General features: G+C 43.1%; 2 protein-coding genes and 1 long non-coding RNA gene across 4 annotated transcripts; 2 read left to right on the forward strand and 1 right to left on the reverse strand.

The window, feature by feature from the left end:
* Nucleotides 1-9,612: 9,612 nt before the first annotated feature.
* On the forward strand, nucleotides 9,613-22,828 carry LOC103715861 (gamma carbonic anhydrase-like 2, mitochondrial). The gene is made up of 2 exons (XM_008803627.4): nucleotides 9,613-10,077; nucleotides 22,002-22,828. The coding sequence occupies exons 1-2, from the start codon at nucleotides 9,693-9,695 to the stop codon at nucleotides 22,376-22,378; spliced, it is 762 nt and encodes a 253-aa protein (XP_008801849.2). The 5' UTR covers nucleotides 9,613-9,692; the 3' UTR covers nucleotides 22,379-22,828.
* Nucleotides 22,829-25,404: 2,576 nt separating this feature from the next.
* LOC103715860 (squamosa promoter-binding-like protein 16) lies at nucleotides 25,405-45,005 on the reverse strand. Of its 2 annotated transcripts, XM_039130965.1 has the most exons (4): nucleotides 44,776-45,005; nucleotides 35,922-36,020; nucleotides 27,306-27,436; nucleotides 25,405-26,320 (listed from the first exon to the last, which is right to left on the reverse strand). In XM_039130965.1, the coding sequence occupies exons 1-4, from the start codon at nucleotides 44,871-44,873 to the stop codon at nucleotides 25,674-25,676; spliced, it is 975 nt and encodes a 324-aa protein (XP_038986893.1). In that variant the 5' UTR covers nucleotides 44,874-45,005; the 3' UTR covers nucleotides 25,405-25,673. The 2 variants fall into 2 exon arrangements, with proteins under 2 accessions (XP_038986893.1, XP_008801848.2); XM_008803626.4 differs by lacking the exon at nucleotides 44,776-45,005 and having other exon boundaries at nucleotides 35,922-37,625.
* A 3,936-nt stretch (nucleotides 45,006-48,941) lies between these two features.
* On the forward strand, nucleotides 48,942-55,301 carry LOC120112260. Its single transcript, XR_005513739.1, has 2 exons — nucleotides 48,942-49,266; nucleotides 54,956-55,301. It is a non-coding gene; the product is annotated as an uncharacterized LOC120112260 (long non-coding RNA).
* The last annotated feature ends 16,788 nt before the right edge of the window (nucleotides 55,302-72,089 follow it).

A 72,089-nucleotide genomic window follows, 5' to 3' on the forward strand; every position in this document is an offset into this window, starting at 1 on the left:
GTGACTTGAGTGGTTATGTCGACGGCGCCAAGGATGGAGACTCCATTAACGAAGTGGACAGGATGGCTGCAAATTATATCTCCTATGTTCTGGAGCGATTTAAGCGCGAACGACTCGATGATGACTGGAGGAAGTATTAGCAGGTGCAAAGAAGGTTGAACTAGACTGTTTCTATGTTACCCTGTGTGTCTGTAGCTTCCTTTGTAATAATAACCCTGCCTATGGAGTTCCTCTAGACTGTGTGATAGTCCTATCAATGATGAGAAAAAATTAGCTATGTTTCCATCTGATATGTGTTTGTGTTGGTAGATGCCTTGACTAAGAACATAAAGTAGGAGGGGCCTTGGAGAGACAGCTTCCTTTACGGATGACCATTTTGAGTTGGCTTGGCATGGCTGGAATCCAAGTTGGATAGCCATTTCAAAGTCTGTAGGACCCTTTTGTACTATTTGGAATTCTATGTATGTGATTTGTCCGATTTTCTCTGTGGAGAGTTCAAATAGAACTGGGGATGTGTTGAAAAGATCTTTTAGCTTTCTTTCTTTTGAAGGAAATCTTCATTTTTGTTGGAACTTCCAGTATCATTTTCAATCATAGGTGTACACTAGAAAATATCTTATAATTAAACTTAAGAAGTGGATATCTTCAGCCACTGGAGACTTTACTAGCTTAGTAGGTGACACCTTTTATTAAAGTATTGCTAGATAGCCCATTAAACTAAAGATCACCATTTAGCCTTTAATGCTAGACTAAACATTTTAAAGTAGACCCTATTAACATGAATCCAAGCAATGGATCTGCCCAAGGATCATTTAACCAACCCCCACACCCACCTCCCCCACCTTCTCAAAAAAAAAAATAAATAAATAAATAAATAAATAAATAAATAAATAAATAAAAAGATATAAAAAAATAAAGAACACCTAAGCTTTGGGTGCCCATTAATGAATAAGAAAAACTCCATGGACATATATATTCAGTGATAGTTTGGTCACGACTCATGTATCGCACCAATTCCTGCAAGTCATAATATCCCCCTCTACTATATGGTCGAGGGAATATATGTGCACCCCATAACATCACCTATCTTAAATTAATAATTATTGTTTGGTCGAAGATTGAGCCTACATATTGCAACCTAGCAAGTTTAGACCATCACTCGTGGAGTATTCAAACTCATTAATTTAGAGTACATAATTGCGCCGCTAGGGAGCATGTTTTCTTTCATTATCAAAAATTTTGAATGCATGCTTCATATTGGAAACATCAATAGAAACAAGTCATGCTAGTTGCAATTGGATCTCGAATGGACTCATCTTGAGAAATCCTATCAGAGCTTCATAATCCGAATGAAGAGTCACAATTACTGACATAAAGGAGCAAGGAAATAGTGGGTTTCCCTTATGTTGGATTTGCCATGCAAGTTGGGTGGTGCTGTATGGATAATGGAACTACAACAAGCTAGAAAGCTTCACTAACATTATGTATCAAAACTAAAGGTCTATTTGGTTGGCGATTGGAATTGGAATCTAAATCAGAGTCGGAATGGGCTATAATGGAAATTGGAATGATTATATTCCCTGGCATTTTTGGTTAATGTCTAGAATCGGAATCAAAGATCCTTAAATAAATTTTTAAAAAATCAATTAAATAGAGGGGTATTTTTGAAAAATCAATTTTAAAAGTAAATCTAGCATAATGAAATTTAAATATTAAGAAGAGAGATGGGATTGGATTTTGAAAGATTGAGATATTCCTATTCTCCCCCCGAAATACCAATGGGAATGGGATTCCTCTACTAAACGATTGGATGAGAATCACTCATTCCTATTTCCATTCTAGAGCCCAACTCGCCTCAATCAAACATGCTCTAAAGAACATTCCAATAACGTTGTCAACATCTAAGTCACTTGCAACTTTAGATCAAGTTCTAGTTTAGTAAATTCCATCTAACATTTTGCTGCCCTCTGAAGAATATAAATTTTAGTGGCATTTTGGCATGGGAAGATCAAGAGGATAACTGCCCTTTCAAGCATGATGAAGAGATCACCGTCCCTTCTCGTAAATCCATGGACCAGCGAGTACGAACCTAACCGGCATGCTTACCAACCAAATCTCTGAAAGATAACTTTTAGGCTCTAAACAAACTATTAAAACACACTAACGGACTCATTTAATCAAAATGTTAAAAAAAATTCAAATGATAAAATTTAGATCAAAACTAGCTAGGACTTTCAGGTGACTTGTCTGCTTGGACTTAATGTCACAACCTCGACTAAAATGGAACGTGGAAGAACTCCACAAACATGCAAGGTGACAACCTGTCCGACATTAAATCCAAATCTATCTAACACAAGCAGAATAAATTTCACTACTATCTAGCTTCAATTAGTAAATTTGCCAGATTCCGATTCCTCTCGCTTTTTTGGTTGAGATAAAGGAGGCTAAAGCCACACACCAATTTCTAGAACTACCAACAATGTCACAACATTATATTGAGGCAATGTACAAATAAACCTACATAACAATTTAAACCCTTCGACTTTCTACAAGTTCTATAAAACCATGATAACAAAACAATAGTGGTAAGTCAGCTTCAACGAAATTTAGAATCTTACTCTATGCTCACATCCCAATTACAATGCATTGCCTCCTAAATCTGAGGCTTTGGAAAAACAAAGAAGAGTGAAGTTGAAAAGCCCAATAAGCAACTAACAACCCCCCAAGAGATCAAGCAATTAGAGCAAATTGAACTTTGAAAAATTTATGGATGCACGATATAAAATAACTTGTTTAACGAATCTAAGATTTTCATGATAAAAATTATATATAACTCCAAAGAGTTATACATAAATCACTTTATATATGATTTCAAAGAATAATTTATAAGCCATTACCAAAAAGAAAAAAGTTTCTTAGGTAAATGCTTTCAAAAAGTAATTTATGACCGATTTCCAAAATAAATTTACTAACTCATTAGTGTATACAATTATGTCCATATTATCCCTATGTCAGGGACTTAAGTATTGCACTTAATCCCTTTAGAGTAGATCCAAAGCAATCAAATTTGGAACAATTGAATGCCAGTATATAATCCTCTAGATCCATCAGATCCTACACGAGATGCCCTCCTCGAGCAAGATCTATACATGGGTTCTCCTCCAAAGGTTGCCTTCGCCCGGATCAAATACCTCCTATACTACTTAACAAGCCTAGGTTAAGCCTCTTCCTCTCTCACTCTCTCAAATAACTGGAGTAGAAGAGGTTGGGAGATGGGCACCTACACCAACCTCATGTCCTAGCTCTTCAATGTCCCTCAGGGGACCAGTGATCTTGAGGAGCTCTCCTCCTCTAGATCCCTCGCCCAATAATAATGATTTGAGGCTAGTGTTTTAGGGAAGAAGAAAATGAGGGAATGGCCAAACAATTGAGGCAATTACTAGGACCCCAATACATTTTTTAAGTCAGATTTTTGATGTTAGAGGACAAAATATTGAAGGGTTTAGGGTGATATTTAATTTCTGAAATTTTAGAGATTTTGATTAGCAATGGAGGAGAGCAAGAAGCTTTTCTTTTTTTCTATTTTAATGGTGATCTTAGGGCAGACAGGTTCTACCTTCTTCTTTTTTTTTTATCTTCTTTTTTTGGCGGATTTTTCATATAATGCGTGTATGAATACACCCAATAAAATCAAAAAACACTAGCTCGCGAAGTGCCTGTAGCAGCTCCCCCTCTCCTGACCAGAGGGTGTGCCCTGAATGGTGGGCCGTATAGGCAGCCACCCAGTCGACCGCCCCATTGGCTTCTCTAAATACATACTTGGCCTGAAAGGCCACCCCATCTCTCATCATCATCCTTATGTCCCGGATCAGGGGATGGCCTGTGCTCTCAGTCGTCGCCTTCCCTTCCGAATCCACCCAATAACCGTGGCCGAATCGCCCTCCAGAATGATCAAATTGGCCTGCAGCACCTGTCGTGCATGTCGAAGACAACCTAGGAAGCTCGCAACTCTGCCCCCAGAACCAACGTGTCAAACAAGCAGCCACTCGCTGCCACCACCATGGAGTGCGAGCCCTGTATAACAAAGCCCCCACCACCCTGCATACCTCCATCCAACACCGATCCGTCGAAGTTGATCTTGAGGAAGCTCAGGGGTGGAGCTGCCTGAGCAGAGAAGGAACCCCAAATGTCTCGATCTGTCAAAGGTCTATCTAAAGAGAGGGTGGGCCTGATCTCCGTTGCCTGTACTCGAGCGAACTCCGCAACAAACCTCGGTGACACCCTGCGCTCGCCGAAAATACGAGCATTCCTTGCCAGCCAGATCTAATGTGCTGTGCAAGTCGCTCTGATGGCCTCTTGACATATCCGCGAACTGGCCAACCACTATCGTATCACCTGTAGAAACTGTAGCCTCTCATTTCATGCCTCCTGCGAGATCCCTGTCTACTGCCATGTCGACCTCGCCCATGTACACTAAAATAGCACATGGTAGACTAACTCCTCAGCACCACATATCCTGCACTCTGTGGGGATCCCCCAGCCCCACCTACCCAGCATTGCTCTCGTCGGAAGGCGAACCCACGTCACCTTTTATAAGAAGAGTGCTGCCCTCAGGTGAAGTCCGGATCTCCAGATCTAAGTACAGTCCGACCCCGGCTTATGCTCCTACTGGATAATATGGAAGAGGTCTCCCAATCTAACACTGGCCCTGCACGAGGTACCCCAAACCTGGATATTTGGCCCCGCACATCCTGGTACTAGAAGGGACCGGATCCTCTCAGCTAGGTGTACCCCAAACAACTGTCATAGTCTGGCCTCACCCCACTCTGCCCCTCATGGTGCTGGGAGGTCGCACACCCGCAGCTCCTCCACTGCCTCAGTATCAACCATGGTCGGTTAGCACCTCAGAGGAAGGGTATCCACCCACAAATCACCAGTTACATCGACGCTCCATCCATCGCCTATCAGCCACCTGGTGTTTGCTGACGCAGTCGGCAAATACCTCCTGGTCTCGTGTCCCATGAAGGAGACTCGACGACCACTCCGTGCCACCTCTGTGCCCCCTCGACCATATCTGGCAGCCATCACCTAACTCCAAAGCCTGTGTGGCTCTAACATGAACCGAACTGCGTGCCGAACAATGAAAGCCTCGCGCCTCTCCAAGATGGACTGCGCCTCCCAGGCCACTAGTTTCACCCCATGGCCTCCACCATGTGACCCCCACAAGAAGTTCCGAAGAAGTCGCTCGATCATCAATAGTCGCCTTCAGTACCACAGTGTTGGCCATGAGATATACCGGTGGACCCCAACACCGATCTGACCAGTGTCAATCTTCCCATCATGGATAGGGATGACGCCCTCCATCCCTCCAACTTGCTCTAGACCTGCTGCACCAGATCCGAGCACTCTGCTACCCGTAGTCTCCAGCCAGTGATGGGGACTCCTAGGTAGGTCAGTGTCCCCTCCTACTCTAGTATCTGCAGTATTCCTCGGATATCCTATTTGACTCTGCACTCCGTGCTAGGGCTAAAATAAATGGCTAACTTCAAGAAGTTCACTCTCTAACCGGACACGGCGCAGTAACCTGCCAACATTCTGCGGAGGACCCATGCATCAGAAACTCGCGCCTTGGCCAGAAGAAGACAATCGTCAGCGAAAAGTAAATGAAAAATAGGTCTAGCCCCCAATGCTGGAACATAGACCTCCAGACCTCCAGCTCCCAGCTGGCACACACTCTCTACAAAGGACGGGACAAAATATCAGCACAGATAATGAATAAGTATGGAGATAAGGGACATCCCTGATGCAGCCTCATGGTGGACTCGAAAAAAGATGACGGTGTGTTGTTGATCAAGATAGAGAACTTTGGCCTCCGGACATACCTCAGGACCCATCCAATCCACCGCCTATCGAAACCATAAGCCTCCAGTGCCCGCTAAAGAAAACTCCACCTGATCCTGTCATAAGCCCTCTCCATATCCAGCTTGACTGCCATCAAGCTTCGCCGCTTCGGTGCTTACTGAAGATCCCACATCATCTCCTAGGCCAACATAACATTGTGGGAGATGTTTCTGCCGGCTACAAAAGCCCCCTGCTGGTGATGACAAGCAATAGGGGCTTCATCCTACCCACTATTATTTTCACCATAACCTTGTACAAGGTTGTGCATAAACTAATGGGCCTGAAGTGACAAGGCTCTGCCGCCTCCTAACGCTTCGATATGAGCGTGATGAAGGTGGCCTTCCAATCCTCAAGCATCACTGCCTGGGTAAAGAAGCACTGAACAACATCTACCATAGCTCCCCGAATAATACCCCAATACTACCGAAAAAAGAAAGAGGGAAAACTGTTAGATCCCGGAGCCTTGTCCACTGCTAGAGCCCAGACTGCCTCCTGCACCTCCCGTGCCGACGCCTGCCAGACCAAGATTGCATTCCTATCATCATCAATACCCACATCCACCCTTAGAAGGTGTTGTCCATCACTAGAGTCCTCATCCTCCGTCCATCTGGTGCAGAAAAAAGTTAAGTAAGATCTGTTTGACGGCAGGCTTACCTTCTACCCGATGGCCAGACCCATCTCGCAAAGAGTGGATCATGCTTCCCTATCTTCGAGTAACCGTCGTCTAATGAAAGAACCTAGTATTACGATCGCCTTCACTTACCTATTGAACCTGAGATTTCTGTCGCCAGAAGATCTCATGCTGTCATAGTAGTGAGTGGTGAGTCGCTAGAAGCCCCTCGAAGGTCGACCATATCATCCACCGGGAGGGCGCCTCCTAGGTCTTTTTTTCTTTGCAACTCAGTAATTGCAGTCTCCACCCCCTCCAATCTCCAAAAAATGTTGTCCACAACCTCACAATTCTAACGACGAAGATGCCTCTTGGTCAACTCTAATTTGCGCGAGACCTGTTGCATTACATCCCCTCGCACCGGGACACACCATGTGTCGCAGACAATATCCCAAGACTGGGGGTACGATAGCCAAACCTTCTCAAAGCAAAAGGGGCTGTGATGACTAGGTCTCGATGAAGTGAAAATCAGCAGAGGATCGTGGTCCGATGCAATCCGAGATAAATGACTGACTCGGTATGTAGAAAATCGAAGGATCCAATCTGGGGACGCAAAGGCCCTATCTAATCACTTCCAAACCCTAGCACTGTCAGACTGATTGTTGCACCAGATAAACTGTGGTCCGGAGAAACCTAATCTACCAGGCCGTTTTGCGACACAAAATCGCAAAACTCCCTCCTGTCCACTCTATTCGTGAAAGCTACACCTCCCCTCTTATCACTCACACTCTGAATATAATTGAAGTCACCAACTACCACCGTCGGAATACCCTGGGTGGCCAGGTTGGTGATCTCTTGCCAGAGGACTTTTCTAACCCTATGATCCGTGCTCGCATACACACCACACAACACCCATGGAGCAGAATTAGGTTCCGATACAATCATAACCACCTATTAGGGGCAGTTATGGAAAACATCAACTGTCGCCGCCCCTCGCCTCCATAGGACTAAAATGCCTCCCGACAGCCCCTAGAAATCGATTGCATAGGTCTTCCAGTCCCTCCCCAAGCACCGCTGCAGTCGGCCGAGCCCCTCGCCAGATAATTGAGTCTCATAAAGAAAATAGATCTCCGAACAGTAGATCTGCACTAACCGCTTAAAGGAGGACATGAAGGATGGCTTGGCCGCCCCTCTGCAATTTTCGGCTAAGATTTTCATGGATCACAATCCACATAGTCGGTCTCAAACTCATCCTCTCCTGGGCCACGGGAGCTGCCTCAAGCTCACGACCTAGGCCACCCTGCTGCTCATCCTCGTCGAATGCAGCAGTACGACACGCATGACTGCCGCCCTAACTCGTTGCACGACAGTTAGGTGGTCCGTACCCCCTCCTAGCTACAGTGGCATTACCATACTCCCCTCCAAATGCGACACAAGGTGGCCTCCAGCCTCGCACCTATCTAAGGCAGCCTCCACCTGCTCAGGGCGGCGTAGTCTGGGCTCGCGTGGCCCGCGCGCCACGGCGCAGGGTGCGCCCTCGGCCGCACCCGCCGGCCCACGTGCCCGATGCCCGGCCCTTTGGGCCCGGGTGCGCTGGGCCGGCACAGTGGTGGCCCGTTGGCCCAATGCGGGGGTCGCGCGGCCCTGGACATAGGAGATAATAACAGAGCATTTTTAACCACCCTTATTAGCTATTCAGATGAAGGAAAAGAGGACATAAGAGAAAAATAGTCAGTATAAGGGAAAAAAATATGCTAGATCAAGGATCTCTCTCACTTATTCAAAAACTAGAAAAAACTTTCAAAAGCCAGGGTAGGATTATCAAGCCTTGATTTTGGGTTAACTATTGCAATACCTAGTTATGTAATTTGCTCCTAAAATTCTATTTTTAGAAAAAACAATAGGTATACTTCTTGATTATAAAATTTGGTCATTTCAGGATTTTCGCATAGGAAGAAACAAATTTTTTAAGTGGATCAGCTAGTAGCTATGTAGACTTGGAATTATATCAAGAATTAATTATGCATAAAAGAGTGGAAAAATAGAAAGCTAGCATTTAATTCTTTACTACTTTGTTTCAGGTTAATTTGAGCATTTGAGAAATTTTCCAAATGTTTGATTAGTGCAAAAAGGTAAGTAACTTCAATTTAACCAAAATATTTTTATTAATTTTTAAAGATATTTTGTGCCAAATAAAATGCAAATTATTCAAATTATAGAGTTATCTCTATTAGAAAATATTTTTAATTTTATGCACTCCATTCTAAAACTGATGTAGCAATTATATCCGAGTCTCAATTGAGGTTCAACCAATTCACTTTCCTTATCCTTTTGTTATCATTTCGATTCTTTTTTTATTTCATTCATTTCTATTTCATATAATTTTGTTAAGATCTAGTGCAGGAGAAAACTGAACTGAAAATCCGGTAAGTGCAGGGGCAATTTTTTGACACAAGTTTTACATTCTTTATAATTTTTACCACAAAAAAAAAGTTGTTCGGAAATAAAGATGTTGTATGCTTGATAGAATTTCTGGGTAAATTTTCTAAATAAAAAACAATGAACCATTTTTAACCACCCTTATTAACTATTCAAATGAAGGAAAAGAGGACATAGGAGAAAAATAGTCATTATAAGAAAAAAAAACTAATGGTAGATCAAAGATCTCACTTAATTATTCAAAATTTGGAAAAAAATTAGGGTTATATTTCAAAGATGACTGAAAGTTAGCATGAGAGTTGATGAGTAAGGTAAGAGTTGATAATCACTTGCTTCAATTTTTGATCTCTTTCTTTTCATTCTCTAAGAGAGACACTCTCTCTTATGCTTTTTTTTTCTTACCATTTGCATCATCTCATTTTGTAACGGTAGTAATTTCCATTGGCTGTTTGCTTAAAATAAATTATTGTTTGAATAAATACTTCTGCATATTTTAAGTTTAAATAAAATAAACAAAACTCTGTTATATGAAACACAAATCCAACAACAACCACACTGTACCCCAATTGGGTCTTGTAGCAAAGAAAATTGCTGGCCAATGAGGTTCTCTAGTCGCACGTGTGGAGCACACGCATTAGATTATACCCGCACGAGCGCCAGCCCAAGTCCCCTCCCCCGCCTCCCTCTCCGCAAACAGCTGGACGCTCTTCGCCTCTCTTCGCAGTCGAACAAGAGAGAAAAAATGGCTGCAGCTCTCGCTCGCTTCTCCCGGAGAGCCCTGCCCTCCTCCTCTCGCCTCCTCCCCCTCCTTCGCCCCCTCTCCTCCGAGGCCGCCGCCCCGTCCGCCGCCGCGGCGCCGCCGCCGCCGCCGACGTCGGCGGATCGCGTGAAGTGGGACTACCGGGGCCAGCGGCGGGTCATCCCCTTGGGGCAGTGGGTTCCAAAGATCGCCGTCGACGCCTACGTTGCCCCCAACGTCGTCCTCGCCGGCCAGGTCATCGTCTTCGACGGCGCCTCCGTCGGGAACGGATCGGTCCTCCGCGGCGACCTCAACAAGATCACCGTCGGGTTCTGCTCCAACGTGCAGGAGCGCTGCGTCCTCCACGCTGCCTGGTCCTCACCCACAGGTCCCCATCATCCCCCGATCGATCCATTTCTCGTTTTTTGTTTGAATTAATGAGCTCAGATGTGATCTTTTCTTATTGCTATTAACTTGATCTGGAAATCTAAATGGAAATGGTAAACCTTATGATGCTTAAATAGGTTGGAGATAGGGTTAGGGATTGGAATTTCAACGTTTGTTCTTTGTTTTTCCTCCAACAATTTAGAAACCCTACCCAGTAGGAGAGGGGCCGTTGCTAGCGGTGCATTGACCAGCTTGAGGCCTTTATAAGGGCTTTGCGAACGATTCATTTCAATGAAGGGTTGAATGTTTAATTGGTTGCAAGAATTGTAGGTTTTATGTGCCAAATGTCAGTTGGAGCGTGGATCAGAAGTAAAATTGGTAGGGTTGTTCAGTAGGTTTCTGAGGATGACTTCAAAGTCAATACCTTAGTTGTGAGCATATGTCAAAGGCCTAGAGATTGTTATTCATTTAATATGTTTGGATGTATTTCATGCGGACACAATTTGGTGGGAGGTACAGAATTATCTTATGCTCAGACTACAGAAGCTCTATTAGTACTCTCCCAAAGAGGTGGAAAACAGATTATTGTTATTTCTTTGGTTCTAAATTTGACATGAGAATCACATTTGGGACAGGTTATGAAGTGGAGGAAATTTTCTTTGAACATAGAAGGAGTTGTCATCTGAACTTTAAATTTTTTAAGGAGGTAATTTGCTGAAATTTGCTGGATATTGGATACTCTTAGTTGGTATACACCAATGGTTTGCCAAAAGAATTTTGGAAGAAAGGAATGTGTGTATCTTGGGTTATCACCATGGAAATCTTCAATTGAGTTAGAACATTAGAGAAGTTCTTGTTGACCTTGAAATCAGAATTAACAACTTAGGTATTCTAGGGGCAGATTTGCAGTAGTTACAGAAGAACTATTTCATTTACCAAAAGAACCGACTTTAAAGTGACTAACTTCCTATGCAGAGGTCTAATAATGCTTCCTGATTTTGGCCATTCAAGCCTTTCATGGGCCTTTGTCTTTAAATACACAAGCATGATCAATTTGTCATGAAATGACAGCATGCTCTTGGCACATGGTGTGTAGGATTTGTAGAGCATAAGACATGATTCAATGAAGTCCACAAGAATAGTAAATCCATCTACAGGACAATACAAGAATTTGAAATATTCTAGAGTACTCTACATATTCTAGAAATTTGTGGAATTCGAAGGAAACCTTATTAGCTACCAAGGTGGTAGCACAGTTGAAACGGGGCTTTGCTTCCACCGGCGCTGTTCAGGTTCGAAACGCGCGGGCGTCGATTACATGTTGGGGACTGGTTGCCTCCCGCCTGGACACGCTCGGTGGGAACGCTATCTGATCCAATTGGCACTGAGGTGGCGCTGGGGTGACGTACTCACACGTGGGGTGACCCACGGGTCGGGAAGGGTATGAGCAAAATTTCTACCCGCATCGAACATTTCCTGGTGGAAGGGGGGCCCAGTGGGGGCTGCTACACGGGTGAGGTTTCCTCTCCCCCCCTCCTATATTTTACCCCCCGCCCCAAAAAAAAAGGAAACCTTGTTATAGCTTGTTGTACATATGTTTGATAGATTGTTCATCTGATGTTTCCGTCTTGATAAGAATGAATTATTCAATTGATTGGATAGTTTAAAGAGAAGAAATGTTTTTTCTCTATTTTTTGTTGGCAATAAGCTCCAAGTAATGTTAGTATCTTTGCCAAATCACACCATTCAAGTTCAAACAGAATTCGTCTTCTTGGCCTCTTTGAGAATAAATTTCTCCTATATCATATCCTTCTGGGAAGATTGATGTGGACCTAGGTATTAAGTGGAAAATGTCCATTTAATGTCCAAAAGAAGAAGCTTAGTTTACTTCCCTCCTCTATCTATCTTTGGCATGGATGATTCCAACAAAAAAGTTACACATCAGCTGGCTAACTCTTTTTTTTTTTGTATGACTTTATGTTACTTTAGCAATATTTTTATGCTTTTCTTAATGAAGTTCCTCTTTATGCAAGTTAAACACCTTTCCTGGTTGGACCAGCTGCATACCATTATCAATGCACCCAAGATTTTTCAGAATATAGTTTTTAACTGGAAAATGCTATATATCTATTTGAACCATGAAACACCAGGAAAATGAACTCAAGAATGATGCTACCATAAGCTTTCATGGTATTGAATTTGAATAAGAAGCCTGACATTTTTTGACACTACTATTTCAGAGACTGGTTTATATCATTTGCCTTGTAGTCATTATGGTTAATTATCCTGCCCATGACAGCACACAATCTCATGACCAAAAATAATTATAATTTTCTGTAGGCCATGAGTCCTGCATGTGCTTGGGCTTGTATTCAGATGCACTCTTTTCCTTTTTTAGAGATCAGAATCAATGAATGCTTGGCTAAGGCATCTATGATGGATATGCCTTGATGTTGACTAGAACTTTTGGATAATATTATTTTATTGAAATATCTTATAGCCTTTAAAAGAAGAATGACGGGTAGCCTTATAGGCAAAGAGCTTCATCTTCATCCATGTCATTCCAAATATCTCAGGTTCCTTCTTCCTCAAAGCTCGTTGACTAATCTCTTCATACCCTTCATTCTGCAACTTGCTTCCATTCACCTTTCATTAAATTCATATTTACTTTAGTCAAAACCAACAATTTCTCTCCTAATGCCCTTGATGTCGCACAACAATCTCAGAATACTGTTTTTCTCAATTAGCAACACTTTTGAAAAAAACATAGTGTTATCATACTTACTTCTGATGAAATGGCTGTCGGCTTGTTGTTTCATAATTCCCAATATTGGAAGTCCACCATCAACTTCACCTTCAGTCCATCTATATGTCATTGTGACCAACTATATTATTTCAGGTCTTGAACCTTATATGAAACTTTGTCTTGCACTTATAAGGTCCCTCCATTTTCACCTCTATGGCAGTTGTGTCGATTAGATATCCAGATGCAGTGATAGAGCAGCAACACCCTAGATTAGGGCTGTCACTCAGATCTGTAGACTTAAGACTCAACCTGTACCTAACTCGAACCTGATGAAAATGTTAAACTTTTGTTTCAGGGATGCATTCAAAGATAGAACCTTCAGAAGTTTCGGGTCCATATCTAGGTCTAGTAAAAAATTATATCTGAATTATCCTGAAGTTGATGATTTATATGATGCATGCTATATAAAATATAGTTTATATAATTCTGTTCTTATACCTTTGGTCTTTTATTAAAATATGCTAATAAATTTAAAATTTTCTTCTATCATATTTTTTTGGCCTCTCATTTTTATCTCTCACTAAAAGGTTTTGTCACTATTTTCACCATCATTCATTATGATGCCATTTTTTCCTACTGCCTCTAGCTTTTTATACATGGACCCCCTGGGTACCTAGACCCAAATCTGGTCCATATCCTCATAGACCGAATGGGTCTTATAGTTCCATATGTACCTAGACCTGGATCCACCTTGATTGACTGACAGGTAGGTTCGGGGTCAAAATTTAGATCAAATCCTCCTTAAGGTCCAGCTCTAGGCTGGATGGTACCCAAACATGACCGGACCTGATAGCACCCCTATCCTAGACCATGTTGTTGAACTTATTGAGACCGCAACACTTTCTATGAATAAGTGGCAGCCCTCACTTGGGAGTCTTTTCAAAAGAGTAGTAGAAATTAATTTGAATCAGATTAGGTGCTTCTGTGCTTAACAAGTGTGTAATCCATGTTACTCATCCTTTATGTTGCAACTGATCGAGGCCCTTTTGTTACCTGATAAAGGCAGGGCAATAGCCAAGGATCGAAGGCTTCATACGAGGATGTCAAGCAAATCTACCTCCTTGATCAAATCTTTGAACGTTTGAAGAGATAGAACTTTATATCAATGCTGCCATCCCTGTTTCTATTTGGACTATTTGCTCTCTATCCCATTTAGTTCCTCTGAAGATTCAGCTGTCTATTCTGTAGGCCATTAACCATAAAGAGAACCTGTTGTTTCTCCTCAATGCTGTCATTCGATAGGATAGATATTTAATTAAAATGCCATTCATGGGTCTCAATATCAGATATTATCTAGTCTTCAACAAATGTGCTCCAACTGACCTCTTTATTTTGGCTGCAACATAAATCAAGTTGGACTAGTAATATAGTTAACATCAACCTCTTCTTGCGTAGAATTCTTTCACAAAATTCCTCTTTATACGTTGTCTAGACTATGCGCATTTCCTGATAAGGCAATCATTAAGTAAAATATAACCCACAATCTTCTAGCCAATTTTCTGTCTTAGAAAACAGATTCTCTTATTGGAATCCTTCATAAAAATAATTCTTTGTAGTTCTCTGTGTGTGCCATTTTTCCATGCTCTACTATGCAAAGTTCTGATGAGTGTGCTCTTAATTGTAACAATCTGTTTCCATGTATGCCCCTTGGCACTACTGGTTTTCCTTTTTTTTTTCCTTCTAAAACTGGATGATCTATACAACACGTGTACGGATGCACCCAATAAAGTCGGAAAACAGAACATCCCGGAGCTCCCAAGGCAGCTCCCCGTCCCCTGCCCATAAGGTACTACTGGCATAGTTAGCTACATACGTAGCCACCCAATCCGCAGCCCCGTTGGCTTCTCTAAATACATGCTTCGCCTGGACCACCCCTCCGTCCCTCATCATCATCCAGATATCGCGGATCAAGGGATGGTCGGCAGCACCGACCCTCTGACCCCCCTGGATCCAACTAATGACCGTAGCCGAGTCACCCTCCAAAATGACTGATCTAGCTGAGAGCACACGCTGAGCGTGTCGAAGACCCGCCCAAGCAGCTCTCAGCTCCGCTCCAGAAACCGTGCAGTCAAATAACTGACAGCCTCCTGCTGCCACAATCCTGGAGTTTGGATCCCTAATAACGAAATCCGCTCCACCCTTTATGCCACCATCCAGCACCGATCCATCAAAATTGACCTTGAGGAAGCTTGGGATGGAGGCTCCCAGGTGAAAAACACCGTGCGAGAAGCTGCCGAGGCAGAAAGGGAACCTCAGATATCTCGAGCTATCAAAAGTCCTTCTAAAGAGGAAGCACGACTAATCTCTGTCGCCTGCGCCCAGGCGCTCTCTGCCACGAGCCTTAGCGACATGCTCTGCTCACCAAAGGTTCGAGCATTCCTTTCCAGCCATATCTGATATGCTGTGCAGGTCGCTCTAACCGCCTCTTGGCATGTCAATAGGTTGCCCGACCACCCACGGATGGTTCGTAAGAACTGGTCCCCCCGAGACCAACCCTCCCATAGCAGCCACGCCGCACGCCACGCCACCCTCGCCCATGTGCACTGAAACGGTGCATGGTCCACCGACTCATCGGCTCCGTATGCCCCGCACTTAGGGGGCATCCTCAAGCCCCGTCCGCTCAGTACTGCTCTCGTCGGAAGCCGATCCCAAACGATTTTTCATAAGAACAGTGCGACCCTCGGATGGAGGCCTAGGCGCCAGACCCAGGCATACTCCGGTCCTAGCTCATGTGCTCTAGCCGGAGCACTCGGGAGAGCTCCCCCACCCTCACTCTAGTCTTACAAGACGTACTCTATACCCGGGTATCCGGACCCGCATACCTCGGAATCGGAAGGGACCGGACCCTCTCGGCCAAGTGTGCCCCAAACATGTGACCCAACCTAGCCTCATCTCAAGCAGCCCTGCCCGGGACAAGGAGGTCGCAGACCCGCAGTCCCTCCAATGCCTCAATATCAACCATAGTCGGCCAGAGTCTCAAAGATAGGGCACCCACTCATGGATCGCGAACCACATCAATACTCTACCCATCGCCTATCAATCATCTAGTATTCTCTTCGACCGTGGAAAGATATCTTGCGCTTTCTCACCACATGAATGAACAGCGACGCCCACTGCGAATCGTCCCTGCAGTGCTGGTTCGGCCATATCTGGCAGCCATGGTCTGACTCCAGAAACCCTATGGCTCCAGCGTGAATCGAGCTGCATGTCAGGCAATCAGCGCCTCGCGCCGCTCCACAAGAGACAAAACCCCGAGGCCACCCTCCCTCACTAGTAGGCAGACACTCTCCCATGCCACTAAATGCATCCCGTGACCCCCTCCATACGACCCTCACAGGAAGCTCCGAAGTAGCCGCTCAATTCTCGTCAGCACTGTTTTCGGAACCACTGTGTTTGCCATGAAGTGGACCGGCATGGAAGCTAGCACTGATCTAATCAGCGTCAATCTACCCATCATAGAGAGCGAAGATGCCCTCCAGCCCTCCAGTCTGCTCTGAATCCTCTGTACCAAACCAGAACACTCCGCCACTCGTAACCTTCTGCCCATGGTGGGTACTCCCAGATAGCTCCAGGTCCCATCCTGATCCGGCATCCCCAGTAACCCCCGAATCTCCTATCTGACCCTGTGCTCAGTGCTAGGGCTGAAGGAAATTGTTGACTTCTGAAGGTTTACCTTCTGTCCCGACATTGCGCAGTACTCCGCTAATACTCTCCTGAGGACTCGTGCATCTGCTACCCGCGCCCTAGCCAGGAGCAGACAATCGTCTGCGAATAGTAAATGTGATATAGACCGAGACCCTGGGGCGGGAACAAACGCCTCCAGCTCCCGGTTAACACAAGCACCCCGCAGAGCCCGAGACAGGACATCTGAACAGATGATGAATAAATATGGGGATAAAGGACATCCCTGTCTAAGCCTCATAGTAGACCTAAAAAAGGGGGAAGGCATGCCGTTGATCAAGATGGAAAACCTCGACCCCCGGACGCACCCCAACACCCACTCAATCCAGGTCTCATGAAAATCGAAGCACTCCAAAGCGCGTCGCAAGAAACTCCACCGAATTCTGTCGTAAGCCCATTCAATGTCTAGCTTGACAGCCATCATGCTTCGTCGCTTAGAGGCCCGTCGAAGATCTCACATCATTTCTTGGGCCAGCATGACGTTATCAGAAATATTTCTACCCCCCACGAAAGCACCTTGCTCCTGGCAGATGAGGCCTGGCAGCAGATGCTTCATCCTGCCCACCATTATTCTTGCCACGACCTTATAAAGGGTTGTGCACAAGCTGATGGGCCAGGAGACATTAGGACGAGAGGTGTTCGGGTCACCAGGAGCATTGAGTGCGCCTAGGCTGGTGGACACCACCGAGGACCCAGCACGGGGATCATCTATAGTGTTCTGGTTTGGTTCTCCGCCCCAGGTAGGGGAGAGATCCCCACCAAACCCCCCCCGGCGCGCACTGGAGTCACATTAGGCCCCCCGCAGGAGTCTAGCCCGGGCGAGCGTGACCTAGGCAGAGGGGCCCATGGGGCTGGGGACCGGGTGTCGGTCAGCCACCCCGAGGCAGAGCGGCTGGCTCAGGCATCCCGGGAGGGGGTACCCTATGGGGACAGTAGGGAGAGCAGTGATGACCGGATTACGGTCGTAGGGACCACCAGTAGACTGGCGGTGGATCATCCGACGGTGGTACAGAGGGTCCGAGCGGCTGTTATGCGGGCTGTCTTCGGAGCGAGTGAGGATGACGGTCAGCGTGGGGGGATATATCCCGTGGTAGTGCTGGACCCGATGGCCCAGGGGGTGGATGAGCCTGTGGCCGACCTCTTAGACTTTTCTCCATGAGGATCCTAGCATAGAATTGTAGAGGGGCAGGCAAGCTGTCTTTTAGGACGTCATTCAGGAGGTTAGTGCAGGTCCACAGCCCAGAGATCTGCTTCCTCTGTGAGATGCGGTTGTCCGGTAACGGACTTCGTCGAGTCCAGCGCTGCCTGGAGGCCAACTGGGAGTCTTACGCCATAGACTCCCAAGGGCTTTCAGGGGGTATTTTGGTATTGTGGAAACGGGAGGCGGCGACAGTGATGTCTTCCACAACTGCCCCCAACAGGTTATAATGATTGTTACAGAACCTAATGCTGCTCCATGGATATTATATGGGGTGTATGCGAGCACCAATTATAGGAATAGGAGAGTCCTCTGGGATGAGATTACTAATCTAGTTGCCCAAGATTTTCCGACCACGGTGATAGGTGACTTCAATTGTATTCTGAATGCAAGTGAAAAGAGAGGAGGACGACCCTTTACCGATACAGTAGATCGAAGAGAGTTCCGTGATTTTGTATCTCGAAATGGTTTAGTGGATATAGGTTTCTTTGGACTGCGATTCACGTGGTGTAATAACCAGTCTAGCGTGTCTAGGGTTTGGGAGCGGATAGACAGGGCTACTGCGATCCCTGATTGGATCATCCGATTTCCTACCTACCAGATCAGACATTTATTCCGCATTGCTTCTGACCATTGTCCTCTGTTGTTATCAACAGTCTCGGACTCCGGCCATCACAGCCCCTTCCGTTTTGAGAAGGTGTGGTTGTTTTACCCTCAATCCTGGGACATTGTTCAGGAGGCATGGTTCTTGCCGGTGCACGGCAATGCCATGCAGAGGGTATCACGAAAGTTGGAAATAACTAAGAGGCGGCTCCGCCGTTGGAACCACGAGGTGGTGGGAGATATTTTTAGGAAGATGGAAGTGGTAGAGGTTGCCATTAGCGATCTTCAAACCAGAAAAGATCAGGAGGGTGAGCTCCCGGAGGCGGACATGATGCGCCTACGGGGGCTACTTGCTGATCATCACTCGTCGCTACGCCAGCATGAGATCTTCTGGAGACAGAAGTCTAGGATCCAGTGGGTTAGAGAGGGAGATCGGAATACCAGTTTCTTCCACCAGACGACGGTCATCAGAAGGCAGAGGAGCATGATTCATTCCCTGCGAGATGGGACTGGTCGGCAGGTGGAGGGGAGGCGGAGGTTGGTTAGGTATTGCTAGATTTCTTTCGGTCCAGATGGACGGAGGATAGAGATCCTGGGGATGTCGGCCAGCTCTCGAGGGCAGATACGCAAATCGGAATGTCGGAGAACGCACTCCTGGTGCAACATGTGACAGGGGAGGAAGTACAGGAGGCGGTCTGGGCCCTGGCAGAGGACAAAGCTCCAGGGCCGGACGGCTTTCCACCTTTCTTCTCTAGGAGATATTGGGGCGTCATTCGGGTTGCAGTGGCGGAGGCAGTGCAGTATTTCTTCAGTCAGGCAATGATGCCCGATGATTGGAGAGCTACCCATGTCACGTTGATACCGAAGCGCCAGGATGCGAAGGAGCCCAGCCATTTCAGTTCCATCAGCTTGTACTGGTTTCCCTTTGAAAGTAACTTCCAGACATCAAGTCATTCATACTTCTTAAAATAGAGTCAAGTTACACTTCTAGTCACTCTTGGTTCCCCTTTGAAAGAATCTTCCAGACTTCTTCTTTGACCCGAGCTCATGTCATTTGCACTTAGTTACACTCCAATTAATAAAAGCTCTTAAGTGCATCCCATGATCTGAAGTTCCTTAGAACTCTTTCGTGGCTCTCCATTTCCAGCACATATGCTATCCCTTTGTGCTGATAGTTATCCAATCTACAAATGAAGCAATGGAGATAAAATTGTATGAAGGGCATAGCTGGAATATGCGAAGACCTACAAATGAAGCAATGGAGATGGAATTGTACAAAGGGAATAGCTAGAATATGCAAAGACCTCTTCCTATGATTATTATGAAGAGATCACATAAGCATATCCAAATGGTTGGTTTGAAGTGGCACTAAGTTTTGTGTAATCCTTGTTTCCCTCATTATCACCTATTCTACATTTGGAGCTCTTGTTCCTTCCCCCAAGGAACATCCTATATGATTTGCTATTTCAGGGGGCCTGCAATAGCTCTAAATTCAGATGCCATGGTTCATTTCATTTGTCTGTGCCTCCAACATGTAAGAGTTGCTTTCTCCACCAGCATAGGTTATGGCGTTGCAGTACCAGATCTTCCATTATTATATATAAAAGTTGTGTGTGCATAGTGATTTTGAATCTAGATTTAGAGACTAGTGCCCCCTAAAGTAACAGATTCTGAGTTGATTTATGATATAATGCTACATCTTACAATATCAAACAAGCCTGAGCTCTCCAGCCTGATAGCTTTTGAGTTCTCACCTGACATCTTATCATTTAGCCACAGCTTTATTTGGCTGTTACAAATAGTAAATTTCATCCTGGCCTTCCATTGCAATATCACCATCGGAGTCCTTATCATGATCTTCCAGCAGTTCAACGCAAAATTGCCATTTGGTCTTACCTCATCAACAACAAATATCTCTGGTCGACACATATCGCCTCCCCGTCCAAATCAGTACTCTTTGTAACCTCCTCAGTACTTTGTTCCTCTTGTCACCGTATGACACCAATTATTAACAAGGTAATTTATGAGTCCTAATGTGGAAGATTATATGAGAGGTGAATTTCTCCATCTTCAGGTTAATGCAGTTAGATATTGTACTTGTACAAACATTCAATCGGCATCTTAATCGGTTTATGTTTCTTTCTTATTACAAGATCCTCTTGAACAAGCATTCGAAAGTTATTAACAAGTTTACAGGAAAACTATCATCCAATAATGGAGCAAAAACCCTACAAAGGCAAAGAACAATTAGATGGCTGATTCGAATTCTTCACATTCAACTCCTCGAGAGGTAGAAGCTCCCCTTTATAGCTTTGAGGTACATCCTTTCCATTGCTCGGTAAGAAGCATGGAGACAGACATAGGATACTGCTTTTACATGATATAGTCATGTCAATACAGCAAATCTTGAAAAAGTAAGATATACAGCAGCTTGGATACAACAATGTATTTCTGTACATATACATATGAAAAAAAAATCATAAAGCATGGTGGCCTATCAAAATAACACACTCCATACTTTATAGGATAGCATTAATTTCCACAAACTCTTCAGTTTGTCATCATTCAAATTTGTAGACCCTAATCCATATTGCATAGTATGATATCAATATCACAAACTCCATAATTAACAATTCATCATTAAAAGGTTAACATTTATATACAAGAAAAAAGAGAAAGAAAAAATCTGCCCCCCTTCCTGCTGGTATCGAGGAAGTATCTCAAGCATGTTCGAAAAATATTTGGAGCACTTTTGTAATTGTGAAAATAAGTTTCAGAATCGTAGCTTAGAAGTATGAGTAGTATTGGTATTTGATGCATATCTAATATGGACGAGCCATACAATTTGAAGTATCCATGTAATTGCAGTGACCCTTGAAGGAGAAATTAAGGCTGCATATTTAGTTGATAATCATTGAATCTTTGAATCAACACAACATGGATGTCACCTGAGATTTCATTGTACCTGGAGATACAAGACCTTCATGACCTGACTAGCAAGTTAAGGTTCAGGGTCCTCCCAGTTTAGTACTAGAGGCAAGTTGCAGCTTCCAAATATTGGAATATCCCCTTTTTTTGATAGACTGGATTTTGTTGGAACCTTATTTAAGCCACCCTCAGAATGGTATAAGAGTGGTTGCCCTTGAAGTTACATATAGAGGAATGGCGGATGGCATTCCCAACCACTTTGCTTCCTCTGGCATGTACCAGCTCTGATGCCCTGTGTTAAGAGATGTGAACATGTGAATTTAAATTTTCCTGAGGCATCTGCAGTCTGTGTCCTTGTTCCTCTTATCATCTCCATACCACATCCTCTCTCGTGCTCTCTATTTTCATCTTTAATATAGTATCCAAGGCCGTGGTTGGATGAAGGGAAGCACTCCAGCTGGTAAGGATATGTATTATCGTGTAGTTTGTTAATTTGAGGGCCTTTTTCCATCAGTAATGATGGTCTCCAAATACGAACGAAACCTGAAATTTCTTTTGACAGCCAGTTTCTTAGAAGAAAAAGTTCCAGCTCGGTTTAAGGGCTTTTCATGATCACTTGGTTTGTCACTGGAGCTGTTCTGTTCCTTTTTCTTTTGGACCTCAAATCTTTTCATGGATATCTTATCTCCATTCTGTTTCTCTTTGACAGGACTTCCAGCTGAAACATTCATTGAGAGGTATGTGACGATCGGAGCTTATAGTCTCTTGCGGTCATGCACAATTGAACCAGAGTGTATCATTGGACAGCACTCCATTCTCATGGAAGGTTCCTTGGTGGAGACCAATTCAATCTTAGAAGCTGGATCTGTGCTTCCACCTGGTCGAAGGATTCCAACTGGTGAGCTTTGGGCTGGTAATCCAGCAAGGTTCGTTCGAAAGCTGACCCATGAAGAAATCTTAGAGATTCCAAAGCTTGCTGTTGCCATAAACGATCTGATGCAGAACCATTTCTCTGAATTCCTTCCATATTCGACAGTTTATTTGGAGGTGGAGAAAATGAAAAAGGCCTTGTCAATTCCTCTTTGAAGCGTAACCAATCAACGAATGTTACCTTTGGAGATAAATAAGCAACCCAGGATTTATAACTGATTTTATTGTTTAATACTTGGTCTTTTATTTGATCTGGATGCTTGGTGTGGACATTGAATATGTTTCGAGTGGCTGTGAAGAACAGTGGCAGGAGCTGGGACTTTTATTTCTGTCCTTGCCTGCCAGGTAAGGCAGAACCTCCGCTTTTTCCATTTTAAGAAGCATACCTATTTTCAATCAGATATTCTGAATGGGGCTATTGGTTGTGAACAAACCAGAGTCTGATTGGTGAGAAGCTTGTGAAATGTTACAGAGGTAGCTTGGACTTCCGAAGCACTTTTGAGTTCCAAACATCATGTTTTGGGCATACGGAAATGTATTCTGTAGCCTACCATGGGAACCATATCCTTTCAACTTTGTAAATTCGTGCGACTACTAGTCTCTGTATCCATCTCTTTTGGAGTCGTTTGGTGCTCTTTTTTTTGTAAGCTCCATATTTATTTTTGGGTAACATATCAATGGTCCATTTCTAATGGAAGACACCAGGTACAGTTTTAGGTATGATATTATTATAGGAATAATTAACCCAAAGTGGTGAATTGTTGTCAATTTTATTCTCAGGGATGCCAAAGCTGTACACCAGCATGAGTGTTAGAACACGGGGGAAGGAGGCAGCCATAAAGTTTTAAGCTTTGGTCGCATTACATCCAGCCTGCTTCCATGCTGAGGTCCATCATTCTAAAACGAGCAGCATGCATGTCATCTCCTCTACTAAGAGATCGGTTCATAGCAAGTCTTTCAACAAAAATTCAGTCAAATATTATAGGATACAAGTGCATGACAATGAAATTCTCTTGCTGAGTAGTTTAGAGTTTGCAATTAGCAGAAAGTCCACCAGAAAAACACCTCAGTTTCCATCATGGAAGAGGCTGCAAGGACCAAAGCTGACAATGCTTGTGCATAATTTTGCCGCACGAAGCTGGTGCATGAGCGACAGGCTGACTTTCCCTGGTTTCGGGGATATGGGCAGGATGGCACCACTCGCCGGTCTGGAGGGAGATGTGTGCCAAAGTTGTGCAGATGCTTTCGGAGATTAGATGGTCTATTAGGGATGGACGGTCAATCGATGTTTTGGCGGACAGATGGGTGACTAAGCAGCCGATCAGTCATTTGCCGACCCTGGTGGACTCGGCGAGATTGGATGGATAAAGTCTGTGATTTATTTGACCCTGTTGGGGGTCAGTGGAGGGAGGGGCTGATTCGGGAGACATTCGGAGAGCAGCTGGCAGAGTTGATTCTGGCATTACCGGTTCCTTTTTGGGAGGAGTCAGATAGGCTAGTGTGGAGGCCGTCGGGATGGACGTGGGTACGAGCTAGAGATCTTCTTCCCCTATTCAGTAGGGAGTCCAGACGGCAAATAGAGGGAGGATGGATTTGAAGGATGCGGATTCACCCGCGTGTGGCGTTGTTCATCTAGAAGATAGCATGGGGATGCCTATCTACCAGAAGTGTACTAGTTCGGCGAGGAGTGCGGGTCACGCAGTGCTGCATGGTGTGTACAGAGGTAGAGGAGACTATTGATCATGTTCTTGTGCAGTGCCCGAGGGTGAGAGAGATTTGGAGTAGATCTCCGGTCCCCTTGCCCCAGTCGGTGGAGTCGGCTCAGACCCTGATTATTTTATTGAGAGTATCCATGCGGAGCCCCAGATTTTGGGAGGAGGGGATTTTTAGAGCATATCTGGCTTACCATATCTGGTTGGACAGGAATGCTGGCATTTTTTAGGGTAGGAGGATGTCACCGAGGATGGTGGTTGACAGAGCTATATCACAGTCTGGGGAGGTCATTGCAGCCTCTGCGTTATTTACTGGTGAGATGGCTAGGGACATCTGGGGCATTTTACCCACTTTCACAACGCCCAGGTTCGCCCTCGTTTCTTGGGTGCCCCCACCCTTTGGTCATCTCAAAGTGAATTTCGACGGGAGCATGTTGGTGGATGGTGTATTTGGAGGGGTTGGATTTGTGATCAGAGATTCCTGGGGCAGGATGGTGGCAGCAGTGGGTCAGCACATGACGGGACTTACAGTTATTGGGGCAGAGCTTCGAGCTGCATGGGAGGGATTGTCTTTTGCGAAGAGTCCTCGATGCCGAGTGGGTGCTTCTTGAGGGGGATTCTTCTGTGGTGGTTGATCGGATCCGAGGTGTGGATAGATATAAGGATGGTCATCCCCTCATTAGAGAGATTCAGAGACTGACTCAGAAGTTCGGTGGCTTCCAGGTAGCCCACGTATTTCAGGAGACGAACGGGGCAGCAAACTGGGTCGCCTCCTTTGTCGCACAGCACTCCGGAGAGTTCCTTTAAACATCTATAGGAGATATTTCTTCAACTCTGTACTCTTTACTTTATCGTGATCTAGCAGAATATACTCATTTTAGAGCTATATAATTTGCCGTTTTGAACCAACACAAAAAAAAAAAAAAGGCTGACTTGAGATCATCAACCTGCAATCTCTGTCTCTCTCAGAGTCTCTCCCACACACAAAAGTAAAGAGAACAAGAAAAATAGATTATGAACCTGCAAGAGGATGGCCTGGTGATTGAGAGTCTTGAGGTTGTACAAAATTTTGCTGCTTCAGTGAAGTGCCAGAATTCAGAAACCTCAGATGCTCGCAGAATGATATTGAGCTCAAAGAGACATCATCAGATTATCCAGACAATCGTAGCCTTTTCTGAGATTATGATGTGCTACATGAAGCCCCTTAAAAAAGGTTAATAGGGTCAATTTCTCTCTCTCTCTCTTCTTTTTTTTTATAATAAAAGCGCACAAATAATGGTCTTGCTTATAATTGCAAAGCTTCATTAGATATCCAATTTACAGTAATAACCATTGCAGTTGACGGCCTAATGGCAACTCATAAAATCCATTTCAAAAAAATTTTGTAGCAATGAACAGTGTAAGGACCGAAAATTGCATTAAGTGTGAGTTTGCATGATCCACGCATGCATCTGAGAGTTTCTTAGCAAACGTAAAAAGATTATATTACTATACCAAATCTAACAACCCAAATGGAAGTAACAAAGAAAAGCTTTCATCGTAAGAAGCATTGCAGGGATAATTACATTCATCACAAAATACACAAATCATCCAGGTCCTATGTCAGATGTCGCAACGTAACAGAAATGTTATTTATAAACCTAACTGCATGCTACAAAGATCATTCCGAATCCACAAAAAACTCAGCAACAGAGGCAGGAACCGAGTTATAACAGGATGGCAAAGTTCAATGGGTTTTTCTACTGCCAAGAAAAGGGAAGAGCTTGAGAGGTTGAGGGCCCTTCTCCCCCAACATGAAATATACTCTGGCAGTGAAGTTCAGCCTCACCAGCATCAGAAACCAAAACAGTACCTATGTGCTCATCCTCGATCCCTGAACAAGAGAAGCCCGCCGGTGAAACACTGCTTGAAGCTTGGGAACCAGGGTACCGTCCGAGGCCACTGTACTGAATAGTTGAAACCAAAGGCTGACCCATTGGTATCCTATCATCTGAAACCATTTGGCCCACATTGATACCTGAAGCTTGAGTTGGTGATGACAGAAGAGAGAGAGCACAATCAGAGTCAAGAACTTGGGTTAATCCATCAGAGAAGAATTTATTGCCGCAACTTTCAGCCAAAGAACTGGTTCTGAGCAGTGGTTGACAAACAGAAGGCTTCAGCGTCGCTCTACTGCCGAAGGCAGCATCAGCGTCCTGCAAGAAGGGGAACTGCTTCCCTTCTCTGAAGCTGCAGGAAAACGAGCCGACATGGTGCTGCCTATCCATGAAATGCAGGGGAGGGTGATGGGCATACAGTGCATCTTCCTCAGATTTAGCAATCCCAGCCCAGGTGGTCTCTGGTGTAGCAGTCGGGAATATTTGTGGATATGTTGAGAGCCTGGTCCCTGCAAACAAGTAGAGAGTTTAGGCTTAAAGAAACTAATACGTATCCCACAATACCATTGCGAAATTAGGCAGAGGAAAGGATTTGTGGACAAAATAGCATGTTTTAGTGATGTAAGAACTCGTAGAGTTTGTTTACAATCTAGTATGGTTACTTGTCATGTGTCCCTCTTTCGCATATAGCATGTTGAAGCTATATGATTCGCATATTTAGGCACTGGTGGCACCAAGTGTAAAATTCAACACTCCTGAAATTTGCAAGGTGACCACATTTTGATTTGTGAGCATGTTTTGAGTCTTGTAAACATGCAACAATGGCTCCAGATCTAAAGATATTTGAAAGTGCTTATTTCAAATGGAATCAAATTGTTGATGCACAGGAAGTACAAGAAGAAGCACATGAAATCTATAAAATATAACTCATAAACGAAGATCAGCTCAAAAACATATCATAGATAGTTCACTGCCACAAAAAAAGAAAGAAAAAGAATATCCACCAAAATATGAATCTATATGCATAACTAGATTCCTGGGGTTTGGTATGTTTTGTGTTCTAAGACATGTTCTAGTATAGGTCAGAACCTAGAGGCTAAACAAGAATAAGTTAACAGATTCTTGAATTTGTATGCATGGGATTCTATAATTCTTTCTGCTAAAATGGATTCTTAAGTTAGATGGATCCAACAAGTATCAGCATTAGTTGGTGTTGATGCAAGTAAATAACATACATCAATTTGGTAAATCAGAGTAAATGTGGGGAAATGAAGGTAAGGATTCTTAAATTTTTTGTGATTAAATCCAGAGTCATATAATCCCTTCCTATGTGGATTATTTATTTAGATAAATTCTACACGTGTTGGTAGCAGACTGGGAGTAGAAGCATCCAACATTAGCAACTCAGGTAGTAGAGAGATCCAGATGACATCTGATTCTGAATCAAAAGAGGGATGCCGAATCATGAAAAGAGAAGATGGCTTGATTCCTTACCATGGTGGTTTGAGAACACGCTCCCAGAATTTATAGATTCTGGCTGAGGCTTCCTTCGGCGTCTGTTGTGTCCATCAAGGCGTTTCCTACAGCTTCGTTTTACCTCATCAAACTCCGCCAACAAGTGAAATCTGTGGGAACACAAATTCATGCTATAAGCGCATTAAATTTCTTGACAATAAAAGAAAAAATCCAACAAACATGAGTCGACTTTGGCAGAATATCAAGCATGCAAGTCCAAGGAAGGAGTTATCTGCTTTTGAACATGTCGGAGGAGCTACTCTTTGACAATGTGTTCCCAGAGACAAGTTCTACTTGGAAAATGAATACCAAGAAGAGCTTCCTTGGCTCTCTTTCATGAAGTATGATGCATACAGACAAGGGCTACCAACATCAAACAAGTTATCAGCTTTTATATCTTCTGTAAGTATAAAGTGATCATAAATGAGTCTACACTTACAAATTTGTTCAAGACTAGCATTCAGCAAGATGGCGTCAGAATCACAATAAAATATAAAGTTTTAGAAGTACACTTTCTTTATACAAAAGGTGAACATTTTAATTAGGAGTCAAGCCATCATACAGATAATTCAAAACTAGATTACTGGATTAACTTAATGATTATTCATGAGAATATTTAATATAGTATTAGTATAATAACTATGAAAATTTGCGCCTTCATGAACAAATATTTCTTTACTATTGGCACAATACTTGCTTTTGACCTCACATCACATCACATGACACACACACACACACACACAGAGCAAGTAATAAAAAATAACTTTGTGAATTTGTAACTACCTAATGCTCAGTATATGTGACCTTCAACAGTGAGAACGAGATCAACTCCAAACCAAGAAAAGAAACAGAAGGAAATGTATAACAATTCATATGTACACTTTTGATCATGGTACTCTCCCAGTATCACAAATTCTGTGGTCCCCCGGACATATGCTAACACATATTCACCAGAGAAGACGACCAGGAACATATATTTAGTCAATAAAATGCATCAGAACTTACTGTGTAAAACCATAGCCAATAATCTTTCTGATTGCATGCAAGTGCTGGATTTTAAGGGAAGTGCTCTGTCAAGAAGGTGATTCTGAAAACTACTATTCCCTAAATTCTCCAGTGAAACTGGTAATAACGTATGGGCTACCAACTGATGTAGTTTCGAATCCTGCTGCTACATCTTCAAAATTCATTTGTCTATTGATATGGTTATAGGTTCTGCGGTATTCCATCGTAAAAAAATACATAGTTGAAAGAATTTTATTAAAAGAATGGACTTAGTACCATCAAATATTGGCACAAACCCATTACTTTTCGTTCTCTGCTAGATCGAAATCCATTTTACGACAACTCTATAAACTGTTGCAAGAATTGACAAAACACTACTTCAGATTCTTGTCCTTATCATAGAATGAAAGCTTATTCATTTTTTTAACCCTAAGAAGCCCATTTTACATAAATTATTTGATACTCCAAAAAATAGGAATGATGCAATATGTTCAGCTCGCTGACGGATTATCTTTGTTTACTAGCTTTGTATTTCAAGAAAGTTGTCAAGTCTACAATTAGAAAAATAATAAGCCAAAATAGACAATGGCAAACTGAAACACAATCATGGTCAGAGGTTGCAACATGCTAAGGAAACATGCTGTCAGTCACCTAATTTCAGCTGAGTCATGAACCTTTAAGTATTCATTATGCCTTTGGTACAAGATATACAACCTTCTACATTGCACAATGGATATCATAAGCTTATACAACCCAGAGCTCTTGAAATGGATATCATAAGCTTACCCAAATAACATCCTCTAACTAGCCATTTTGGATGAGGTCTTGGGTCGTTTCAAATCATATCAGAGCAAACCCAGTCCATGGCCCATGTAGACTTGGGGACACTACAGCATAGGCCTATTTGGCCTGACCACTAGCTGATTGTGATGTTTATGATTGGATTTGAATAGATTTAGATCCTTAATTTGGCAAGGACGTTAGGACTTAAACAAAAGGATTATATGAGGAACCATGTGGATGTGTTTTTAGTCTCATATCAGTTGCTTCGATCTATTCCTTCTACCAACCATCCGACTTCATAGGCCTTGTATTGTGGTTGATCACGACTAAATCTTGATTTTTCGGACTACTAATCAACATTGTGGCCAAATTCTGCCTCTTTAGCCTCTACCTCTACACTCAAGTGGGATTTATCATAGCCGAACTCTATCCAGCCCAGCAAGGGTCGCATGACTTTTAACTGCTTTTACTCTATCTAACTTGTCCATGTGACGCTTACTCACGGACCCCAGCTAAGTTGTTGAGATAGGGTGTAAACATATAGTTATTTTTCCTATACCCTATATAAATTATTTTCTTAATATGGATTCTTCAATGGAAAAAAGCAATCTATGGAAATCACTAATGAATAAACAAAGCTTGGACTTTTCTCTCCTGGCTTGAAGTCCTTAACCATATGAACAAGTCTTAAAATGCCAAAAATGAAAATTAAAGGTGCATGTTGAACATAAGAGGAAGGAATTGGATCATGTTTGGTTGTCTATAAGTGGGCACCCAGTCTCCTGGAATAGGCAAGAAGTTACTTTGAGCATTTGGTTGTCATTAATGACTTAAAAAAGTGCCCACAATGATAGATATTGGACTTGGGAGTGCTTGAAGTTACTTCAACTGGTAGCAAATCACTTTGGCAAAGTGGATTCCCACTCAGCCCACTTACAACAAACCAAACAGACCCTAGATCCACACTGTTATAGCGTAGATATTGGATGGATGTGAAAGAGATGCAATGAGATGGCTAAAATCCCACTTGATGGGTTGGAATTTCTTTGAGTTTGTATTGAATATATATAGCAGGTACAAGAGTGATTATAGGAGAGAAATAAGAAAAAATTACAGCAGCAATTCAAATTCAAAATTTGAATTTGTATTTGAATAGAGAGAAAGTAGGAAAAAAATAATAAGAAGATTACAACAATAATTTGAATTCAAAAATTGAATTTGAATGGAGAGAATTTAAGGTATGTTATTATCCCCCTCAAGCTGAGCATTCGATTGAATGTGAAGCTTGGACAGTAAAAACTGAACGCGATTGGAGTGAAGACCTTGGGTGAAGATGTCAGCGACTTGGTCTGCAGAAGAGATGAATTTGACATCCAAAAGCTTAGGACCTACCAATTCAATTTAACAACATAGTGATAGTCGATCTCGATATATTTAGTTCTTGCATGGAAAATTGGATTGAAGGTGAGATAGATGGAAACAATGTTGTCACACCATATTAAAGGAACAAAATGGAGAGGAATATGCAATTTACTCATGAGAGAACATAACCATTGTAGTTCAGCAGCAGTTTGGGCAAGGCATCAATACTCCGCTTTAGTAGATGATCGAGCAACTGTTGTTTGCTTTTTAGCACTCCAAAAAATAGAGTTAGGTTTGAGAAAAACACAAAAACTACTTGTAGAGCATCTATCAATAGGGTTGTCGGCCCATCCAAGTAAGCTACGAGATTTGATGGGCTTGGCCGTAACTAAAGCCCAAAAGTGATGGTGCTTTTGAGAAATCAAAGTATGCATTTGACTGCTACCATATGAGCCTCCGTTGGATGTTGTAAAAATTGATAGACCTGATTGACTGAGAAAGCAATGTCTGATCGTGTTAAGATTACATAATGGAGGGCTCCAACAATAGTCCGATAAAATGAAGGATCATCAAGAGGAGGGCCATCCATGTGGCCTAGCTTTTCAATAGAGCAAGGACTTGAACATGGTTTGCATCCAAGCATGTTGGTGTGTTGTAACAAGTCCAGGATGTATTTGGATTGATATAGAAAAATTCTATCACTCGACCGATCCACTTGGATGCCAAGAAAATATGACAATGAGCCCATATCCTTCATCTTAAATGAATTAGCAAGTTCAGCAATGAGCTTGCGAACAACAATATTATTATTGCCAGTGAGAATGATATTATCAACGTAAAAAAAAGATATAATGTAATGTTGTCATAATTATATATAAATAGTGAAGGATATGATTGTGAAATAATGAACCCCAACTCCACAAGTTTTGAGCCAAACTTTCGGTACCAAGCACGAGGAGCTTGCCCGAGTCCGTAAATTGATTTGCGCATCTAACAAACATGAGTGGGTTTTGATGGATCAATATAACTAGGAGGTTGAGACATAAATACTATTTCTTGAAGGTCACCATGTAAAAAGGCACACTCTACATCAAGTTGATAAACTGGCCAATTATGAGTCAAAGCTATTGTGAGAATAATGCTGATTGTAGTATACTAAACCACAGAACTAAATGCCTCTATAAAATCAACTCCAGGTTGTTGGTGAAAGCCTTTGGCAACCAAGAGAGCTTTGTATTTGTTGATGGATCCATCTGAGTTGCGTTTAAGTTGAAACACCCACTTGCAGCCGACAACGTTCATGTTGGGCTGAAAAGGAACAAGAGTCCATGTTTGCTGATTCTAAACAGATGTAAATTCAAGATTCATAGCACATCTCCACTCCGGACTTTTTAAGGCTCGTGTATAACATGTTGGTTTAATAGGATAAGACATAGTAAGGGCAATTGAGAGAGGGTGGCCTGTATTGTATACTATTTTGCACTTGGAGAAACCAGATTGAGATCGAGTGGTCATGTGATGGGTGCGTTATAGTGCATTTATTGGTTGGTATGGAAGGGAAGTTTGTTCTTGGGGGTGGAGGTGGTGGTAGAGAAAATTCGAGGAAGGGAAGGTGAGAGGTATTCTTGTATTGAAGTGGTTGGATGAATTCAATTGGGATGCTTGTATTGTCATGTGGTGTAGTGGTTGAATTGGATGCTGTTGCCATGAAAGAATCCTGAGATTGGCATAATGTACCTATAGAGTGATCTAAGAATGTATAGTTATTAGTAATCCAAATAGTGTCGATAGGAGTAGGGAGCTAAGGTAACCACATAGAAAGGGAGTCAAGAGCAGAAGTGGGATTGTGAGAGGCTGACTGAGATGGTGATATGGTTGAAAAGGGAAGACATGGTCATAAAAGGTGACATGACGTGATATATATATATTTTTTCTTTTACTAAATCAAGGCATCTATATCCTTTGTGAATAGTGCTATATCTTAAGAAACAACATTTAGCGGATTGATATTCTAGTTTATTAGACTTGTATGGTCGAAGCCCAAAAAAACAAAAATAATAGGCATTTGATTTATTAAATATACATTATCCAAATATATAAAGGGACATGACACCCAAAGGTCTAGTTATTGTCTTCCTCCTAGGCTTATGATTACACCTCTTTATACCTCTCTCTAATTGTTGCTACCCGATTTACAATCAACATCTACTAAAGAGATGCTGGTCTAACCAAATAGTCTTAGGGTTTTCTTAAGCTTTCATTTTGTTTATGCAATCATTATTCCCATCAAGAGTTAAAACAGTATGGGAGGATTCTAAGTTTCCTAAATGACAAAAGGCTACGGTTAAGGTGCATTTTGTTCTTCGATGTACTAAGGCATGAGAGCTTGCCTTCTCCAATTACTATTCATAGGAAGTATTTTTTATTTGTTGATGGTTCAGTTATGCAACACAAAGCTCAGATGGTGGTGAGATATTTTACTTAAGGGCATGGCATAGGTTATTAAAAAGGTTAATAATGGTAAACAAGATTTTTATTCAAATACTAAATATTATGGTTGTGTCTATTCAGTAGTCCCTCTTCTATATGAAATGAAAAGCCTCTTTCACAAGGATCTATATGTGATCTACATGCCCTAGCCTTTGTTATTCTCTAAAGATTTGAAAATTGATTCTGATCAGGACCATCTCCTTCTCAATGCCTTCTAATTAGAGCAAGAATTTTAAATTTTTATTACGAACCTAATCTTGTAGTAGAATATGAGTTTACCCTGCAAATCCCACCTTTCCTTCACAACTTTTGAAGAAAAGAGAGAAGAATGGCATCCTGTGGCCTACTTTCTTTATGGTCAAAGGACGACCCAAACCACAATGACTTCAATTCATGGTGGTTTAGGCCGTTTCGCACCAGTTCCTGAATTAAAAGGCTAAACCAACCTGGTTTTGCACCATATCAGGTCGGTATGCCCCAAACTGGGCGGTTCGAGTTGGTTTGGTAGAGCATAATTTGAACACGTTTTTTAAAAAAATTTTGCGTGTTCATCGCACTGTAGCTATGAGATTTGTATTAAAAAAAAAAAAAAAACCTGATTGGGATGTAGCAACCAATATAAGCAAAATTCGATTTTATTCATGAAACTCTCCTTTGTTAGTAGGAAGGTGCAACCACACCTGTTTCATTTACTAGGTGCAAGGGAAACGAGCCATTGGTCCTAGAGAAGCTGGATTAAGAGAGGAAGTACTTTACACAAGCTTGCAAGACTATCATAATGGAAAAACAAGGGAATGTTGGTCAAAGTATAGGTCAAAAAAAAGGACAGTTTTTTTTTTTTTTTTGTTCGGGAGGTGGGTGGTTGGGGGGTTGGATATTTGGTCGATTCTACCCATAGATGTCAGCTAAAAGGGAGTAAATATTTCTTGCTAAACAATCCTATGTTTCAGCAAATATTTTGGTAACAGAACACACCTCATCAGCGTCAAGTGTCATGAAGTGGCAATGGCATTATGACTTCACTACTTCAAACATTGATTTGCTAGTGCACACACATCCAATGTCTAATCTCCAACAAAAATGAAGTAGAAAATTTATGAGGTTCAGATAAGGAAAAAGATACAAAACCAAAATGCAATGTGCTAGAGATAGGGACCAAATCAAGGTCAGATGGTTATAGAAATTGATGGAAAACAAGTTGGGCAAAAATAGTGTGACGAAGGATATGGCTTTGAAAACTGGGATCCACAAATCTGATCCTGTATAGCTGGCTTAAGGCTAGTCAGTTATGTTTTGTAATATTATGGAGGGTGAACAAGAGAGGACGAGATAGCAAATATTAGTGCAAAATTCATGTTTCTCTAAAAGGTGAAGCAGTTTGCATTGAGGAAAAAACATGACTAAACTAATTTTCAAGAAGATGTCCAAGATGAAGATCCTGTTAGATTTGAAGAAGAATGGAAAATTAATTGATGAGAAAACAAATAAAAATATGTAATATGAAAGGGGTAAATTAAACTTCTCTCTCATCATAATTGGAGAAGAAAGATTACTGAAAATCCAATAACCTTCTGTCATTTTGTTGAGAAGAGCCAAATAGCAGATAGCACAAGATGCAGAGAATACAGCATGAAGACTCAGGAAGACAGCACTGCATTTGGAAGGGAATGCAAATAAAAAAGTAAAGGAATATATGTTCTACAAATTAGAAAATAGATGTACATACACGCAAATAAAAGGCAAGTTCACTGCATCCTATGAATCACAACATAGAGATACAAGGGAAAGACAAATTTCATTCTTCTGAGGCAGATAGAACAACCTGACCACAAGCAAGAAAAGATAAAAGAAAAGAAGATCTAATGGAGATATGTTGTTGAATAAAGAGCTGGAATTTAGGTTCACAAAAGAACAAACAAACAGCAGGAAACAAACTAAAGGAAAGACTAGAAAAGAGGGGACAAGGGAAAGGACAGGACTGTTAAATTTTTGACCCACAAAGGGACCAGTTACTATTGTTAAGCATTGGGCGAATATTTCTTACAGCTAAATTAGATAAACAGTAGTTATCAAGGTGGGGCCATAAAGCCTTCCACTTTGCAACAAGTAAACAACAGATCCGCAAAATAATTGAGAATAACTAGAGATCATTAGCAGAAACAAAAGATTGAGGCACTAGAAGCCTAGCTGTTCCTCAGTTATGAATTCCTCAAATTGGCTCGTCAAAATAAATGTTCGGGCATTTTTTTTGAGTGTAAAAATTAATGTTCATATAAAATGCAGACAAATCACCAGTAAGTTTTTTACCGGCATGATTACATACTGAAACCAAAATTGCATATGATATGACTCAAATAGCCTAAATAATTTTAGAAGAAAAGTTAATCGAGTAGAGTTGCTAAAGATACAGATTACAGACTCAAATATAGCAAAATTAAAGATTCTAGTGTTCTAGAGATATTTGCAATTTTCAAAAGCAAAGGACCTCCAACACTTATTTCATTCATCAAACAAAAGTATCGAACTCAGATCGCCAGCGAACAATTTCATACTTAAATATTGCATTACAGATCATGGTGACCTGGTTAACAAAAAAAAAAAGGGAAGAAGTAACTCAAGAAGGCTTATGCCTGGTTAAATAGCATAGAAAGCCAAATTACAAATGCCATAAAGAATTAAAGATTTGACAGAATAACAGAAAGCAAGAACATTTTCACCAGTTTGGTTATTTTGACAAGCTAAGACTAGCAAAAGAGATAGCTGCAGTAAATTACGAGACAATCCCAAAGTGCAACAGCTCACAGAACTACTTTTTCCTGTCTGAAGTACTAGCAAGATTCTATTAAAGCATAATAAAGCTAGAAAAATAATGATCAATGCCTCTCAGAAATGAATGGAATTATGTACAAATAGAGAACTAGCAATTTACCATTCAATTGAGTCCTGTTGCATTACCTGCTGCACTGCTGGCAGAAGCGCTGCTCTTGACCGCCTACCATCACCATTGGAGTCTTGGAGTGGACCTCGCAGACCTTGTGGCGCCTATGATAGTCCCTGCAATTACTAAGATCAGCTTTGCATCCATCAACCAAGCACGACACATTCTGCATAGCGCTGCTTGGAGCTCGAGCCCTTTTAGATGAACTGGAGGACGACGACGCCAATGTCGACACCCTGGGTTGCTCTTTCCACCTTTCTGATGGCCTGAATTCCCCCAATCCCCCAAGTTTCAGATCAACTGAACATTCTACTCCACCACTCTGGCTTCCTAGGCCACCACTCAGCCCCACTACTGAGCCTATGTTTGGTTCAGCATGTTGCGCCAGTTCTGAAAAATCCCAAGAAGAAATCTTGGAATCCCACTCCATCAAAGCAAATCCTTCTCAATTCTTTTGACACTCTCCTTGTTCTCTCTCTCTCTCTCTCTCACAGACACACACACATACAGTTTTCTTTCTTATACTTACCTTACTTTCTATCACCTTCTCTCTACTATTTATCTCCTCTTACACCCACCCACACCTCTGAGGTTTGAACCAATCCTAACTACTACCCTCGCTAGCCCTCACTAAAGCATCACATGCAACAGCTACCAAAACACCTCCCACTAAGAAAATCTCCAAAAGAAGTAAACAAGAGAATCACAACCACTAAAGCAAACCATAATCCAGAGACCTGGGCTTAACAACAAAAATTAAAGAAGTTGAAAACAAGAGCAACTGCTCCCCAGTTCAAGACCCCTTTTTTTTTTATGAGATTTATGCAATGCCTACGAAGAAAGGAAGATGACGATACTGAAAAATAAAACTAGGATAGGACTTGCAAATCCAACAGTCCATTTCAAAGAAACCTCATCCTGGTAACTTGCAAAAGTGCAAACAAAGAAATCGAATACATACTATATCAACTGCCCAGATCAAAAAGATGCCATCTTGACACAATCTTCAAGCGGTCAAGCAGCAGAAAAGTCTTGGAAAAGTAAAAGAAACAGAAAACAGGGGATGAAGGAGGAAGAGGTGAAACCAGGCCAAAAAGGTTATGAACTGAAAACTAGTTCGCACTCACAGACGACTGCAGCACCGGAAGACGAGCAGAGGACTGATCCGGAGCTTTCCAACCATTCAATTACAAACATGGATTCCATTAGAGAACATTAAATGTGAAGGGGAAAAAGTAGGACAATGCGTGCAGGTTAAGAGCATTTTCACCTTAGCACCATGACATACATTGGTTTATAGACACAGGGATGGAGATAGACATAGAGAGACTTGAGCTAGAATTATTGCAAGAATGAAGTTGGATAATGTATCAGAACTTTTTGTGTGAGAGACAGAGAGAGAGAGAGGAGAGGAGAGGAGATTTTTGGGATTGAGGATGTGAGATCTAGTACTGCAACTCCAATGAGTGAGCTATAGGTCAGTTCTGTTGCTCTTCCTTGGGCTCACTTCAACTGTGATGAGGAATGGGAAGAGAAACTTGGAAGGGAGGAGGGTGGGAGAGATGGATGGCAAGGAAAGAGACAGGGTGTGGTTGCTTTCAACTTTACAAGTGAGGAAGAAGTACAAAGCAGGAGGGAGAGGTGGAAGGCTCAGGCAGGCAGGCAGGCAGGCAGGCTTGTGAGAGGATATGCTTCACCTTTGCTGGCATGTTACTCTCTCTCTCTCTCTCTCTCTCTCTCTCTCTCTCCCTCTCTCTCTTATTGGGTTTTTTTTTTTTTTTAAGTTTTAATGCTAATTGCTTTAGAAACTACTCGAGTGCTTATAGATTTTTGACTGCGAGTCAAACATCCCTATCTAATTCGAACCCAAAATACCGCCCATGTGCCACATGCAGCGTGGGGAAATTTTTTATTATTTAAGATATCAGCCATTGTAATATAACAACCATTAATGGATTTAGATATAATGGTAATTATTTAGGTATTATCTCATTCTAATTGCTGTTAAATAGGATTGCAAACAAGTAGGATCGGATCGGAACGTGTTTGATCGCTATATGGCCTACGGATCTTGATGTTGGATCTAGATCCAATTAATAGCAGATTGTTCGAATCGGGTCAGGATTATATATAACTCGGATCCAATCTAAAATATTCGGATCCGGGTTAGTTTCGGTTTGAGTCCGATTCGGATTTGGGTCTATATTTGTTTACCAACATGATTTCATGAGCAAGATTTTGTTCTTGCTTTTGAATCAAGCTGAATTTTGACTACCACATTTTTTTTCTTTGCTAATTTGGTCAAAACTCCATGAATTAATATTTATCTAGAACCATAATCTACATCAAAAGGTTAATATATAACCTCCATAGCCGGCCTTTGTTAATATAGTGAGATTAGTCTGAGCACTTTTCTTTTAATAGGAAAAAAGAAGAAATGACTTAAAATACTTTTTTTCAGATCAATTTAGGTTAGGTCGGGTAACTAATAGGAAGGCCCAAAATAGAACCCATATAGCATACAAATTGGGTCAAGTTGGGTCAAAGTTTATGAAATCTAACTACAACAAAAAATGTGAGCACTTTTCTCTTAATAGGGGAAAAAAGAAATAATTTAAAATACTTTTTTTCGGATCAATTCGAGTTAGGTTGGGTAACTAATAGAAAGAACCACCCATATAGTGTACAATTTGGGCTGGGTTGGGTCAAAGTTTATGAAATCTAACCACAACCGAAAATGTGGTATGGGTCTAATATTTGAATATGACCCAGCCCCATCCCCATGGATCTTCAAGAATAGGTTTCGAAAGAGCTAACCAGGTCAGATTATGGGTCAACTTGGCCTATTTACAGATATACTATTAAATAATAGATATAATAACTATTGTTTATTATATTTATTATCTATGTAATCAAAAAAAAAATATTTTAAATCAAAATATATAACTCTTGTGATCTATTATTTTGTGAACAATAAGTAATTCAATTCTGCTATTATATTATCGTCAATTTATGTGCAAAAATCGGTGATTTGTTTATAATAGGATTTTATGGTGGAAAAAAAATTATAGCCATCATTTATTCTTCAAGAATTCAATGCTAGACTGAACTAAGCAAACAATGGTTATTATTTTATTAAAGCAATTGACAACGATTTCAATGGTAATTAACCTCATAAGGGGATCAAGCATTATTGAAATTTTGAGGGTTTTTTATAATTCAAGAACCTCAACGAGAGCTTTAATGATATACATTACAGTATAGGAATGATCTTAGGTTCAAATATTAGATGATGCATCCTCAAATTTAGAACTTGGATAATTATAATATAGGAGCTTGGCCCTCTAGGGTGAAGTAATATACTCCCAAACTAGACAAATTTGTGAAAGGATGGAATCAGGCTACTGATAGTAAACTAGCAACATGCATTAGATAATCAAGAAACTCCAATTTCCTAAGGTAGATAGGTTGAATCCATACTATCACTATTCGTTTGGTTTGGGTGCATATACTATCATTTTGTGGGCCGAAGCAACAATATTTTCTTTTGAAAAATATGACGGCTATTTGACACCACTTATATTTGAATCCAAAACCTCTCCTTAAGGAGAGATGAGCGCCGACTAGCTAGGCTAATAATTATTGACTCTTCTATGCAACAACTAAATGTGTGGTTATAATAATTTTCAGGCACCTTAAATATCTTACAAATATATAGTTTACTTTTCTAGATTATACCTACTTGTTGTAATGATTTGGTAAGTAGAATCTATGTTAGATAAAGATTCTATCATGAGTATAAATATGCTTATTGTAAAGCATAAGCTATGCATGTGAAAATAAGTAACAATATAAATTATGATATTGTGAATGGTCAGCTAAATTTGGTTCTGATTTTTTCAACCTTGGAACCTTGATCCCTTTCTAATCCAGGTTTTCCATTAAAATAATTTACTTTTCATACATGCAATATTACAAGCAATTCCATCTTTATTTCATGCCTACATTTCTATTTACTATGATACTATTTTTTCTAATGGTATTATAAGCCAGCAATGTTTCACGAACAAATTTTTATTAAACCGAACAAAAATTCAATTGTAAGGTTGTAATTGTGTTGAAACTTCTAAAAGGTAGGTGGTGGAAAGTTTCCATGTCATTTTCTCAGAACTAAAACCTCATGTAACATGTTCTAATCTCATTCCTCATGTATAGTTAATCATGAAGGCGGTCATTATAGCTATGACCACAATTTTTGGAATGAGAGAGTTTGATAGTGATCGTCACTGCATTATCTACTGATCATCATTAATCCTTTATTTTATTTGTGTATACTAAACGTCTAAAATTGATGGTTTGCATGTCTCTTAAAGGTTGATTTCATATTTCTAGCTGATGTATATTAGACTTCCACTATATGCAAAAAAAAATCATATGGGGTGTGCGCAAAAAGATAAAAAACAAAATGAAACATGCTTTCTATTTTACACTGGAGGGCTTCTCCTACTAATGAAGTCATCGGTCTCTTGATCAGAAAAAAATCAAATAAAAAATGTGTATAGCATTCTCTTTCTTCCGTATTTTCAAAATATATCTATATAATTTAATATATAGTTTCTAAATATAGTACTCACCAGTACACAATACATAGTTAGATAATACATACTTAACAAATTATCTAGCAGCCCAATACACACCTCCAAGCAAATTGGTATACAATTTCTAAAACATCATATTCATCAGTATACACAACATGATCAGTGATACATTTGCCGACTTTTTGGAAACCCAAAGTCTTTACTTGATCCAGGATGTGTGATGTATATGCCATTCCGAAATGATCTATTAATCTGCTAATAAGTCGTTTCATAGCAGTTCCATTTATCACTTTATTGTGAAAGACCAGATCAGCCCGTTCTGCCATAAGTACCTCTATATTCTGCTGAATAGGATTCGACAATGGGCCTGAGTCAGTGATTCGAAAACTTCCTTTCCTCAATCTCAATCTTGATTCACGCAAAAATTCAGAAATTATGATACCAGTGAAACTGGAGAGACCCGAATTCCTACGGGCACGGGCATCACCTAATCTAATTTATTATTTTAGATAGCGTAGGAATAGGCCCGGCAAAACCCCTGTATGGCTTCTTCTATTTCTCGATAAAAAGAAATATGACCAAGTACAATCTTATTTGATACACACCGAACAATGATCCAATACACATCTTTCAGCAACTGACAGACCAAAGGCCTAAAAGCTTACAACAAAAGAGCACTAATGGCCGACCCAAGCCTTTTCGGAAAGAGCCCTTCCGTCCTAAGAGGCCCTGGTGAACCGTCATAATAAGTAAACAATTCCCAAGAAGAGGAGAAAGAAGAAAGGAAAAAAAAATCACACAAATCGATGCGAGATGCCAGATTTCGATTAAATAAATTGGCATACAGTTTTCAAAATATGTTTTTACTAATACACGCTATATGGCGAGATGATACACCAAGCATATTAGTCATTTAGCAACCTAATGCACACCTCTAAGTGAATGGATACACTTTTCAAAATATTGTGTTCATCAATATCGGTACATAGTTTCTTAGTTTTGTATAATATAAAAAATTATATACATGTCGTCCTTAGATTTTATGAACTCTTAGGTGCAAAAATTTAAGAAAAAAAAGAAAAATTTGGAGAAGCAGAAAGGAACTCAAGAGGTGACGAAAGACCTTATAGATGGAATAAATAGCTTGATAAAGAAATGAATAAAGGGAAAGGCTTGAACGAGTGCGTGTAATTTTTATTATTATTATTATTTAAATTACGAAATTGAAATTGATGAGGAGAGATTCTATAGCTATTTAATTTTTAAATTTTTTATTTAAGATTGACATAAAAAAATATGAAAAAATAAAAAATTCCATCCCATGGGATCTTTTATGGTACCCGTCCTTTATGATTGTTGTTCTCCCTGTCTTTAATTGGTAGGATTATAATAGCTTAATATGTCAGATCAGAATGTCACGTCCTACTTTTGGAATAAAAAATACAGGACAATCCAAATCATTTCTTCATTAAAATTAGTCTAATCGAAGCTGTCTAATCATGATTAATCATGCAGCCTGGCAGGGTGCCAACTTTAATCCACTCCAATCACCAAGCGTGGAAGCCCCCAAATCCCAATTTCCAAGACCAAATGAGGAAAGCGTAAAATTTTCCACCAGTGGAACTAAATCGTCCCGGTATCCAAAATGTCATTAATTTAATCACCCCACTTACCCGTTTTATATTGCTAATTTGTCCTCCCATGCTCCAAGTTCCCACTTTCATCCACGTGGCAGTACCCAACCATGGAACACTCGAACGGCGGGATCTTGGTGCCCTTGACACGTGCCACAATCTGGTCCACTAGGTGGCTTCCCCGCTCGTGGCTCCCAAAAGATACCCTTGCCCTCTTTTAAGGAGTCCAGTTCAGGTGCTTCTTGGACGCCTTTTTGTTTAAACTGCTCCTGAGGAAACGTTCGCAAGTATGTGGGATTTAATGGATGATGGGCCTTCATCTCTTTTGTCTTATTGCCATCAGTTCCATGAAAATTACATGGGCTCTCAGGTGAAACTTATCTCCCTGAAAACCTCCATTATTGGCTTGTGTGCTTGGTCCAAGGATAAGCCTGCTTCTACTAGTGTATGATAAAAAAAGCTCTTGAAAGTTTGAAGTAGTATTTGTTTAAAAATATAAAAGAAAAAAAAAATCCTGTGTTCCTTTTCCCTATTGGAAAGCATGTTTGAGATGAAAGTAGAAGTATGGGACAGAGAATGCAGGTGAAAGTCAAATACGGAGGCATGGGTATAAACTACTCTTCAAGCGCTCCAAGAAACATGGGAATATCTTCACCTTTGTTTGCTATCCATGAATAGAAACCTTGACTTTTGTGCTGAGCCTATGTACGCATGCATTGCATTTGCCCAAGTTGAATGTTAGTTTTAAAAAACTAGAGGGATGAATGACTGTTCGATTCAATCTTTTTGGCATTATTTTTAGAACAAGGCACTTGTTTATTTCTATCTTTTTTTTGGCATCAATAAAAATATCTTCAGCTTATATGTTGGGTAGCAGAACAAAATAACTCGAGGAGTAAATAGGTTAACTTACTCCTATTCCTCTTTAATTCAAAATAAAGTACTTAGGGCTTGCTCCGTATCACTTTTTTTCTTTTTTGAAAGAAAATAGAAATATAAAATCCAATGCAAAAAAATTGTTTGGTTACCCTTTTTTATTTCTTTAAAGAATATTTATTATTTCTAAAAATAGTGGAAGTAAAATAATTTTTTTTTTTTAAGCGGCTAGGTTTTCATGCCTCTCTCATCCATTTTGCCCGACCTCCCTATGATCTCTGCCCACGGCAATCTCAAGTCGCCATTACTTACTCTAGAACCAACATCATCCTAAACCCTAACAGGATCGTTCAGCAAAATCTATAGGATTTGGAAAGGGTTTAGGATTTAAAATTAAAACCTGTTAGGATTTTGGATCTGTTTGAGATTTGACCCTCAAGTATCTGTTACCTGAGTCTAATTATATATAATACATATAATTTTTATAAAGTTATACAAAATATATATATACAACAGAGGGTGAGAGGATTATGGATTTAATGTTGGTATTATGGATTATGATTGTTGATTCAAGTTTAAATTGGAAGTTTAATGTATTAATGATTTTTACTTAATATTAGTTATATTAAAATCATTATGCAAAGATTCTTCTTTTTGTCCCCAGTTTTTTCTTTTTTTTGTAATTTTATGTCCAATACCCAACCTGATACAAATAACCAGATTTGAATAAAAATTAATCAGGTGGATTCAGGTACCCGATGGATTTACTATTTTTCGATGGAATAGATTGAAAATCTTTGGATAAATTTTTAATCGAATGTGGGATGGATTCAGATAGTAGAATTTTAAATGGATTTAGATACAAATAAGGCAAATTTTGCGGGTTCCCTGCCCGCCTACTTTGAATGAATAGGCTTTTTTCTAATTTTGGGTAAGTAAAAGTGTAATAAGTGGAGTAGATGGACCTTGATATGTCAAACCCTCCCTTACCCTGTAACCAAACACAGAGGGCTGTGTTGGCCATCTCTAAAAATCTTCAGGTAGGCTAAAATAAGAATAATCTTTCAGGTGGAGTAACTTCTTATCCAACTCTTTCTAATTCTTGAACCAAATGCAAGTACCCATAGGAATAATACGTGGTTACATGTTACAAATCAAAAAAAGCAATATCCATGTAAATATTCCCTTTTCTAATGAAGAATATGTTATATGAGATAGATAAAAACTTGGAAAAACCCATCTTCACAACAATTCCTGCATATTTCTAAGCATGAAAATATACTTGATGATTATCCAAATCTACAGCCTCTTGCAAATAAGCAAGAATTAAGATCGTATGAGATTCAAGTTTGTGCTTAGAGAATAAGAGTGATTATTGCCACCATGTCAGTCATGTAACAACATGATCTGAAACATCATTGCCTCTTCCACCATTTTGCTAGCAAAAAAAAAGAAGACGAAAACAAGATGACCTAAAACATTATTTGCTATCGAAGAGTATAATAGATAGTTACATGACCAACAACAATTTAAACTCCTTAACATTTAGGACCATCACAATCCTAACTATAAGCAATGTGTCTCATTTTCAAAATGGCCTTATTTTCATTATTATTTTTCTACAGAAGATACCATATGAATTAGCAATATCTAAATGTTGGGTATATAGGAAAGCATGCAGCGGAAAGAGATCTACCATACTCGAGGATTGATATGATGCATGAAAATTTTTCTCAATTAATCATGGAAGAGTAATAATATACTTTACACGGAAAGTCGGGTCTTGCAAATTGGTAGCATGAATCTCATCGCTGCACTTCCAACAGATGCTGCGGTACAATCTCCAACTCTTTGATGCCATGATGAGTCTTTCTCGAATCTACTCTATTCATCAAAAGAACCTTCAGAGGATTTCTCCAAACCCTCGCACCATCATGCACACTTAGGAGAGAATTCGGAAAATTCAAGAGAGAAAAGAGGGATTTCTTATTAATTGCATAACCTAGCTCTCCTCTACATTTTTATAGAAGAGGAAGGGGGCAAAACTTTGTGCTACCCATCTCTATCTCTTTTCTACTTTTTTTTTTTCAATGTAACAGAATGGGGCCAGCCTCCTTAAGTGAGCTTCCCACTCAACATAATTAAGTAATAGGCCAGTCCTAAAGCCGATATAAGGTCCACAGTATTTAATAACATAAACATTTTCATGGCCTAAAGTCAATTAATTATCCAATTAAACAATCAAATTACCCCTATGATCTCTCAGGGGCCAAAATGGTGAGGAACTATGCGCGCATCCAAGGATCCCGCCAAAGTGCTTACATTAAGGATTTCTAGAATAAGCCGAATCAAGTATAAAGCATGTGGGATTATGTTGCTACGCCAAGGTTTGGATATTGATCATAGGGCACTAGGTGCACAGCTAATCAGTACTCGATTAATTGGACGTATCATGTCACATCTAACCCTAACACCTAAAGTCATAAGTCACTTAGGAAAATAATGTTACGATATATACCCCTAAGATAAAGTGAGATATTATTCCTCCATGTAATAATAGCACATTGATTGCAATTTCATCCTTTTACTATAGCCAATGACTTATGCCAATCCTTGGGAAATCAATAATATGTTATATATATTTTGTATATAAAATTATTATCAAAACATTTTTGGCAAAAAAAATCAGTTAATTTATTATTGTATATTCAATCTTTGACCGAATAAGTTGTTCCCTCAATACGTACGTGTAGTGGATCCTTTATGTTGGAGTTTTCATTAAAAAAAGGATTTAAAATTTTTTATCCCATAATCTTTATTTGTTTTAAATGCTTTAAAATACTTTTTTGTGAGGCGCCTCTTTTAGGAGAGTTGTGACTCTTCGAAAGAGATCGTTGGTTTCCAAAAATATATAATGTTTCCGAAACATTACGTATCTTCAGAACCTTCGCGTCTCTTCGGTCTTCCGGATAGAGTCTATAAATAGACTCCTTCAGAATTAATCAAAAAACAATCCAATTTCTCTCTCACACACAGTGATCGTGCTCGTTAAAGAAGAATCATGTTGAGCCAAATTGTTGTACCTTAGGGACGAGATCGCCGTAGACCTGTACGTAGGGAACGAATCACATTCTTAGGGTAGTGTATATCACACGCCTCCATCCAAACAAGCTCTTTTTCATCTTTTGATTTTATTTAGTTGATTATTCCTTTATAATACTCTATAAAATACAGATATGGCAGTTTTTAGGAAAAATATTTTCAACACTTTGTTAGGCATGTCACATGATTTCGACATAAATCTAGATCACCCAAGCCATTATACACAAACTCGCAGCTTAGTATGAGTAGTCTGACTACAAAAGTGGCTCGACTCATGCTAGTTTACATAAACCTCTTAGATGGGAGGATAGTAAAGGCTATTACATGATGAGAATATTATCACTCTTGACAATATAGTCTCAGTTAGACATGTTCAAACTATGCAATCAACATGATGTGGGACACCCAAGTGTTGATGTGGTCTGCTTTCTAATAACCGAGAAAAAGGTTGCCACCATCTTAATAGGAAAGTGTCGCATTGTAAAATTCCAATGCCCCTGTAGGATTCCCCTTGAAGCATGTTTTGGAGGTGTGTCTCCTCCCACTTGAGAATCTGTGTATACATATACATATATGTACATGTAAGTATGTTGTTGTCATTGAGAACTGACTGGCCTTAAGCATCGTGGCGAGAAGCGCGACTACACTAGAGAGCTCGGTGGTCGACTGCTCTGGCGAGAAGCACGACGATGCTAGAGAGCTCGTCGGATGGTAGCACTCTGACTTGAAATAGCACAGAGCAAAGAAGTTCTCTGGCCGGAACGTATCCAGCGGAGAACCCTCCGATGCTTAAGTCAATTTGGTAATCAGGGAAAAAGAAGAGATTTTCTTTCAACCTGTTAGGGCATTCTCTTTGCTTACCTCCTTTGCCCCTTTTTTTGTATATATTCGATAGAGAAGCCTACCTACCACTAGAAAATTAAGGCATATGGGTCGACCAAAAGTGACTGACTTGAATATAGTCTGGACATCAGGTATGAATGCTTTGTACGTGGATGACGACTTGCCTGTTACATCGGTGGGATCTCGAGAAACATAGAGTCTCTCGGTTAGGATGTAGCCAACTGTAGAAAGCTCTTGATATGCAAGTTCGGCGGTATGACGCTGAGCCCGCCCAATAACTGCTCCCACTCCACCACGTGTTTGCTTCGTGGCATGTTTTAATTGGTTAGACCTTTTGGTGAGTTGTAGCCGATTTGGAGATATATCATATGTATACATATTAAAACATGTATGCATATGTCATTCCTAGTTTCCTAGTTGATATAGGCATAGTTTTATCGTGTATTAAATATTAATGGCAACATCATGGAACAAAATCAAAATCCATTCAATCTTTCTTAGAATGCATATCCTCTTATCTTATTTTGTTTGTATATGGCCCCATCAGAGAGTTTCCAATATACAAGTTAAGCCCTTGCGCTGGCAGGATTTGGGTAGTTCAGCTGGCATCTACTCCTCAGTGCATGCGCCGAAAGAGGTTAACGTGTTCGAAGGTCATAATCTCCCACTGCTAATCCTAGATCATGTTTATCACTTGGAACGTCAGAAATAATAACGAGAAGAGAAAGGTCCATGTAATAACTATGCTATTAAATGTACCCATCCTAATTCTTGTCATGTACTCTCATGTGCCTGTATCATTTATTTTATTTTATTGTTTTATCCTGTGGAACAATAAGACAAACTCCACTTAACTTGTAGGATTTTATACTACATTGAACTCAATTATAAAGCTACTAGAAAGCTTACTTCTATAAATTAATAGCTAATCATAGACAAACGGAAGCACTAGGCAATCTTACTCTTGCCCCAAGTCTGTGAGCTGCCTAATGGTTCCCTATAAAGGTAGGGTATTTTTGCTTTAACCACAAAACATACATCCGCAGGAGTCCTCACATACTTCTTCCCTCATTTAAACTCTGGCATCCTCACCAAGCTAAGGATCCAAATCCATTTAAATCACATATAAATTTAATCACAGAAACTATGATCGACATGTGGTCAGCTCTAATAGGCCCATATTATAATGTCCCCTAGTCCATACAAATTATGAGCTGAATCCATTCTACTACTATTAGTAACAATCCAAGACCTCATCCGGAAGAATAGCCATAATGAATTCTTTAGATTTCCTAAGTACCCAAAACCTATCTAATGTATAGCCGATATGGAACTTAATATATGTTTGCACGGATCCTCACACCGATTCCTATAGAGAAAATCTTGAAGTGTGATGAAAAAAGTTTTCCTGCATGAAATCAAAGATCAGCTCAAGTTCTCCTAAGCAGTACATATATATAATACCTTCCGAAACAGAAGGGAAGCAATCCAACTTTCCTAAAGTATTGCCTAAAATTCTTATAACCTAGGTTTCTTTTAGTAGGATTCCTTCTTTAATCTGAAGGAGTAAGGTCCAAGTTTCCTTTGCTAAGAACAAAGAACAATTCAATCCCCCCCCACTACCAACAGTCCCCTATGATGTCCTCCCAAACTAAAGGCAAGCAACATATAATAGCTTTGCAAATAGGAGAACAGGTGGCACTATTTTGTCTAAAGATGTTCACTTAGGTCCTCGGTAGGTCTTCCATCATCATAGGATTCAGTCTAATCAAAAGAGACAAGTGGAAAAAATAGAGCTGCATTATTTTCTCATCTCCTCTTTAGCTAAAGCTAATGTCACAATCTGTGGTGAGCACTGGCAGCCCCTTTCAAGCAGCAGAACTTTAGCCCGCAATGCTCGGTCATCCACCAATTTATGAGATCATACTTTTTATATTACAAATCCACATCTAACCCCATTCTCTTTTCCCCCCAAAGACATGGAATAAATGACGCATGGTGACCTGTGCTCTTGCCAAGATCCCTTCACTTTTAAGAGCTTATCTTTCTCGAGAGAAGGGGAGAGGGATGGTCTCCGGTATGGGGGCTCCCTGCTTCCCCTTTAGCAGCCTTCCATGTGCCCTTCCTGACCATGCCTTTCACTTCTTTTTCCATTCTTTGTTTGCTTTTAGTTGGTGACAAAGAGTAGCTGGCATCCATGAGAGAGGAGCCCATACCCTCTTTTCACCTTCTGTCCACGTTTTCCTTGAAGAAGCAAGGTATTGAAGCATGGAGAGCACTTGACATCCATCAAACGAGTTCCTTCTACGGTAACATCAAAAAAGTTTTCTTAGGATTACACCATCTTATTTCTAATATTTTACTTTTTCTTAAGATATTCTTTCTATGAGCCAATCATCAAGACAAGCGCATGATAAATAGAGCCCGCAGGGAATAGATATAGTGATTTGCATGGTACATGGCCATGTGGTGTACGCGGTGTTGGGCATGATTTCTCCATAGAATGGCATTTGTTTCAAAAGTCCAAAATCATGTCTACTTACTAATTTATTTGCTTACTCCGAAAAGGTTAATTAGGTCTCAAGAGAAACAAATGTATATTTCTATATTTTCTCAAACTTGGAGGTGCTATTTGATAAAAATATTATCCAGATGGCTGGAGTTTTACCTCACCGCAATTCAAAAGCCAAGACATTTCAGAACTCAACCAAAAAGCCACCATGGAGAGGTTACATGCATGAAATAATGTTCGGTTCTAAACCGCATGCGGTTGTCAACCATATTTAAATTTTTAGTTCATTATTTGTTGTAACTATCTGATCTAAGGGTGCAATGTTTGTGTAATATTTTTCGTATTCTTTTTCATGTCAAAGAGAGTCAAATTAAAATCACGTCGTATAGCTTTTCTATAGATATAGTATGAGAGAATCCTTCCTTGTGTTCTTAATACCCTCTTCGACCTCCAACACCAATTCCAGCCCAAACCTTCCTTTACCCGTCTACTCTATATGATGCCAAATTTGCCTCAGTGAAGCCTAAATTATGGACTGGTCCCCTAGTGGACCACACATTAACAAAAAGTCCCTATCTATCTTTCTATTTTGTAGCACCCAGTCCATTCCCGGTCCCTCTCCACCATACACGTATACAGCATGGCAGAGGAGGACACCACAAATTGAGGAGCCGAGCAATAGACCCTTTTCTTCCATATGAGTTCACGAGGGGACCGCGCATTAAAATTATTAAAGTTTTATTTTCAAAATAATATCTTTATTTTTAAAATAACGAATTGCCCTGTTTATACATTAGACCTAGACCCTAATTGGGAAAGCTGTTGGCAATAGAATTTTCGGAAGTAAAGCTTTCTGAAATAGAACTTTTATAAAAAGTTGTTTGCTGTTTGGTAACTACATCTCTAAAGTGATGTGCCACTTTAATATGTTTTTGGTATACAAATTGAAAAAGTACTTTTGGTATGACAAAATGACCATAAAAAACATTGCATAGTATTATACAACAGAGCATAATAAAATATAATATTTATTAATACATAAATATATGATATAATATAATATTACTGTATTGTAATATAATATTATTATAATATAGTAATATAATATTGTATACTATAGCATAATAATTTAATATAATATTAAATTATTTAACATAACATATCAATGTGTTATGATATAATGTAATATAATATTATATTTATAATATAATACAATAATAAAGAAATAAAATATTACAATTATTAGCGTAAATTAATTTTTCATAATATAAGAAATTTTCTAATTAGGTGATAAAATTGGTTAAACAATTATTAAAGAGACATTTTGTGTAATTATTATATTTTATCACGGATATTTTGGTTAAAAAAACTACTTTCTGATCGGGCCTAAAAATACTTTTTCAGAAAGCTCTAAAATGGAGCTTTACCCAAAAGTTATTTTTAACTTTCTGAAAAAGCTGAAACGGCTTTCCAAAATTTTTACTAAACACACATATTTCATATAAAAGTACTTTTGGAGGGATAAAAGTACTTTTGGAGGGCCAGAAAATGTCTTTTAGCCCTCTAAAAGCTCCCCCAAATGGGGCTATAGTTATTGTGTTTCTAAATTTTGATCACTTGGTTCCTTTAACTTCCTTTGCTCTTTGGAGGAGTTTGAAATTTTGACCCCTGCACTTTTTTTTTGTACTAAGAGACATGTATGCGATGCACTAGAACACGTACAAATAACTTTTCCCTCTCTTCACTCTTCACCCTTGCAACCATAATCTCTCTCACTTAGAGTCGGCAAGAATAGACGACTTCTATTTAAAAAGAAAAAAGAACAAAAAAAAAGCTCGAAATAGAGAAATTGCGATTGCTATTGTGAGAACCCGTACGGGCGTGTGTTTAATCCCACATCGGTTATTCGCTGAATAGATCTTGGGTACTTATACGGGATCAGAGAACCTGAATAATACCTTCTCGTTAGCCATTTCGGGTGAGGTCTTGAGTTGTGACAAATAGTATCAGAGCAGACCCAGTCTATAACCTATATGGATTAGAAGACCGGTAGCACGATCCATTAGGGCTGACCATGGGCCGATCATGGTGCTTATGATTAGATTGGAACCTTTAGCCTGACGAGGACGTCAGGGCTTAAATAAGAAGTGTGAGACCCAATAGTCCCACATCAGAAAGACTCGTTCCAGAGCTTGGGCATATGAGGTGGGTGTCTCCAAATCTTGCAGACGCATTTTGGGTGAAAAACAAAACCGGGGAGGGATGAAGGACGCTTGCGTGAAACCCCGGAACTGGACAATATCTGGCAGGGGAGCCCTGTGTTCCCCCTCATGTGGCCCGCACGTGGGCACTGGGTTGCCTCATGTGCTCCGCGTAGGCGGGGGCGTGACATTTGGTATCAGAGCCGAGGACGGCTCTTGTCCGATGGTGGGAAGGGTGTGAGGCCCAATAGTTCTACATCAGAAAGACTCGTTCTAGAGCCTGGGCATATGAGACGGGTGTCTCCTAATCCTGCAGACACGTTTTGAGAGGAAAACAAAATCGGGGAGGGGTGAAGGACGCTTGCGTGAAGCCTCGGAACCGGACAATATCTAGCAGGGAAGCCCCGCGGTCCCTCCTCATGTGGCCCCCACGTGGGCACTGGGTGCCTCACGTGCCCCACACAAGGCGGGGGCGTGACAAGAAGAGTATGTAAGGATCCGTGTGGACGTGTATTTAGTCCCACATCAATTATTCATTGGGTAGATCTTGGATACTTATATAGGATCAAGAAACCCAAATAATATCTTTCGGGTAGCCATTTTGGGTGAGGTCCTGAGTTGTGACAAATGAAGGGAGTATGTGAGGGCCTGTGCGGGAGTGTATTTAGTCCTACATCAGTTATTCGTTGGGTAAATCTTGGGTATTTATACAGGATCAAGAAATCCAAATAATACCTTCCGGCTAGCTATTTTGGGTGAGATCCTGAGTTATGACAAATGGTATCAGAGCGGACCTAGTGCATAACCTATGTGGACTAGGGGACCTGCAATACATATCCATTGGGGTTGACCACGGGCCAATTTTGGTACTTGTGATTATATTTGAACCTTTAGCTTGACAAGAACATCAAGGCTTGAACAAGAAAAGTATGTGAGGACCCGTGCGGGCATGTATTTAGTCCCACATTTGTTATTCGCCGAGGAGATCTTGAGTGCTTATACAGGACTAAGGAACCCAAAAATATACCTTTCAGCTAGCCATTTTGGATAAGGTCCTGAATTGTCACAAATGGTATCAGAGCGGACCCTAGCCCATAACCTATATAGACTAGGGGACCTACAACACGGATCCATTGGGGTTGATCACAAGTCGATCGTGGTGTTTGTGATAAGATTTGAACATTTAACATGACGAAGATGTCAGGGCTTAAACGGAAGGAGTATATGAGAACATGTGCAGACATTTATTTAGTCCCATATTGGTTATTCACTGGGTAAATCTTTGGTACGTATATAGGATCAAGAAACCCAAATAATACCTTCCGGCTAGCCATTTTGGGTGTTGTCCTGGGTTGTTACAGCTCTCCTTTGCCCTGTGCCTCCTCTAAGTGGATAAGGCCACAGCAACCATGGCTAGATTCGAAGAGACCGATATGGAGTAGCTGCCCGGCCATTTGAGTCGCTCCCAATTGCTAATGGATTCGCAAGCAAGAAGCAAAACTGCCTTGCTCATCCTCTCGAAAACTCTCTTCATTTAATTCCTTCTTGCCCGATTGATCAAGTCATCCTCAACTACAGGAAAAGTGTTCTTTTCTGGCATTTTTTTATCCTTTACCGACGCTTATAAGCATCGGTAAATATTCGCCCAACGCTACCCAAAGCGTAGCCAAAGCGTCGGCGATTCATGAGTTGGAAAAGTTTTTTTCGATGCTTTCCAAAAGTGTCAGCAAAATGGGTGATTTCCCATTAAAGCGTCGGTAAATATCCGTCCGACGCTACCCAAAGCGTCGTCGAAGTGTCGGTGATATATGAGTGGAAAAAGTTTTTAGCGTCGATAAAATCGGTGATTTTCCAATGCTTTTAAAGCATCGGCATAGGGTTTTTTAATGACGCTTTAAAGCGTCGGGAGTTAATTTTTTTTAAAAAAAAATATTGAACCTATAGTAGAAAGATTTCATGTTGCTAAGATTCCTAGCGTTGAAGATGGGCTTATCATCTCCATGCTGCTAAGCCTCCCTCTACCTCATCTCACCCTCTAAGGGTCTTCCACGATTAGACCTGGATCCAAGCCACCATGGACCCAAGTGTCCTCTTTTGCCCTTGGTTTGCCCTTTTTCGCCAACCACTGACCCATCATCTCCCATGGCCCAACTTTTGAGCACCACTAGGCCATTTTTCACTATTTTAACATGAGTTTTCTCGTTCACATCCCTCCCTCATCCTCCTACTTTTCTTCTTTTTTTTTCATCATCTTTTTCTTTTTCTTTTCTTTTCCTATTCACACATATTTTCTCTCTCCTCCCATGCCCTTCTAGGTGACCTGCATACTAGATATGAGTCTTCCCTAATCTCTTGTTTTCCCCTTGATGGTCAGCCTAGATCAAGCTTAATCCTCTCTATTTAGCTTAATTTTCTTTTAATTGTAAAATTAGATTTAATTCAAGAATCTTAATCTAATCAGATGGAAATTAGGATCTGGATAGCTAGAAGGTGTGATAGGACCGATTCTTTCACATTTAGATAACTGCAAGCTCCCTCTCATTGTATAGTTATTGTGTCAGTATTCAATAATAATTAATCATTAGATCTAAGGGTTGATCGAGACCCCTGAACATTAGGCTAGACTTCATGGTGTGGACATAGATCAGATCTTACCGTTGGGGCAATCACCTATTCGTGCATCTAAAATCACCACCAATGTTTTTGTAAAATCCTAAATTGTAGAGCCTAAGAAGGTATTACAACTCAATTGAGACATTACAAATTATATAATATCCTATAGAAATTTAATAAGGCATTTAATTATTTTAGATTTTGGACGATCTTCTTGACCGGTGAATCTCGAGAGATTTTAGAGTAAATTTGTAAGTTACCTCCACAACTAGTGCTTTACCATGCATATGACATGATCTGTAATATTTGGAATTTAATCTATTGTTATTATGTTATGTTTGAATTAAGTATCATATGCTTGCTGCATGAAAATGATTTGTAAAATATTGGATCAAGTATGATATAATTTACTTGGGCATGAATTATATTTTATTGTATCAATAAATATATTGATATTGTATATGTTATGTGTTAATTTTGCTACTCTATGGTCCAACTATGATCATACGAGAACAAGATGTAGTCACCTTCTAGGCCTATACTAGGGCAATTACTAGCGCATGCCGGCTGATAGTATGTTATAATCAGGAGCAAGATTTCTTTTAGGTCTAGCTAGTCAAGGCTGATTGCTAGCACATACTGATGGAAGCATATTTTTTCATATGATTTCAGAGCTAGTTTCCTTCCAAGCCACCAGCAGCCAGTGAGGTGATCACTGGCACATGACCGATGGACGGCACATTGTCATTAGGATCTAATCCCTTTCAAGGCTTGCCATGGGCCAATTGTAGCCACAGTCATGAAGACTAGGAGCGAGAGTGAGAGAGGATAATCCATCTATATTTGTTTTGGAAATTTATTTTGTCTAGATAAATTACATATCTTGAATTCTATATTGATAGACATGATGCATTTCATATATTCATGGCATATTGTTTATTTATGGGAAATCATGCAAACTGAAGATTTTTACTTCTTGTACAATATATTTGATCCAACAAGAGGTTTTGGTAACTTATTCAGCTTGTAAAGCTCATGCTCTATCTTCCATTTTTCTCAGATGCAAAAGAATAGACGGGATTTGGGACTGAACAGTGAGAGGTTTAGGATCTAGAAAATATCTGACTAACTTTTCTTTGACTAAATTGATTGGATATTTGTATGAGTTTTTTTATGATCCCTTGAGACTCTCTTGAAAAATTATGCTGAGTGAGTTGTTGCTTTTCTTACCACTGTCTGAGCTGGCATAATGCACATATCTATGAGAAAGGTAGGCCTTGCATATTCTATAGGGTTATACCTTGTGGATGTGCAGCCGTCCATCACATGCTCCACTCATACCATCGGATCGGGGCGTGACAGCTATAATTTTGGATGTAGCCTAAAATGTAGAAAGTTTGAGAGCATGGTATCCTGGGGATAATAATTTCCATAAAATAATCTACATACACAGTGGGAAAATAATTGTTTTTAAGAAAGTGCTTTAACTAGTATGCTTAGCCCAACAGCACGGGTTTTCTGATCATCTATTCCAGATGGCTCAATGGAGTTGCCAAATCCTTCCTATGCTGACCCTGAAAAGAACCCACTCTCTCCTTCAAGCGTGGATCACTTCAATGCTAGGGAGAAGATCTTGGGTCTCGTACTGGGACTCAAGAATGCCCATGGAATAGTCGCCAAGCATGCAGGAGCGGGAGTTTTTTATCCTTATGCATCTATTAACCTCACTTTGTAAGTTCTCTTCTATGTCTCTCAATGACTATTTTGATTCAACTCAAAAAGAAAAACAAAAGTCTGATTCTTTTACTACAATTGGAAAGCTCTTAACAAATGAGGCTAAGGTTATTGTGCTATGAAGGTCCTATTTAGGATTGATATCGGTAGTGGAGCTTTTGGAAGTAAAGTTTTTGATAACTACATTTTAAAATGTTGTAGAACTTTAGTACCTAATTGGTAACCAAACTGAGAAAACTCAACAAAATAATAACAAAGGACATTACATAGTGTTTTCAATTTTTTAACTTTTTTAACTATCAAAAACTATTATTATAAAATATTCTTAATTTATAAATTATTTATTTTGAATAGTATAATATTAGAATAGTATAACATTTTAATAATAGTATGATATTATAGGAATATAATATTGTTATACTATTAAAATATAATTATTATGATATAATAACTATTGCAACATAGTATTGTCATAATTTTAGTTTAATATGATATACTATAGTATTATATCCCATAATATAATGTAATATAGTATTGTATAGTATAATGTAATAATATAATATATTATTATGACATGATATGATATAATATGATATAATAATGTAATAAAATATAATGTATCTATAATTAGTTAATAATTTTAATACAATATTTTGATATAAAATATTCAATTACTTTTATTACATGTGAATACACTATTACTTAGTATAATAATAATAATATACTAATGCAATATTATTCTTTTAGTATAATATTAAAATACTATAATATATCATATTATTTTTATATTCATATATATTGTAAAATATTATTGATCTATAACTTTTATATTTTATTTTAGTCTAAATATTATAATAAGCAATCAAATTATTTTTTGTCAAATGTATTTTGATAACACAAACAGCTTTTCAATAGGCTTTAGAAAGCACTTTTGAGGAGAAGCTCCAGATTAAAGCTTTTACCAAGTAGATATTCTTAGTGTTTAGAAGGACAAGAAAGTTGTTTCAGATTTTTTACCGAATACTAATATATTGCCCACATGTACTTTATGGGCTTCAGAAAGTGCTTTTGGCGCTTCAAAAATAATCCCAAATGAGCATAAATGATCTAGGAACTCAATTATGTGAGTTTTTCGGCCTCATAATTGAGACTCCTCTCCTGCCCTAAGATTACATTTAGCCCGATTACAAACTTTTGACCATCATCTAGATGAGGAGAACCCTGTTTCCATGGCCTATTTGGCCAACGCAATAATTGTTCCCAAAGGAACAATAAGAGTAAAATCCAAATTGTCAGTCCGGGGGAAACAATATGTCTTATAGCTTTTCTTTTGCACCAACATTTCAAAGAAACAATATGATAATTACTTTGGTCAGGCACCCTGGAGAAACGCCTTGCAGTGTTTGAAGTTAGAAACCTCCTCCAAGTGGAGGGATAGCTAGAAAATAATAATCTAAGGTATCCTAGAAACTTGGGAGAGTCAATTGTTTACTAAATTAAAGAAGCATAAATGAAAGCGTGCAAAAGACTCATGCAAAGTTAAGCCAATGGTAGAAACAATGGACCCAATGACTTTACTAACTAATTCATTTGGTATGCTGACTTTAATAACTAATTCAATTGGTATGCCAAATAGCAAAACATGTTCCCTTTCACTTCTTTTGCTTTTTACTTTGACCAAACCAAATTAAAGATTTTTTGTCAATACGTATGTTGCTGGAAATTGGACCCGGGGGCAATCTTCGGTCGAGGAGAGGGAGCAGCGGGAGGTCACCACGGCGGGGACCAATCGGCGGGCGGCGTCCTCCGTCTGGAGTGGTCGGAGAGAGGGAGCAGCAGGTCCTCACGGCGGGGCGGCGATTCGTCGGCGGGCGGCGTCCTCCGTCTGGGGTGCCTGCAGACAAGCCGGTGGCCGGGTTTTCCGGCGCCGGCCCTCCGACGCTCAAGTCAGGGAGGGGGCAAATAGTGTAGAGAGGAGAAGAATAGTGTTTGTAGGGTGCGTAATTTTACCCAACCCCCCCACCTGAGGGGCCAAGGTTCCCTTTTATAGGCGGGGGTCGGTTTACCTGTGATGTAACGGGGCGAGGCCGTAGTACGGCTCGGCATGTTGTTCAGGTCGGCGCACGATCAGGTGAATCATTGCGTTGATGTCGGCGGTGAGGTCGTCGTACGACCTGGGCTTGCACGCTATCAGACGAATTATTGCATTGGTGTCGGAGGTATGGCCGAGATCAGAGACTTATCATGGTTGACTAGACTCTGCTGGGCTAACTTGCCGTGGAGAGCTGAGAGTCCGTAGATGACAGGAGCCATGCGCATTAAATGTGGAGTAAGCCGGAGATCCGCATTAATTGTGGAGTAAGCCGGAGATCCGCATTAATTGTGGAGCAAGCCGGAGATCCGCATTAATTGTTGAGTGAACTGGAGGTTTACAGTAGCCATGCGCAATAAATGCCGGGGGGGGCGTCAGAGTATGGTCTTCGGCCGGACCTCAGAGGGGCAAGGCCGTAGTAGGTGGCTGATGAGGGTAGACTTTGAACATCAGGGTTTTCCTAGGTCGGAGGTCTCGAGGTCGGATGTCTTGAGGTCGGGCGTTCCGAGGTCGGACGCCGACTTCGGCTGTCCAGGGTCGGCGATTGTACGGCTTCTCGGGAGCATTCGTGTCATTGGGGGGGAAAAGTCTTATTCCCCCAACACTACCCCCCGACTTCCGAGTTCGAGCGGCTTGCGGGCTCGGACGTGGGAAGTAAAGTCTATCATCAAAGTTGGGGGGCGAATCTCGTCCGCACCCTTATGTTTCTCGGAGTTTTTATGGCGAGACCTGCGCCTTTTGGTGCCTCGAGGTTGCTTTATTCAGCGAACTTATGATGAGGCTTGTATCCTTATGTTTTTCGAGACGGCTGTAACGGGGGTGACGTCTCTTGGATCGCCGAGGTCGCTTCGTGCGGCGGACCCATGATGAGGGTCCTCGAGCTCGATGAGACGGCGCCTAGATCCTGTGGTCGAGGCTCCCCGTTCATCAATGAGTGTGTCGTTTTGCGTTTCAAAATGGACACGCGGCATGATCTGAGGTCGGACGTTCCCGGTCTCGTGTTACCGGGTCATGGATCTGGTGAGTTGGAGGCTACATCGGGGCTCCACGTGCCCCAGGGCCTTATTAAATGAGGGGAGCGGGGGTGCCGTCCGCTCGTTCTTCAAGGCAATTCGATCCTGCGGGCCCATGATGAGGCCCCGAGATCCGATGGGACAACATTTCGATTTCGTACCCGATTTATTGATCCGGAGTGAATACGGTGCCTCGGCCTCCGAGGTTGACACGTGGCGCAATCCGGCCGGGGGATGGGAACCGACCCTGCCGATCTGGGCGGTCAGGGGGGGCCTATATAAACCCCTCGAGTTTGCCCTAAAGGTTTTATTTGGCTGCCTCTTATTTTTGCTATCCTCCTTCCTTGCTTCCTATTCAGCCAAACCTCGCCGACGGTGTCCGGAGCGATTTCCGGCGATGTCCCGTAGGTTTTCACCCTGTTTTAACTAGGGTTTCCTTCCCTTCTTCCTCCCCTATCTTTAGTTCCTCTTTATTTTTCTGTAAGAATGGGTTTGGGTCCCGAGGAAGTAGGGTCGAGCCTGTCAGAGGAGGAGTTGGAGTTGATCCGCTCCCGGTTCTTCTTCCGGCCCGGGTTCCGCCTTGAAACCGCGGGGCCGGAAGACAGGGTGACACGGCCGCCCCCAGGTCGGATCGCGGTTTACCGCGAGACGCTTTGGGCCGGCCTACGGTTCCCTGTTCACGAGTTCGTGAGCAACCTGCTGGTCGAGTATCAGCTCGTCCCGGCACAGTTGGCTCCGAACTCGTGGAGAACCATAATCGGGTTCCTGTCCCTGTGTCTTGGGCATGGGATCCCGATTTCAGTGAGTATTTTCCGCCGGTGTTTTCTGTTGAAGAAGAACCCGGCGGAGGCAGAGTGGCTATACTTCGCCTTTCGGGGCGGTATGTCACTCTTCCGAGGTGCCCCTTCCTCTATTCATGAGTGGAAGGGGAAATTTTTCTTCCTCGCGTCCGAGGCGCCGTGGGGGTTCAATCCGAGGTGGGGACACCCTCGGTTGAAGGCCCTCAACAAGCTCTCCGAGCCCTCGGGGAGGGAGCTGAGGGTCCTGGACTCTCTGCGAGCCCTCGGGAGGGGCTACGACCTGACCGAGCTCCTACGGGAGGACGCCCTGGCGAGCGTGGGTCTGAGCTCGGCACGCCCCGAGGGTAAGAGCAGTTGCATTACCTTCTTGTTTGTCTTTTCTTTTCGTTTATATTGGTCTAACACTTGAAAAATTTTTAATTTCAGACATCCCTCACATGCCAACCAGCAACGTGTCTCTCTTCTCCCGCCTGAGGAGGCGTGAGGCCGAGGCCGGGGGAGCTATGCCCCAGCCTCGGAAGAAGGCGAGGTCGGCCGGCTCTTCTACGTCGGCCGGGACGAGTGGCCCCGAGGCGGGGGCCTCCACAGCCGATCCGAGGCGGGCGCGGGTCGTCAGCGACGCGAGCCCAGCGGCCCCTTCTTGCCTTGCCCCCATTGCCCAACGGGAGGGCCCGGCTTCGGGTTCCTCACAGCGCTCGGGGCCCGAGCCGACCAGGGGCCCTGAAGCAAGCGGCCCCGAGATCCCGAGGCCGGACGTGCCGAGCTCCTCAAGGTACTTTCAAGAGGAGTCGGATGAGCTGGACTCCCCTATCCCCGAGGGGAGTTCAGCTATTCATAATGCTGAGGTCGCACGCGCCGTGTTCCGGCGCGCGATGCTTCCGGCGGACCGGGCCGAATTCCGGAACATTTCGCTGGAAGAGGTTGTTGACAGTTCCTACTGCAACACCGCCCGGGTAAGTCCTTTTCTCGATTTCCTTAAAGTTATTAGCGAATCCATATGTTTTTAACTCACGATCATTTTGTCTCTTTCTTTACAGCATATTCACGAGCTCGACACCCTGGTGTTCATCGCCCAGGGATGTCAGGAAGAGACCCGGCGGGTCAGCCAGCAGTTGGAGCCGGCTAAGAAAAGGATCGCCGAGCTGGAGGCGGCTCTGGCCGAGTCCGAGGCTCGGGGGGAGGCCACCGAGGCCGGGCGCCTTGCTATGGCGGAGGCGCTTGAGGAGGAAAGGGCTGCTCACGCCCTGACCAGGTCGGCCTTGCGCGCTTCGGAGGCGCGCTTGGGGGAGGTCCAGTCCGAGGTTGCGGGCCTCAAGTACGAAGGCGGAGTCTCCCGCCTTAAAATCGAGCAGCTCGAGGCCCGGGAGAGGAGGGCACTCGAGCGAGCCGAGAACGCCGTGGATCTCTTCAAGGGGTCGCAGGAGTTCCGCGACATGCTCAAGGAGGAGACGGTGGACGGGTTTCTCCAGAGTTTTGAGAACTTCCGGCAGCAGATGGCCCGGTTCTGCCCCCAGTTCGACCTTTCGACGGTCCGTCCGAGGATGAACCTGGGCTACGTGTCCGACACGGAAGACCTTCCTGCCATTTTGACATCCGAGGCAGGATTGTACGAACACGACCCCGCCGAGCCTTCGACGAGGGTGGCCGAGACGGATGGCGTCCCGGAGGCGGCACCCGAGGCCCCTGCCGCCGACCCCGAGCCTATGCCGGCTGAAGGTCCCAAGGTCATCACCGTGGACGACCCCGCGGATGTTGCTGCCGCCGCTTAAGACTTGGCGTATATATATATATATATATATATATATATATATATATATATATATATATATATATATATATATATATATATATATATATATTTTCATTGTATCCGAGGCCGGCTTTTGAATGGCCAACCTCCAATTTTGTAATTGGCCTTCCGGCCCCTTATCAATGAAAGGTCTCTTTTATTACTTCGTTCTTCTTCCTTATCCTTTGTCGTGAATGAGGCCAAAGCCTTAATCTATCGTTCCTCCGACTCTTAACTTTGTATTTTAGTTTTCGAGCTGCTTAACGAAGTCGCCCTTTTACGTGGGCTATATCTTGGCTTTCTCGGATTCCAGTCATCCCGACCAAAGGGAGCTCCGAGCCCAGGTTTTTTAGAAAATTTTTCCAAGTCCTACAACTCGGATCTTAGAATCGCAGAAGTTGCCATGCCTGGCCTTTAGGTTCTTAAGGCATCAGGGTCGGGCCTTAGCCCTTCGAGTAAGACCGGGCTGGGTCTGTACGTGTCGCTATTCGGGGAGTCTGGTCGGGTTTCCGAACTCGGCTCCCGGATACTTCGTAGGGAGCGCGGGCTAATAATCGAATTATCGCCGAAGATTTTCATAGCTATCGTTCTCGGGCTTTGCCGAGGTTTCGGTGAACAAGGCTGGGGTCTTTGAAGATTGCCTTGGTATCTGTGTTCGGCTGGTACACTCGCGGCCGGGGTCATTTTCTCAGCTAAACATCGGAGTCTACGTATGGGGGCCGAGTTGGGCCCTAATTTGTGAAGACTGTATAAGTTGTGGAGATTTGACGAGCGGAGCATGCATAATATTGTTAGGAGATCGGTCTTAAGCCGACCCGTTGGAGTAGCCCGACTTTGGGTGAGATGAGACTCCAACGTTGGATGAAACTCCGCTTAGCAGTATGTAGATAAAATTTGACAAGGGGGGGCATCGAGTTAGATGTACCTCTTGCGTTCTCAGAGTTGTGCTCCACATGGCGGAGTTGGTTGCTTCCTTTCCTCGTCGACTTCCGGAGTCATTTTTGACTTGTAAGGGGGCTCGGGCTTCTCGCGGATCCGACGACGCCCGCCGAAGTTGAGAGGATCTGGGGAGGCTTTATTGATTTGTAACTCCTTTCGAGGTCAAGGGAGCTTGAGACCCTATGGTCGGACCTCGGGGCGCCCCAACCTTGGTCGAGGAGTCTTGTGTCAGGTCGGCGGGTTTGAGGAGTCTTGGGACTCTACGGTCGACCCTCGGGGCATCCCGACCTTAGTCGAGGGATCGTTCGTCAGGTCGATGGGTCTGGGCACGCGCTATCGACCTGCGACGCTTTCCGAGGTCGAGGGAGTTTGGGACTCCACGGTTGACCCTCGGGGCATCCTGATCTTAGTCGAGGGATCGTTTGTCAGGTCGATGGGTCTGGGCACGCGCTATCGACCTGCGACGCTTTCCGAGGTCGAGGGAGTTTGGGACTCTACGGTCGACCCTCGGGGCATCCCGACCTTAGTCGAGGGATCGTTCGTCAGGTCGATGGGTCTGGGCACGCGCTATCGACCTGCGACGCTTTCCGAGGTCGAGGGAGTTTGGGACTCTACGGTCGACCCTCGGGGCATCCCGACCTTAGTCGAGGGATCGTTCGTCAGGTCGATGGGTCTGGGCACGCGCTATCGACCTGCGACGCTTTCCGAGGCCGAGGGAGTTTGGGACTCTACGGTCGACCCTCGGGGCATCCCGACCTTAGTCGAGGGATCGTTCGTCAGGTCGATGGGTCTGGGCACGCGCTATCGACCTGCGACGCTTCCCGAGGCCGAGGGAGTTTGGGACTCTACGGTCGACCCTCGGGGCATCCCGACCTTAGTCGAGGGATCGTTCGTCAGGTCGATGGGTCTGGGCACGCGCTATCGACCTGCGACGCTTTCCGAGGTCGAGGGAGTTTGGGACTCTACGGTCGACCCTCGGGGCATCCCGACCTTAGTCGAGGGAATCTTGCGCCAAGTCGATGTTCCATCGTCCTGCGATACTTCCCGAGGTCGAGGGAGTTTGGGACTCTACGGTCGAACCTCGAGGCATCCCGATTTTGGTCGGGGGATCTGGGGATCACAGACGACCCAACATTAGAAAAGAATTATGATTATCAAAGTGGGAGAATTATTTGCAGAAAAGAGGCTGAGTCTATTGCCCTGATTGTTTTGAACCCCTCGGGGTTTCACTGGTAGTACATTCGTAGATTCTCGGAGTTCCAGCTTCGCGGGATCAGGGTCCCCTCTAGGGACTTCAATTTGTATGCTCCGGGTCATTGTACTCGGGCGATTTGATATGGCCCTTCCCAATTCGGGGCGAGCTTTCCTTGCTCGGTCGGTTGAGAAGCCTCGGCTCTCCTGAGAACGAGGTCCCCTACTTTGAAGAGCTTGGGCTTGACTTTGGAGTTGTAGTACTGGGCCGTTCTCTGTTGGTATCTTGCCATACAGACCCGGACGACCTCTCGTGTCTCTTCGACGAGGTCCAAATTGCTCCTGAGCTGGGAGGAATTGGTGTCGGGGTCATAATGCTCCACCCTTGGAGAAGGCAGGCCGATCTCTAACGGGATGACGGCCTCAATGCCGTATGCTAGGTTGAAGGGGGTCTCTCCCGTGGGCAGTCAGAACGTAGTCCGGTACGCCCAAAGGACATTGTATAAGTCCTCGACCCACTGTCCTTTGGACCGATCAAGCCTAGCCTTGAGTCCCTGCAAAATAGTACGGTTAGTTACCTCAGTCTCTCCGTTTGTCTGGAGATGGGCAACCGAGGTGAAGCGGTGGTCAATGCCGAGCTCAGAGCAAAATTTCCTGAAATGGACATTGTCAAACTGCCGACCATTGTCGGATATAAGGATACGAGGTAGCCCGAATCTGCAAATTATGGACTTCCATACGAAGTCCCGCATCTTTTGCTCGGTGATCCGGGCCACAGGCTCGGCTTCGACCCATTTGGTGAAGTAGTCGATGGAGACGACCAGGAACTTTCTCTGTCCGGTGGTCAGGAGAAAGGGCCCCAGGATGTCGATCCCCCATTGGGCAAACGGCCAGGGGGCGATGATGGAGGTCAGCAGGGCCGAAGGTCGGCGCTGGATATTAGCGTTCCGTTGACATCGGTCGCACTTGCGGACGAAATCTGTTGCATCCCTCTGGAGTGTGGGCCAGTAATATCCTTGCCGCAGGATCTTATGGGCCAGTGCCCGACCCCCCGGGTGATTTCCGCAGATTCCTTCATGGACCTCTCGGAGAGCGTAGTCCGCCTCGGAGGGGCGGAGGCATCTGAGCAGGGGAGAAGTAAATGATCGACGATAAAGTCTATTCTCGTACAAGACATACCGGGAGGCTTGGCGCTTGATTCGGCGGGCTTCTGTCTCGTCATGAGGTAGGGTCCCGTCTTGGAGATAGCAAACGAGCCCGTCGATCCAGCTTGGCTCGGAGTCGATGCACATGGCGGGCTCAGGTTCCTCCGTGCTGGGGACCTGAAGATATTCGAGCGTTGTTCCCTTGGGAAGCTCGCTCATGCAGGAGGTTGCCAATTTGGACAGCTGGTCTGCCCTGAGATTTTCCGCTCTGGAAATGTACTGAATACTGAAGGAGTTCAGGGCAGACGTGAGTTCCCGCACCTTTTGGAGATACTTTTGCATGGATGGCTCTTTAGCTTCAAAGTCTCCTTGGATCTGGTTCACTACCAGCTGGGAGTCGCTGAAGGCTTTTAGGTCCTCCACTTTCAGTTCTTTCGCCAGCTTGAGCCCGGCGAGGAGAGCCTCGTATTCAGCCTCGTTGTTCGAGGCTGGAAATTCGAGGCGCAAGGCTTGCTCAGCCACCACTCCATCTGGACTGGTGAGGATGAGCCCGGCTCCGCTACCCCCCGAGGTTGAAGACCCGTCCGAGTGTAGGACCCATGGTGGCCTCGGTGCTTCCTCCGTGGATACGGGAGGCAACTCGGGGTCGTCCGGCAGGGTACATTCCACGATGAAGTCGGCGAGTATCTGAGCTTTGATGGCCGGCCTGGGCCGATATTCGAGGTCAAATTCTCCGAGCTCGACCGCCCATTTGGCGATCCTCCCCGCACGATCCGACCTTTGCAGTATTTGCTTCATAGGCTGGTCGGTCAGTATAGCTATTGTGTGGGCTTGGAAATAAGGCCTGAGTCTCCGAGCCGAGATGATGAGAGCGAAGATGGTCTTCTCGAGCTTGGAGTATCGGGTCTCAGCATCCCTGAGAACCCGGCTGGTGTAATAGACCGGCTTTTGGAGCTTGTCCTCTTCCCGGATGAGGACTGAGCTCACTGCAGCTGGGGAGACGGCCAGGTATAAATAAAGGACCTCGCCCTTCTGGGGCTTGGTGAGCAGCGGGGGAGAGGCCAGAAGGCTCCGGAGCTCTTCAAAGGCTCGCTGGCATTCTTCTGACCACTGAAAGTCTTTCGGCCGCTTGAGGCTCTTGAAGAAAGGGAGGCAGCACTCGGCTGACCGGGAGACGAACCTTCCCAAGGCGGCAACCCGCCCTGCAAGCCGCTGCACCTCCTTAACTGTTTTTGGAGGCGCCATTTCTTGCAGCACTCGGATTTTCTCGGGGTTGGCTTCAATTCCACGTTGGGTGACTATGAAACCCAGAAATTTGCCCGAGGTGACTCCGAACGCGCACTTCGCCGGGTTGAGCTTCATTCGGTATCTCCTGAGCTTGGAGAATGTCTCGTTGAGGTCAGCTACATGGTGCTCCACCGCTCGGCTTTTCACCAGCATATCGTCCACGTAGACTTCCATATTTCGGCCAATCTGATCTTTGAAAATTTGGCTGACCAGCCTCTGATAGGTGGCTCCAGCATTCTTCAGGCCGAAGGGCATCACCTTGTAGCAGTAGGTGCCCTTGTCGGTGATGAAGGCCGTCCTTTCCTCGTCTTCCGGCGCCATTTGGATTTGATTATACCCTGAAAAGGCGTCCATAAAAGTTAGCAATTGGTGTCCTGAGGTGGAGTCGACGAGCTGGTCGATGCTCGGGAGGGGGAAGCTGTCTTTCGGGCAGGCCTTGTTCAGGTCGGTGTAGTCCACGCACATGCGCCATTTCCCATTGGCCTTCTTTACGAGGACTACGTTGGCGAGCCAGTCCGGGTAGGAGACCTCCCGGATGAAGCCGGCTCCGAGGAGTTTGTCCACCTCCTCGGCCGCAGCGCGTTGTCGTTCTGGGGCGGAGCCCCTTTTCTTCTGCTTCACAGGTCTGCTAGTTGGCTTCACCTGGAGCCGATGGACCATGACCTCAGGGTCAATTCCTGGCACGTCCGCGGGCGACCAGGCGAAGACGTCAGCGTTGTCCCGCAGGAAGCTGACGAGGTGGTCCCTCTCGCAGGCGCCAAGGCCGGAGCCGACCTGCACAGTTAGCTCAGGAAAATTTTTTCGTAGTGGAACTTGAACAAGAAGCTCACCGGGCTCTACTTGCTTCTTCCAAGGGGTGTCCCTCGCATCGAGGGTTTCTATGGGTAATGAGGGGCCCGTTGGCTGAATCGTTGCCCCGGTTGGTCGCTTTACTCCGTGGGCCGCCATGTAGCATTGCTTGGCAACCAGCTGGTCTCCACGGACCTCGCCTACTCCTTGGCCGGTGGGGAACCGCATGAGCAGATGGCGGGTTGAAACTACGGCTCGAAGGGCGTTTAGCCCCGGGCGCCCAAGGATGGCGTTGTAGACCGAGGGCAGACGGACCACCAGGAAGTCCGTCCTCACAGTGCTCTCCCGGGGAGCGAGGCCAACCGTGACAAGGAAGCTAGCCTCACCTTCAACTGGGACTGAATCCCCAGTGAACCCAACCAGTGGGGCATTAATTCTCCGGAGATGTCCTTCTGGCAACCCCATTTTTTGGTAGGCATGATAATACAAAACGTTGGCTGAACTTCCATTGTCAACTAGGACACGCTTTACATCAAACCTATTTACAATCATAGAGATGACCACAGCGTCATCATGAGGGGTCTCGACCCCTTCTAAGTCCTCGTCCGAGAACAAGATGACTTCATTAGTGCGTGGGCGCTTCGGGGGTGCTCTCTGGGCGGCCGTTCCTGCCGAGGCCCTCCCAATCATGTTGATGGTGCCGGCAATGGGCCTGTTGTCGTCCGGATTCTCGGACGGTATGGTATTCTCCGCCGGCCTCCTTTCCTCATGTCGGTTCCTCATGAACCGGTTGAGTACTCCCCGACGGATGAGTGCTTCTATCTCGTCCCGGAGCTGGAAGCAGTCCTCCGTGTCGTGCCCACGGTCCCGATGGAAGCGACAGTACTTCCTGGGATTACGGAGAACTCCCGTGTCTCGCATAGGAGGCGGGGGTCGGAAGAAGTCCCGACCCTCGATTTCCATCAGGATCTCGGCCCGGGGAACATTGACAGGCGTGTAGTTCTCGTACCTCCCCGTGTACGTCCGAGGCCGTGGTGGAGACCTCGGTCGAGGAGGGGTCCTCTGCTGAGGTCGTCCCTGCTGCCGGGGCGGGCTCCTCAGCCGGGGGAGATTTTTCTCTCGACGGGGAGATCGACTCCTTTGTCGGCCGCGTTCCTCGTGGCGTTTCTTCTGCTTCTTTGAGGCGGGCTCAATCGCTCCCCGCCTGGAGGCGACCGCCTCCTCGGCCTTGGCGTACTTCCGGGCTCGGGCCAGCATCTCGGTGAAGTCGGCCGGGAAGCTCTTCTCGATGGAGAAGAGGAATCGGTAGGAGCGAACCCCAGTCTTCAAAGCCGACATGGCTATTGACTGGTCTAGCTCGCGAACTTCCCAAGTGGCGGCGGTAAAGCGGTCCAGGTACTCCTTAAGGGATTCCCCCTCCTTCTATTTGATGTCCAAGAGGGAATCTGACGTCCGTCGTTGGCGTCGGCTGGCAGCAAAATTAGTGGCGAACTGCCTGCCGAGTTGCTCAAAAGAGGATACCATGTTCGACTTCAGTCCAGAGAACCAAAGCCGAGCGGTCCCTCGGAGGGTTGCTGGGAAGGCCTTGCAAAGTATGGCCTCCGAGGACCCTTGTAGGGCCATGAGGGCCCGATAGCTCTCCAAGTGGTCGAGAGGGTCGGTGATTCCGCTGTAGGGCTCCACCTGAGGCATTTTGAACCTCGCGGGAACCGGCTCGTCCTCGATCTGGCGGGAGAAGGGGGACTTGGTAGTGAACTCAAAGTCTCCCTCTTGCCTCGCCTTCTTGCTGTGGAGCGCCGCAATCTGGCGTTCCAGATGCTCAACTTTTCGGTCGAGCTCCCCCGCCCGCGGAATTGTTGCCGTGATCTGCGCCGGTTCGCGGTGGTCTGGGGCTGACTCAGCCTCAGAAGGCTGGGGTCTTCTGTTGAAATCTTCCCCCGGTAGCTCTCTCTGGGGGGAAGTCCGCTCTTCGTTGTTGGCTCTGGAGGAGCCATGCAAGTTCTGGCCTGGGAGAACCGGGCCGTTGGGAAGAAATTCCGGCAGGACCTGGGCCTGCGGGGGAAGCGTTGGTAAAGCCTCCTCGCGCCGTAAGCCTTGGACGGCGGCGGCCAGGGCCTGGACTTGCTGTACCAGGGCATTGAACTGTTCCGGCTGGACCTGAGGAACTGGGTCAGCCGGAGTTGGAGAATTCTGGACGGAGCGTCCAGGACTTTGCGGGGGACGCCGGGAGATGTTGGAGGCTCCCTTGCTTCTCAACTTCATGATCGCTACTCGGACCCTTCCTCTAGCGCCAACTGTTGCTGGAAATTGGACCCGGGGGCAATCTTCGGTCGAGGAGAGGGAGCAGCGGGAGGTCACCACGGCGGGGACCAATCGGCGGGCGGCGTCCTCCGTCTGGGGTGGTCGGAGAGAGGGAGCAGCAGGTCCTCACGGCGGGGCGGCGATCCGTCGGCGGGCGGCGTCCTCCGTCTAGGGTGCCTGCAGACAAGCCGGTGGCCGGGTTTTCCGGCGCCGGCCCTCCGACGCTCAAGTCAGGGAGGGGGCAAATAGTGTAGAGAGGAGAAGAATAGTGTTTGTAGGGTGCGTAATTTTACCCAACCCCCCCCCCACCTGAGGGGCCAAGGTTTCCTTTTATAGGCGGGGGTCGGTTTACCTGTGATGTAACGGGGCGAGGCCGTAGTACGGCTCGGCATGTTGTTCAGGTCGGCGCACGATCAGGTGAATCATTGCGTTGATGTCGGCGGTGAGGTCGTCGTACGACCTGGGCTTGCACGCTATCAAACGAATTATTGCATTGGTGTCGGAGGTATGGCCGAGATCAGAGACTTATCATGGTTGACTAGACTCTGCTGGGCTAACTTGCCGTGGAGAGCTGAGAGTCCGTAGATGACAGGAGCCATGCGCATTAAATGTGGAGTAAGCCGGAGATCCGCATTAATTGTGGAGCAAGCCGGAGATCCGCATTAATTGTTGAGTGAACTGGAGGTTTACAGTAGCCATGCGCAATAAATGCCGGGGGGGGCGTCAGAGTATGGTCCTCGGCCGGACCTCAGAGGGGCATGGCCGTAGTAGGTGGCTGATGAGGGTAGACTTTGAATATCAGAATTTTCCTAGGTCGGAGGTCTCGAGGTCGGATGTCTTGAGGTCGGGCGTTCCGAGGTCGGACGCCGACTTCGGCTGTTCAGGGTCGGCGATTGTACGGCTTCTCGGGAGCATTCGTGTCATTGGGGGGGAAAAGTCTTATTCCCCCAACAACGTACATTGCCCATAAAAGGCCAAGATGGATATATTTTGTCAAAAAGAAAATCTCAAGAACATGCTTCTGAAAAATAAAAAATTAAAATATAAACTATAACAATATATGTGCAAGATAATCTAACCGAAAAGAAAATGATGCTATTTCTTCAATTCAAATCTCTCATATAAAATAAAAGAAAGTTACATATAGGATTTTAGACTCGTTTTACTTTCATTAAATTGATTATAACTGATGCACAAAGCAACTATTTATCATAGTGAGGTCCGTCAATCCAAATTTAGGTTGGATTGCCTTTTTTTACTTATAAGATTTAAAAAAAAAATAAGAAATTACAATACCATAAAATCTGTAAAAAAATTAGATGTCAACTCCTCTATCAACTCCCTATCAGAACATTACTTAATTTCTCTTGAATTGGAAGATACATATAATCAAAATATTACACTAGAAAAATTTTATTTTGATCGGCTCTAATAAGACTTCTTCCCGCGTGGAGCTAGTATAGGCCTCTCATTCAGTATCAGGACTTAGAGTCCAGTCCAAGATTGAAGGAGATTAATAAGACTGAATATATCGATTCTTTTCTTTTTCCTCCTTGGTATTTTTTTGGAGAAGAATTTGCTTACATCATATCAATTGCAAAATCTAGCATCATCCAATAAATAATATAATAATTCGGAGTTTTTTTTAAAATAGAAAGAAATTACATTACCATAAAATCTGTAAAAAAATTAGATGTCAACTTCTCCATCGGCTCTAGTATGATTTCTTCCCGTATGGAGCTAGCATAGGCCTCTCATTCGGTATCAGGACTCAGAGTCCAATCCAAGACCGAAGGAGACTAATAAGACTCAATATACGGATTCTTTTCTTTTCCCACCTTTGTATTTTTTTTTTTGGAGAAGAATTTTCTTGTATCACATCGGTTGCAAAATCTAGCATCATCCAGTAAATAATATAATAATTCTGATATGACAGAGTCACCTTATCATCTTCATGCATGATGTTACAAGATCGTTATATAGCCTTTTCTTTTTTAAAGAAATTATATCTAGTTTTCCTGAAAGCTTCTTACTTTCGTTTCAAAATTTCACTAAGGTGGCATATTTCTCTTTTCTCGATGTCGTATAACTTTTCAGAGTTGCTTACCCCAAAGAGAGGTCTCTTAGTATCATCAAGAAATTTCAATCATGGAACAAGATTTGATATTTTATAAGAATAAGACATGGGTGGGCCAAAGCCCATGGAATTCCAATCATGGAAGAAATCTCCATTCCATCAAACCAAATCTAAGGACTTTATCTCAGACACAGACAAGATTGATGGCTCTGGACACTATGTTACTGTTATGCTCTAAAAAGGGAGGCAAAGGATATATTCCAGTACAACATGGGTGGCTTTTGAGACGAGCAGGTCGTTGGGCTCTTTTTTGACGTAACGGGACAGGTACGAAGTTGGCAACTACGAGGAGCTTTGCATGCATACATCTGGCATGCGGTCCTTCTGGGATTCACCATAGATGTGACATTGCCCTTTAAGAAGTTACCCTAATATAAGAAAATGAGTAACTTGTCCTTCGAAAATGTAACTAATTTGAAAGAGAAAATGAATGGGGCTGACGAGCAACAACAAATAGGACTGAAAGTGGGCTTCGGACCGGGGCTGAAAATGGGCTCGGGCCGGCCCGAAGCCCATCGGATTGGGCCGCCTGCGGATCGGGCTCGGGCTAAATGATTAAACTCATTTCTATTTCGGGCCGGGCTCGGAT

The sequence above is a fragment of the Phoenix dactylifera genome, chromosome 10 (genome assembly GCF_009389715.1).
Source record: "Phoenix dactylifera cultivar Barhee BC4 chromosome 10, palm_55x_up_171113_PBpolish2nd_filt_p, whole genome shotgun sequence".
In the NCBI taxonomy this organism is placed as follows: Eukaryota; Viridiplantae; Streptophyta; class Magnoliopsida; order Arecales; family Arecaceae; genus Phoenix; species Phoenix dactylifera.

Bases quoted from the DNA above. Each gene is read 5' to 3' on its own strand.
- LOC103715861 (XM_008803627.4), top strand. From the start codon at position 9,693: ATGGCTGCAGCTCTCGCTCGCTTCTCCCGGAGAGCCCTGCCCTCCTCC. The intron at 10,078-22,001 runs GTCCCCATCATC...TCTCTTTGACAG, and splicing joins TGCCTGGTCCTCACCCACAG to GACTTCCAGCTGAAACATTC.
- LOC103715860 (XM_008803626.4), bottom strand. From the start codon at position 36,334: ATGGAGTGGGATTCCAAGATTTCTTCTTGGGATTTTTCAGAACTGGCG. The intron at 27,437-35,921 runs GTAATGCAACAG...GTGTTCCCACAG, and splicing joins TTCTGCCAGCAGTGCAGCAG to ATTTCACTTGTTGGCGGAGT. The intron at 26,321-27,305 runs GTAAGGAATCAA...ACTTGTTTGCAG, and splicing joins CGTGTTCTCAAACCACCATG to GGACCAGGCTCTCAACATAT.